The following is a 72,089-nucleotide window of genomic DNA, read 5'->3' on the forward strand; positions in this document are numbered from 1 at the left end:
TTGACAGTTTTGAGTACATCAAAATAAACAATTTTCAGGGGCAGCCAACTGTATTTTAAATAACTCCATAAGCCTTTTTGGTGGGATATTTTTTCTCTTAATTTACATATGATAATTGTTTCAATTCCTTGTCCTTTGTATTGAACTGATGCTGGAAAATGCTTTTAAGTAAAAAACATGATCAAAACTCATCAGTCTGTTACATATCAATGAATCAAATCTTGTGGTAAAGTTTCAGGATATAAATAAAAAGCAAAAATTTCACTAAATTGTTTTCAGCAGGACCATTCCAAAATAACGTAGATTTCTGCTGAAATATAGCAATCTGTAAAGAGAAAACTATTTACATGGACAATTGCTTCACAGTGAGAATTTGGCGATGAAAATAAATGATTCCAGTAATTGCTTTATATACAAGAAAGTATATTTCCTAAGGTAACTTTAGCAAAATAAAGATCACATAACCTTGTGCCATGAAAAAAATAGAGCTTATTCAACATTGATTAAGGGAGTTTACAAGTGTATAGTGAATTCATAATCCTTATTTTTGGTGGATTTTTATTCAGCACTTAAAATTATTAGACAATATCCTTGGGATTTTTTAGCTATAACTAAATACAAAAGTGGCATAAACTATAAGCCTAGGTTTTCACATGATGTATATGTTGGCAGAGTCTACCTTATACTAACACTTAGTCGTCTCCTTAAGTCAAAGCAGTTTTCATATTCATAGAAATAACATCTGATTGATTGGTGCTTTCTAAAATTTTCATAAACTTACTAAAAAATAGACTCATAACTTTCAATATTAAAAAAAAAGGTGTGGAAGCATGCTTTTTAATGCAAATACAGACCAATATTATGCAATTTATCTGAGAAACCATTGAAATGATCAGAAATACCCTTAATAGTTTTTTCAGCCAGAATGAAGATGTGATGTAAGAAACACAGAAATTGAACCAAGTGATGGGATAGTTCTTGACAAGAAGATTTAAGTGTAAAAATCCCAATAATGTTGAATCTTCATGTGAAATAATGTAGTTGGCGCCAGGTTTCTAGACCTAGCCTTGTGGGCCAAATGAGACACATGAATATGTTTTATATGATCTGAACAGTGTGTAACCAGGCTATTAAATGTTGAGTATAAAAAGGGAGATTTCACATCAAAATAATCTTTTGTAGCTGCTTTAAAAAACAGAAACTAGCCTCCCACTTACTAGGATATCAATCAGTTGAAATGCCAGAAGTAAAATCTCAGTTCTGGCACTTTTTATGAGGCTCCTGTCATCCTTCAGGTAGATAATTTCACCTTCTAAACTTGCAGTTATTCATTACATCTATTATTGTCTTTCCCTGTGAATGTGGAAACTATGGAGTAAAGACCTTTGTTTTGTTTATTGATATATCCCAAGAATCTCCAAGAGCATCTGGATCAAAGGAAGAACTTAATAAATGTTTGATGAATAGAAAATTTATTGGGTAATTCATTAAACAACTGACCAATCAAACAAGTTTGGCCTTCACTTATTGATTATTGCTTCCTTGACATTTAAGACCCCTGCTTAAGCCTTAGTGATCATTTTGTGAAGCAGAAGTTGAGGATAGAAAGTGACAAGCAATAAATAAATATATATGATAATGAGGCAAAGAAAAATTTAGGTGGTCAATAGAGAAATATTTCATAATGAAAGGACTCGATTTTATAAACAATAAGGAAAAGACTTACAACCATCTTTACTTCTGTGTTTTAAAGACGGCAATGTTAAAAAGTATGATTTTTCAGTTGGCATTAAACATTTGTAAATAGTGAGAATAACAACTACTAAATACAAAGTATGTAACTTTTCTTCATTAGAATTAGGAGTCAAACGTGATCATTTTAGTTGTTTATATATAACCTGAATTATTAAAAAATTATACTTCTGCAATTTTGAGTTTTTAAAAACAAAACCTTTGTAGTAATTCATTTCCATTCTTTGATAGATAAACAATGAGAAGATATACGTGCCATGGATTGCATGTTTGTGTTCCCCGGACTCATATGTTGAAATCCTACCCCTCAAGGTGATGGTATTAGGAGATGGGGCCTTAGGAAGTGATTAGGTCACAGGGCTCCACCCTCATGACCAAAATTAGTTTCTTCATGGATAAAGCCCCAGAGAGCTCCCTAGTGCCTTCTGCCTTGTGAGGACACAGGAAGAAGTCTGCAACCCAGAGGAAGCCCCTACCTAGACTGTGCAAGCACCCTGAGCTCAGTTGTCTAGGCTTCAGAAGTGTGAAAAATAGGTTTCTATTGTTTATGTGCTGTGCTTAGTCACTCAGTCATGTCCAACTTTTTGCAACCCCATGGACTGTAGCCCACCATGCTCGTCTGTCCATGGGGATTCTCCTGGCAAGAATACTGGAGTGGATTGCCATGCTGTCCTCTAGGGGATCTTCCCAACCCAGGGATTGAACCCAGGTCTCCTGCATTGCAGGTGGATTCTTTACTGTCTGAGTCACCAGGAAAGTTTTGTTTTGTTTTGTTTTAATAAGATATCCTATAAAGCATTGGTCCCCAGGCTCCAGGATCTAATGCTTGATGATCTGAGGTAGAGACGATGTAATAACAATAGAAGTAAGTGCATGAAAAATGTAATGCACTTGATCATTCTGAAACAATTCCCTGCCACCCCACCCTGGTCCACGGAAAATCTGTCTTCCATAAAACCAGTCCCTGGTGCCAAAAATGTTGGAGACCACTGCATCATAAAGGGTTAGTCAGTGGTATTTTGTTATAGCAGCTTGAAAGATGTGAGACAATAGACACTGAAAAAGGATTGCACAGTGGTCTTTGGGGTTTTCTTAACTTTTGGCAGGCACACTAAACCTGGTATGTGTTGTTAATTTGAGGGCAAAATGGCAGTTTGTGAAAACTCAGTGGTAGAAACTGTTGAACTTGGTTTCAAATATTTGATTTCCACCTCTTATGTGATAATAGAACCTTTGACTTTTATCTAGCATTTAATTTAAATAGATGAAACAGTTAAATGTAACAGGAGTTGAACAAGTAGAAATCATAGAAGAGGCTTGATAGATATTTTTTGACTCGCTGATTAGTATTAAGCACCACTGAAAAAATCGGAAAAGTTAGAAAGTACGAAAGAGTAACTATTTCTCTTTCAGTAAGAATAGTCAAAATAAATTGTTCAAAAATGTCTGTACACCATGGAGAAATTGAAAAGTTTCTCAAATATTTCATAACTTAAAAAACTCTAAATAACATAATTTTTAAAAAAGGAACTTAAAAATTAAAAACTATAACTTGAGAATTAAAACTTACTTTATGTTCATTAATTTTCTTCATCAATTCATATAACTCCATACTATTTATTTTTAATGAGCTATGCAATGGTTCACTTCATATGTGAATTCATCATTAGCCTCTGCTAATGGCATTTTTCATCAAAAGATTAGTTTTCAGAAAATCAAATTATGACTTAATTAATGCACATTAAGAACAATAACAACAAACTCAAAATGAATGTGGTTATATATGATTTCTGAGCCATCATTTACAAAGCAACACTGCTGATACTTCATGTTAAGAAGACTGTTTTTCCTAGAATAACTTACCGTATATTTTAAAAATTAAGTGTGAATTAAGAACTATTTTTTTTTCTTAGGAGTTTACAGTAATACATTTATTGAAAGACACCATGAAGGAGAAATTGAGATATTCTGTCAAGTTGGTTCCTAATGATAAGTTGACTTATCAATGCCACATTTAGCCAGTCTTACGTAACAAGCAGGACTGCTCATGAAAAGTAGTACACTCGTGAATAATAGTATATTTTTCTCATCACCATTATATTAACTGAATTCCCATTCCAATATCATATTTCAATATTCCTACAAACTCACCCTTCACTGTAGCCATGATGTATATACAGTGTCACATTGAGTGTGGTCCCTGGATTATATCATGGTTTTCGGTATTTGCACTTTAGTCCTTAGTCTCTTGGCCTGCATTGCTGCCTCCTACTTTCTCAATGAGATTAGGCATACTTGTCTTTCAAGGGTGCTCAAACATCTTCTTGGGACTGCACTGTAAATATTTATTCAGGTTTTTCTAATCCAGGTATATTTTCCCTAACAATTTTTGTGTTTAGCCATTTTTATAGTACTTTATGGTTCTTGACTTGTTGCTGATGTTCAGATGCTAAATTTTGTCTGACTTTTTGTGACCCTATGAACTGCAGCACATCAGACTTGCCTGTCCTTCACTATCTCACAGAGTTTGCTCAAACCTATGTCCGTTGTGTTGATGGTCCCATCCAACAGTCTCATCCTCTATCACCTCCTTCTCTTCCTGCCTTCAGTCTTTCGCCGTATCAGGGTCTTTTCCAATGAGTCAGCTCTTCAGATCAGGTGGCCAAATTTATTGGAGCTTTAGCTTCAGCATCTGTCCTAATGAATATTCAAGGTTGATTTCCATTGGGCTTTCTTCCCATCTCATTTTGATGTGGATACACAAGCGAAAACAAAAGGAGAAAAGGAAAGAGATAAGCATCTGAATGAACAGTTCCAAAGAATAACAAGAAGAGATAAGAAAGCCTTACTCAGCAATCAATGCAAAGAAATAGAGGAAAACAACAGAATGGGAAAGACTAGAGATCTCTTCAGGAGAATTAGAGATACCAAGAAAAACATTTCATGCAAAGATGGGCTCAATAAAGGACAGAAATGGTATGGACCTGACATAAGCAGAAGAAATTAAGAAGAGGTGGTAAGAATACAAAGAAGAAGAGTACAAAAAAAGATCTTCACGACCCAGATAATCATGATGGTGTGATCACTCACCTAGAGCCAAACATCCTGGAATGTGAAGCGAAGTGGGCCTTAGAAAGCATCACTACGAACAAAGCTAGTGGAGGTGATGGAATTCTAGTTGGGCTATTTAAAATCCTGAATGATGCTGTGCAAGTGCTGCACTCAATATGCCAGCAAATTTGGGAAACTAGGCAGTGGCTGCAGGACTGGAAAAGGTCAGTTTTCATTCAAATCTCAAAGAAAGACAATGCCAAAGAATACTCAAAATACTGCACAATTGCACTCATCTCACACTCTAGTGAAGTAATGCTCAAAATTCTCCAAATCAGGCTTCAGCAATACGTGAACTGTGAACTTCCAGATGTTCAAGCTGGTTTTAGAAAAGGCAGAGGAACCAGAGATCAATTTGCCAACATTTGCTGGATCATAGAAAAAGCAAGAGAGTTCCAGAAAACATCTATTTCTGCTTTATTGACTATGCCAAAGCCTTTGACTGTGTGCCTCACAATAAACTGTGGAAAATTCTGAAAGAGATGGGAATACCAGACCACCTGACCTGCCTCTTGAGAAACCTATATGCAGGTCAGGAAGCAACAGTTAGAACTGGACATGGAACAACAGACTGGTTCCAAATAGGAAACAGAGTATGTCAAGGCTGTATATTATCACCCTGCATATTTAACTTATATGCAGAGTACATCATGAGAAATGCTGGGCTGGAAGAAGCACAAGCTAGAATCAAGATTTCCAGGAGAAATATCAATAACCTCAGATATGCAGATGACACCACCCTTATGGAAGAAATTGAAGAGGAATTAAAATTCCTCTTGATGAAAGTGAAAGAGGAGAGTGAAAAAGTTGGCTTAAAGCTCAACATTCAGAAAACAAAGATCATGGCATCTGGTCCCACCACTTCATGGTAAATAGATGGGGAAACAGTGGAAACAGTGTCAGACTTTATTTTTCTGGGCTCCAAAATCACTGCAGATGGTGATTGCAGCCATGAAATTAAAAGATGCTTACCCCTGGAAGGAAAGTTATGACCAACCTAGATAGCATATTCAAAAGCAGAGACATTACTTTGCCAACGAAGGTCGGTCTAGTCAAGGCTATTGTTTTTCCAGTGGTCATGTATGGATGTGAGAGCTGGACTGTGAAGAAAGCTGAACGCTAAAGAATTGATGCTTTTGAACTGTGTTGTTGGAGAAGACTCTTGTGAGTCCTTGGACTGCAAGGAGATCCAACCAGTCCATTCTGAAGGAGATCAGCCCTGGGATTTCTTTGGAAGGAATAATGCTAAGGCTGAAACTCCAGTACTTTGGCCACCTCGTGCGAAGAATTGTCTCATGATTCTGATGCTGGGAGGGACTGGGGGCAGGAGGAGAAGGGGACGACAGAGGATGAGATGGCTGGATGGCATCACTGACTCTATGGACGTGAGTCTGAGTGAACTCCGGGAGTTGGTAATGGACAGGGAGGCCTGGCGTGCTGTCATTCATGGGGTCGCAAAGAGTCGGACACAACTGAGTGACTGAACTCAACTGAACTGTTGATGGGCATTTAAATGCTTTCATGTCTTGGCTATTGAGAATAGTGCTGCGTTAACATTGAGGTGCCTTTAACTTTTTGAATTATGGCTTTCTCCATATATATGCCCAGAGTGGGATTCCTGGATGATATGTTAATTCTATTTTTAGTTTCTTTCTTTTCTTTTTTTTTTAAGGAACCTTCCTAGTGTTCTCCATATCAGTTGTACCAATTCACATTCCTATCAGCAGAATAGCAGAATTCCTTTTTCCCCACACCCTCTCCAGCATTTTTTCTTTGTAGACTTTTTAATGATGGCCATTCTGACATGTATGAAGTGATATCTCACTGTAGTTTTGATTTGTATTGCTCTACTAACAGTGATGCTGAGAATTTTTCATGTTCTTGTTACTTGTCTATCGGTATTATTTGAAGAACTGTCTGTTTGAGTCTTCTGCCCATTTTTTATTGGATTGTTTGTTTTTTTTGACATAGAGCAGCATGAGCTTCTTGTATATTTTTGAGATTAATCCTTCATTAGTCACTTCATTTGCAAATATTTTCTCCCATTCTGTGGGTTGGCTTTTCATTTTGTTTATAGTCTCCTTGCACAGCTTTGCTGTGCAAAAGCTTTTAATTTTAATTAGGCCCTATTTTTTAAAAAAATTTTCATTACTTTAAGAGGTGGATCATAAAAGATATTGCTGCAATTTATGTCAAACAGTGTTCTGCCTATGTTTTCCTCTCAAAGTTTTATAGTATCTGGCCTTGCCTTTATGTTTAATCCATTTTGAGTTTATATTTGTGTATGATGTTAGAGAATGTTCTAATTTCATTCTTTTATATGAAACTGTCCAGTTTTCCAAGCACCACTTACTGAAGATTAATTAATTGTTCTTAGGTGTGTGGGTTTATCTCTGGGTCTGATCCTGTTTCATTGATTTATATTTCTATTCTTGTGCCAGTACCATACTCTTTTGATTACTTTAGTTTTGTAGTATAGACTAAAGTCACAGAGACTGATTCCTTCATGCCCATTTTTTTCTTTCTCAGGATTGCTTTGGCTATTTCAGGTCTTGTGTGTTTTCATATGACTATTAAATTTTTTGTTGTTGTTCTAGTTCTGTGAAAAATACTATTGGTAATTTGATAGGGACTGCATTGAATCTGTAGATTGCTTTGGGTAGCATAGCCATTTTAAATTGTATTTAATTCTGATTTTTATTTGAATTATCACATCCACATTTGTTAGTGGCTATCATTTTGGACACCATAGTTTAAAAGATTTACAGTTTGTTCTGTTTGAAAAGACTATGCCTGACCAGCATACCTCTCAATCAAAATTTGATTGATTCTGATTGCTGAATTTACTTTCTTAATCCTCAAATTTGTAACCAAATAGATTATTTTTCTTTGAGCTTTTAAAGACATTATACATAGGGATTTATATAAGATAATAAAACCTAGAGTATTCTTAGTTTCCAATGTTAGTCTTCATAAAGTCTTTAAATTTGTTTTCCATTGTTTTTCCTCTGTCGTGGCCAATTCTTTGTGACCCCATGGACTACAGAATGCCAGGCTTCCCTGTCCTTCACCACCTGCCAGAGCTTGCTCAAACTCAAGTGTGTCAAGTCAGTGATGCCATCCAACTATCTCACCCTCGGTCATCCTCTTCTCCTCCTGCTTTCAGTCTTTCCCATAAACTGCTTGCTTTGAATTTGCTTTTGTTCATTCACTTGAACAAAATTGAGTTCTTGTTTTGTTCTGAATTGTTTAGAAAACTCTTTATATTAAATGTTAACATAATATTATAGGTGGACTTCATATTAGAAAAAAATAATAATTTTAAAGTGTTAGGAATTATATTTAATAAGTAGCACATATTTTCTTTAAAATATTCAATTTCTTTAAAAAAATCCAAATTATTAAAATGACTGGGCTATGACTCTCTAGGGAATGATACTAAATTGAAAAATTACTAAAACAAAATGTAAAAGAAAAATATATAATGTATATGGTATCTATATTATAGAAATAAATATATAAAATACATTTGTATACATATATGTCATCTTTATGAATAATTCATCTATTCCAATCACTATAAAAGCAAAGATTGATTGCTTAATAATTTTAAATATAACTAACATATGTGAATTCCCTAATGGTTGCTATAAAAAGTGATCTCCATAGTAAAATTATAGAAATTACTCTACAGTATTATAAAAATAGTTTAAAATTATTTTATTATGTTATGCTAAACTGGCTGCTCCAAATAGAGTCCTTACCTGCTCAGTCACTTTGGTCATGTTGCTTCAGTCATGTCTTATCATTTACAATCCTCTGGATAATGAAAGGCATTTTAATAAAATTGGAGCATTTCTCTTAAATGGAGATTTTCTAGAGAAACTACAGAGGCAGAGGGTCCATAGCAATTTATTGCTATCCTAAGAGCCTCAGAATAAACAGATGACTACACAAAATTGAAATCTTCCCAAAACTTAGGAGATTAGCTAATATGGTTAACTATCTTTTATACACTCTTGTTTATTCATACATTTTTTTCTCCACTAATTTAAGGTTATGTACTCTGACTTATTCTAACATATTCTCTTTAGTACTTACCATTTTTTGTGTGTAAGTTTAGGTAGAAGAAAAGCGCAGCAGCAGATAAGATGATTAGATAGCATTATTGACTCAGTGGACATGAGTCTGAGCAAACTCCAAGAGACAGTCAAGGACAGGGAAACCTGGTGTGCTGCAGTCCTTGGGGTTGCAGAGTTGGACACAATTGAGCAACTGAACAACAAGGCTGCAATTACTCGGTGGAGATCCCAATATAACCCAGTAATTCAGTACTCCCAAGTTTATGAGTATAGCTAATTTGAAAATGTTTCATCAAGATATGGTACGCTAACTTTATCAAAAATAATGCTTTTATATATAATACATAAATGAAGAAAATATTTTTAAAATTAAATAAAACAACATTAACTATGACATACATCTACAGCTCCTCCAAGGTTTATTGATCTTTTGTACATTTTTATATATTTTCCCTTTGTGGAGACCAGGCTCTTCGACTTAGCCCTAATTAATTGTTCCATGAGATTATTCCAAAGGGACAACTAACCAAAGCTCTTTTCTTAGAGTCCAACAGGGTCAAATTCACCCAAACTAAACAACTTGAGGTGGTTATCAACCAGTGTATTCCTTCAGGCTGATGTGGTATAGATTAAGCACTGGAAGAAAAAGAAAAGGAAAATGCTAGCATATTCTTTATCTCCTAAATTAGAGAAAACTAAATAGGGTTGGCATAAAGCTCAACATTCAGAAAACTAAGATCATGGCATCTGGTCCCACACTTCATGGGAAATAGATGGGGAAACAGTGGAAACAGTATCAGACTTTATTTTGGGGGGCTCCAAAATCACCGCAAATGGTGATTGCAACCATGAAATTAAAAGACGCTTACTCCTTGGAAGGAAAGTTGTGACCAACCTAGATAGCATATTCAAAAGTAGAGACATTACTTTGACAACAAAGGTCCATCTAGTCAAGGCTATGGTTTTTCCAGTGGTCATGTATGGATGTGAGAGTTGGACTGTGAAGAAAGCTGAGCACCGAAGAATTGATGCTCTTGAACTGTGGTATTGGAGAAGACTCTTGAGAGTCCCTTGGACTGCAAGGAGATCCAACCAGTCCATCCTAAAGGAGATTAGTCCTGGGTGTTCATTGGAAGGACTGATGCTAAAGCTGAAACTCCAGTACTTTGGCCACCTCATGTGAAGAGTTGACTCATTGGAAAAGACTCTGATGCTGGGAGGGATTGGGGGCAGGAGGAGAAGGGGACAGCAGAGGATGAGATGGCTGGATGGCATCAATGACTAGATGGACATGAGTTTGAGTGAACTTCGGGAGTTGGTGATAGACAGGGAGGCCTGGCATGCTGCGATTCATGGGGTCGCAAAGAGTCGGACATGACTGAGCGACTGAACTGAACTGAAATAGGCTTGGACTTTATTTTGGTTAACCTTGGAGGAATCTCTGCTATTGTTAAGAGTGCATGCCACACCTAGATTGATACTGTAAGTGAAATATCCATCTATATAGCGAGTAGAATCAGGAAGTGATAGGACTTGTTTCATTGTTTATAACTGGGAAAACTTGGACCTTTGTTTCAAAGTGTTTTTATCCATTTTGTAAGTTTATTATATAGCCATTTTGTAATTCTAATTTGGTTTGGTATTATTTGATTTCTGTTATCCAGAGTCACAAATGCTGTAACATGGTTATGTCTCCAATAGGTGATTTAGGATGAAGCCATGCTGATCAATATGCAAAACAGGACACTCCATCTCCTCAGATGAAAGCTTATTTTCAGTGAATTACAGTAGTAATTGAATTACAGTAGTAAAGATTGGGATAAACCTTGATGTTCATTGCTATGTTGTTGATTAATAAGTACAAAAATGATTCAAAGATATTTAAAGGACTCGTTGTGTGGTAATACAACTATTAATCACCAGATCAAGCTATAAACTTGTTCAATTGATAAAGTCACCTTAGTGAACTCAGTTTTGCAAGTGATTAATGTCATTCTCTCGCTTCTAAAAGCCAACCAATTGAGGACAGACAGACTCACTCCAAAAACACACCTCTGTCTGCCACTTAATCAATGATGGTCTCATAGGAGTAGTCACTTTTCTATAGATGGTATCAGTCCATTTATACTTCTGTATGTCCACCAATTTCTAAATTCAGTAGTTCACAAATACCTTAGGTGAGATGAGCAGACTTACCATCTCAGAGAGACTATCCTTGGCCACTGTATCTCTCCCTTAGTAGATCAGGAATGGATTCAGTCTTTGTGTGTCTGTTTTGATGCTGACAGTTAACAGGTTTTAATTATCTTTGATGATATTTCTTTGATGATACTTGTGCCAGAATAAATTCTTTTTATTTTTTAGGACCACATACCTCTTGAGTTTATTATTTTTACCTTAATGATTATAGATTATTAAAAGAAATTGAACTGTATTTGATTTTAAAAATTGTGTTACTTTCTGGTATAGAGCAAAGTGATTCAGTTATATACACATAATAATGTTTTGTGTTTTCATATGTTTTATTTTCATATTCTTTTCTATTATGATTTATTAAGCATTTGAATATAGTCCCTTGTGCTCTACAATAGGAACTTGTATTTTGTTATTATGCATAAAAGAGTTTGTATCTGCTAATCTCAAACCCCTATTTTATCCCTCCCCCAATCTCTTTCCACTTTGGTAACTATAAATTTGTTTTCTCTTTGTGAATCTGTTTCCATTTTGTAAATAGGTTTATTTGTATCATATTTTTGATTCTACATAAAAGTAATATATGATATTTGTCTTCATCTGACATACTTCACTTAGTATGGTAATCTCTAGGTCCATCCATGCTGCTGAAAATGGTGTTATTTCATTCTTTTATTTGGCTGAGGAGTATTCAAATGTGTACCTGTATTTAATTCATTGCATTTAATATAAAAGTGGATAAAATTTCTTTAAAATCTTACTTGTGTTTACTGTTCATTTCACATTGAGACTTATCTTTCTAAGTCTTAAGTTCAGTTCAGTTGCTGAGTCGTGTTGACTCTTTTTAACCCCATGGACTGCAGCACCAGAATTTTGTGTCCATAATCAACTCCTGGAGCTCTCTCAAACTCATGTCCATCGAGTTGGTGATGCCATCAAACCGTCTCATATTCTCTCATCCCCTTCTCCTCCTTCCTTCAATCTTCCCCAGCATAAGGGTCTTTTCAAATGAGTCAGTTCTTCACATTATGTGGCCAAAGTATTGAAGCTTCAGCTTCAGCAGCAGTCCATTCAATGAATATTCAGGATTGATCTCCTTTACGGTTGACTGGTTTGATCTCCTTGCCGTCCAAAGGACTCTCAAGAGTCTTTTCCAACACCAAAGTTCAAAAACATCAATTGTTCACCGCCCAGCCTCTCACATCCATACATGACTACTGGAAAAACCATAGCTTTGACTAAACAGATATTTATTGGCAAAGTAATGTCTCTGCTTTTTAATATGCTACCTAAGTTTTTCATAGCTTTTCTTTCAAGGAGCAAGTAAGTGTCTTTAAATTTCATGGCTGTACTTACAATTGGCAGTGATTTTTGAGCCCAAGAAAATAAAGTCTGTCACTGTTTCCATTTGTTCCCCATATATTTGTCATGAAGTGATGAGACCGGATGCCATATCTTAGTTTTTTGAATGTTGAGTTTTAAGCCATCTTTTTCACTCTCCTCTTTCACTTTCATCAAAAGGCTCTTTAGTTCCTCTTCACTTTCTGCCATAAAGGTGGTGTCATCTGTGTATCTGAGGTTATTGATATTTCTCCTGGCAATCTTGATTCCAGCTTGTGCTTCATCCAGCCCAGCGTTTCTCATGATGTACTCTGCATATAAGTTAAATAAGCAGGGTGACAATATACAGCCTTGACATGCTCCTTTCCCAATTTGGAACTAGTCTGTTGTTCCATGTCCAGTTCTAACTTTGCATATTGACCTTCACACAGGTTTCTCAGGAGGCATGTAAGGTGGGCTGCTATTCCTGACTCTTGAAGAATTTTCCACAGGTTGTTGTGATTTACACAGTCAAAGGCTTTAGCATAGTCGATAAAGCAGAAGTAGAAAATTTTCTGCAATTCCTTTTCTTTTCCTATGATCCAATGGATGTTGGCAAATTGATCTCTGGTTCCTCTGCCTTTTATAAATCCAGTTTGAACATCTGGAATTTCACAATTTTCACACTGTTGAAGCTTGGCTTGAAGAATTGTGAGCATTAATTTACTAGCATGTGAGATGAGTGCAATTGTGTGGTATTTGGAACATTCTCTGGCATTGCCTTTCTTTGGGATTGGAATGAAAACTGATCTTTTCCAGTCCTGTGGCCACTGCTGAGTTTTCCAAATTTGCTGACATATTGAGTGCAGCACTTTCACAGTATCATCTTTCAGGATTTGAAATAGCTCAACTGGAATTCCATCACCTCCACTAGCTTTGTTCATAGTGATGCTTTCTAAGGCTCACTTGACTTCACATTCAGGATGTCTGGCTCTAGGTCAGTGATCACACCATCTTGACTATTTGGGTCTTGAAAATCTTTTTTATATAGTTCCGTGTATTCTTGCCACCTCTTCTTAATAACTTCTGCTTCTCTTAGGTCCATACCATTTCTATCCTTTTTTATGCCTATCTTTGCATGAAATGGTCCCATGGTATTTCTAATTTTCTTGAAGAGATCTCTGGTATTTCCCATTCTACTGTTTTCCTCTGTTTCTTCTTTTCTAAGTCTACTACTCAATATTTTTTTCTAATTTCATCAGGTTGCTATTTATTCACATTATTCCTTTATTAGTATGGGAGTTCAGTTTCATTTTTAAAATTAATTTCCCTTTTGCTCTTTTCAAAATGAAACATGAATTTCTCTATTAATGTGTGAAAACCAGATGTTGTATTATCACCAACTGCTGTTTTTTACCTGATCTTCAACTTCCATACTAAATAAAACACTTGAGAATTTTTATTTCTTGATTCAGTATAATAATCACCTCTCTAAATTTATTATTTTCTTTATTCACAACGGAAGTTAATGACAATCTAAATTTTTAAAGAATATCCTTTCTGCATTAAGAATCATGTGTGTGCTGCATGCTCAGCTGCTTCAGGCATGTCCAGCTCTTTGGATCTCTATGGATTGTATCATGCCAGGATCTTCTGTGCATGGAGATTCTCCGGGCAAGAATACTGGAGTGGACTGCCGTTTCCTTCTCCAGGGGATCTTCCTGACCCAGGATTCAAACCTCCCTCTCATGTGTCTCCTACATTGGCAGGTGGATTCTTTACCCACTGAATCATTTTTAGTATTAATTTTATATCCCTAAGCACACTCTCTTCATTACCTCCACCATTGTTTGGCCTCAGGTAAATAACAGGGAGGGAACACAGCTCCACCCATCAACAGAAAATTGGATTAAAGATTTACTTAGCATGGCCCTGCCCATCAGAACAAGACCCAGTTTTACCCTCAGTCAGTCTCTCCCATCAGGAAGCTTCCATAAGCCTCTTATCCACGTCTGTCAGAGGGCAGACAGATTGAAAACCACAATCACAGAAAACTAAACAATCTGATCACATGGACCACAGCCTTGTCTAACTCAGTGAAACTATGAGCCATACCATATAGGGTCACCCAAGACACTTCAGTATTCTTGCCTTGAAAACACCATGAACAGTATGAAAAGGCAAAAAGTTAGGACACTGAAAGATGGACACCCCAGGTTGATAGATTCCCAATATGCTACTGGAGATCAGTGGAGAAATAACTCCAGAAAGAATGAATAGATGGAGCCAAAGCAGAAATAACAGCCAGTTATGGATGTGACTGATAATAGAAGTAAAGTCTGATGCTGTAAAGAGCAGTATTGCATAGGAACCTGGAATGTCAAGTCCATGAATCAAGGCAAACAGGAAATAATCAAACAGGGGATAGCAAGAGTGAACATCTCCATTTTTGGAATCAGCAAACTAAAATGGACTGGAATAGGTGAAATTAACTCAGATGACCATTGTATCTACTACTGTGGGAAAGAATCCCTTAGAAGAAATGGAGTAGCCCTCATAGTCAAAAAAGAGTCTGAAATGCAGTACTTGGACATAATCTCAAAAATGACAGAATGATCTCTGTTCATTTGTGAGACATACCATTCAATATCACAGTAATCCAAGTCTATGCCCCAACCAGTAATACTGAAGAAGCTGGAGCTGAACAATTCTATGAAGACCTACAAGACCTTTTAGAATGAACACCCAAAAAAGATGTCCTTTTCATTAAAGGGGACTGGAATGCAAAAGTAGGAAGTCAAGAAACACCTGGAGTAACAGGCAAATTTGGCCTTGGAGTACAGAATGAAACAGGGCAAAGGTTAATAGAGTTTTGCCAAGAGAATGCACTGGTCATAGCAAACAACCTCTTACAACAACACAAGAGAAGACTCTACATATGGACCTCACCAGATGGTCAATACCAAAATCAGATTGATTATAGTCTTTGCAGCCAAAGATGGAGAAGCTCTATACAGTCAGAATAACAAGGCTATGAAGTGACTATGGTTCAGATCATGAGCTCCTTATTGCCAAATTCAGACTTAAATTGAAGAAAGTAGGGAAAACCACTATGACCTATATCAGATCCCTTACAATTATACAGTGGAAGTGAGAAATAGATTCAAGGGGCTAGATCTGGTAGAGTGCCTGAAGAACTAAAGATGGAGGTTCATGACATTGTACAGGAGGCAGGGATCAAGATCATTCCAATGAAAAAGATATGCAAAAAGGCAAAATAGTTGTCTGAGGAGGCCTTATAAATAGCTGTGAAAAGAAGGGGAGTGAAAAGCAAAGGAGCAAAGGAAAGATATACCTATTTAAATGCAGAGTTCCAAAGAATAGCAAGGAGTGATAAGAAAGCTTTCCTCAATGATCAATGTAAAGAAATAAAGGAAAGCAATAGAATGGGAAAGACTACAGATCTCTTACAGAAAATTAGAGATACCAAGGGAATATTTCATGTAAATATGGGCACAATAAACGACACAAATGGTATCGACCTAACAGAAGCAAAAGACATTAAGAAGAGGTGGCAAGAAAACACAGAATAGCTATACAAAAAATATCTCATGACCCAGATAACGAACATGGTGTGATCATTTATCTAGAGCCAGACATCCTGAATGTGAAGTCAAGTGGGCCTTAGGAAGTATCACTGTGAATAAAGCTAGTACGTGATGAAATTCCAGTTGAGCTATTTCAAATCCTAAAAGATGATGCTGTGAAAGTGCTGCAGACAATATGGCAGCAAATTTGGAAAATTCAGCAGTGGCCTCAGGACTGGAAAAGGTAAGTTTTTATTCCAATCCCAAAGAAAGGCAATGACAAAGAATGCTCAAACTATTGCACAGTTGCAGTCATCTCACACGTTAGTAAAGTAATGCTCAAAATTCTTCAAGCCAGGCTTCACCAGTACATGAACCACTAACTTCCAAATGTTCAAGCTGGATTTAGAAAAGGCAGAGGAATTGGAGATCAATTTGCCAACATCATTTGGATCTCTTTTGAAAAAGCAAGAGAGTTCCAGAAAATTATCTACTTCTGCTTTATTGACTATGCCAAAGCCTTTGACTCTGTGGATCACAATAATCGGTGGAAACTTCTTAAAGAGATGGGAATGCCAGACCACCTGACCTGGCTCTTGAGAAGTCTGTATGCAGGTCAGGAAACAACAGTTAGAACTGGACATGGAACAACAGACTGGTTCCAAATAGGGAAAGGAGTACGTCTAGGCTGTGTATTGTCATTCTGCTTATTTAACTTATATGCCGAGTACATCATGAGAAATACTGGGCTGGATGAAGCACAAGCTGGAATCAAGATTTCCAGGAGAAATATCAATATCCTCAGACATACAGATGACACCACCCTTATGGCAAAAAGCGAACAAGAACTAAAGAGCCTCTGGATAAATATGAAAGAGGAAAGTGAAAAAGTTGGCTCAAAACTCACCATTCAGAAAACTAGGATCATTGCATGTGGCCCAATCACTTCATGGGAAATAGATGGGGAAACAATGGAAACAGAGACAGAGTTTATCTTTTTGGGGTCCAAAATCACTGCAGATGGTGACTGCAGCCATGAAAATAAAATATGTTTACTCCTGGGAAGACAAGCTATGACCAACCTAGAGAGCATATCAGAAAGCAGAAACATTACTCTGTCGACAAAGATCTGTCTAATCAAAGCTGTGGTTTTTCCAATAGTCATGTATGGATGTGAGAACTGGAATATAAAGAAAGCTGAGTGCTTTTGGACTGTAGTGTGGAAGACTCTTGAGAGTCCCTTGGACTGCAAGGAGATCCAAGTGGTCCATCCTATAGGAAAACAGTCCTGAATACTCAATGAAAAGACTGATGCTGAAGCTGAAACTCCAATATTTGGCCATCTGATGGTTATGAGCATTTACTGAATTAATAAACAGGAGTGTGCCTATTTCCTCAATATTATTGTATACAATGTAGAATAATAATAGAATAAATTCAAGTTCTTTTTTAAGTTTTATAGTTTGGAATTATACATCTCAAGAGGAATGAAAACAAATTTCAGTAAAGGAAGAAACAGAATGCAATAAACCTTTACTTTTATAAATAAGGTTATCAATACCAACTTAAGTTTAATATACTTGGGTACATTTATAAAAAGTGATAAATCAATTTAAAATTTTGAGAACAGTGTTAGACAATTCTTGTTTGAACAATACTCTGCAGGATATCTGGCAGATATTCCATAATACTGTCAATTTCACAAGAAACAAGAAAGACTGAGCAAGTGTAACATCATGAAAGCTCAAGCCCTCTCTCTTCAAAGCCCATGTTCTTTTTCACAGTATTTTTTCAAGTGGTCCATTTGAGCTCTGTTATCCAGAACAGTGTTGGGTATTGGAGGCTCTCAGTACCCTGAAACTGAATATAGTTGGGACTAAGTAAGGATTATTTAAATGAATATAAAGGGAAACTTGAGACCTTAGGATAATTATTTTGGGCTTCACAAAGGCCATATGACTTCCCTACTTTTACTTGGATAGGAAATTCAAGATATCACTTTCCAAATTTACAGTGGTAGGAAGACCTGAGGGATATGATATTATAGTTATTATTGAAATATTAAGTAAAAATATACCCAATTAAACGATGAAATTCCAGCTTCCTACTCCTACTTGGCCACCCTGAACAAAAATTGATTGAATTCCAAGGTTTCTCCTTGGAATAACAGAAAAAAGAAATAATCTCACAATATCAGTTAATGACCACCTGCCCCTCTCCCCTACCAACCAAGGTAGCATTTCCAGTGATTCTCTGAGGTTTAGCTCACTTGTCAGTAAGGCCCACCTGTGAAAATGTAATTTTATTCTACTTTCATATTTCTTCCACTTAAATGTTGTGGACATTTAAATAAAACTTTTTTCTTTCCACCTGAAAGTCAAAAAATAAGAATAAACAAACAGTACTTAGACAAAAAATAGCAAAAAAAAAATAAAATAAAATAACAAAGTGATTAGAAGAAATCTTTCTTAGATTTATACAATGATTCTGAATAGGAGAATACTGCATCCATTAAACAAGAAGAAGATTTTGTTTATAAAGATTAAAAATTCAGGAAAAAATCACAAAGAATGCTTAGGGAAAAAGATATAAGCATAGAATTAAAGTAACAATAGCAATGTTGGAAAGTGAAATGGAAAAAATCTCCTAGAAAGGAAAAATGCAAAAATGGTGAAAACTAGAAAAGAAGTAACCCAATTAAGTACAATAGATGGCAGAAACCACTATCTATATCCCAAAGAATGCAAACTTTTAGCTGAGAACAAATTCCTTTTAGCTAGCTAATTAAGTTCCAGATGGTACAAGGACATCTGGGACATCTCAAATGGAATCAATCCATTGTTATTCAAGAATTCCTTATTTTCTCAAGGCTGTATTCTAGTTGTAATTACTGGAGTTCCAGGAACAATATTGAAATATAAGAGCCATTAATATAAAGATCCATGAAATATAAGAAAGTCACAGAAAATGACAAGATAGCAAACATTTATTTCCAGATATTCTAGGAATGACATTTGAACTGATTGTAGGTAATGGAAGCTGATATGCATAGTATAATATATGTGAAAGAAAAATACATCTTTAATTTTGAAAACTTTTCAAATATTATCCATTAACCCTGATTATATTGATTAAAGTTCCTAGTGTTCAGTTTCCTTGTCATTTGTCAGGTGGGGAATCAAACAACAGAGAAAACAGGATAACTTCAAGTCATTCAATGTGAAAACTCTGATTGTCATTGGATAGACAATTCTGGAATGGTACATTGCCTTAAGTTAATTCAGTGAAGCTAATAGCAAAATGATGGGTTTTTCAAAATAAGAGATAAGGGGAAATAACTTCCTTTTTATAATATGTATATAAAACTCACTTAGATAATAGCAATAAAACTGAACCACAATCTTAAATTTGCTTGTTTTCATGGGGGTCAATCAACAGGCCCAAGGGGTCTGTGAATCTATCCTGCAAGTTATTTGCCAGCTTTGGAATCTAGAGTTGTAATAGATTTAATGAGCCACTTTCACAGTACTTTTGCTAGCATTTTCACTTGTAGAGGTTATTTTATTATGGTAGTAAAAGCCATTGGAAACTAGTAGTGTTTTATTCTTCACCATATTAAAAAATTCCACTAGAGGAATACATAGGAGATATTATGGGTCCAATTCCAGACCACAAATATCACAGTAAATTGAGTTGACCAAATTCTTTGGTTTCTTAGTGTGCATAAAAGTTATGTTTACATTATACCATAGTCTATTAAGTGTGCAATAGTATTGCATCTCAAAAACTGTATACTTTATAATTAAAATATTGTATTACTAAGAAATGCTAACTATCAGGTGAGCCTTCAGTAAGCAGCAGTAGTAACATCAAAGATTACTGATCACAGATCACCATAGCAAATATACTAATAGTGAAAAACTTTAAAATATTACAAGGCTTACCAAAAAGTGACACAGAGACACAAATGAGCAAACGTCATTGGAAACATGAGTGCCAATAGACTTGCTCCACTCAGGGTTGCCACAGACCTTCAATTAAAAAAAAAAAAAAAAAAGTAATTATCTACAGTGCAAAGTGAGGTATGGCTGCATTTTTCTGAGTGAATCGGAATTATCTCATTGACCATCAATGACATGTTTACTTTGCCACTTACCTGTCTTGTGAGAGCACACACATGCTTTGGAGAATGCTAGTGCGTTATTGTAACCTTTACATGTGGAGACTTTAGTTGCTCTCCCTGTGTTTGGTCACTTTATTGAAGTCAGTATCATAGACCCGTAGACAGTCATTGATCTGGATTTTGCTTTTCTTTCTTTTTTTCTGTCAAAAATAAGTGACATTTATACAGCAGGGAGAGCAACTCATCTGAGCATTCTTGCAATAAAATATTAGTAGAAACCTAGGTCTGTGCTCGGAGAAGGCAATGGCACCCCACTCCAGTACTCTTGCCTGGAAAAATCCCATGGATAGAGGAGCCTGGCGGGCTATAGTCCATGGGGTCGCTAAGAGTCAGACACGACTGAGTGACTTCACTTTCACTTTCCACTTTCATGCATTGGAGAAGGAAATGGCAACCCACTCCAGTGTTCTTGCCAGGAGAATCCCAGGGATGGGGGAGCCTGGTGGGCTGCCGTCTATGGGGTCACACAGAGTTGGACACGACTGAAACGACTTAGCAGCAGCAGCAGCAGCAGCAGCAGGTCTGTGCTACCAGAAGGTCTTTGGTCAGATCACCATTACCAAGCTCCACTACGAAAATGTTAGTTGCTCAGTGATGTCTGACTCTTTGTGACCCCGTGGACTATAGCCCACCAGGTTTCTCTGTTGATGGAATTCTCCAGGCAGGAATACTGGAGTGGGTTGCCATCCCCTTCTCCAGGAGATCTTCCTGACCCAAGGATCAAACCCAGGTCTCCTGCATTGCAGGAAGATTCTTTAACATCTAAGCCACCAGGAAAACCTATAATTCCAGTATACTGATCCGCTATACTGATGAGGTATCCTGCTAGGACCTAGGGAGTGAAAAGTAACAGCCACTCTCACTTCCTAAATAAGAAAAAATAATAATACCAATGCAATTTCAGGGTTCTAATAACAGAGTAGATTTTTTGAAGTTGCCGTGGTTTGGGCTATTTCAGCTGTCTTCTCCAAAGCATAAACCAAGTTTGCTCTACCTTGTACTCTTATCACTAAAGCATATTATATGTGATGGACAGGAGGAGCCCCTGGCTGGTATGGGATAAGGTGGAAGTATTCCTGATGGCTCTTATGACTTTCATCTAGCAGTGCAAAAAAAAAAATCTCTGCTATGGTATCAGCAGAATATATAGTGATTGTGGAAATCCCCTATAGGAGAATCAGATCTGATGGTTCCAATTTGGAGCACTTTCTCTTTCAGAAATTAACTTTTTCACTTCAGGAATAGATCTTGGCTTGCTCCTATACCCTTGATGAAAATATAAACCCAAATGTAGAAAACTAATTGGCCAAGTGAGCTAAAATACCTGTCACAGATTGATATTAATTCATCAAGTTATAATTCTAGAGTAGCCAGAAATATTCAATGCTTGTCAGCAGCTCACATGGTCAATGTACCACCTCCTGTCCCACTGACATTCCTCCTTAAACAAATGCTGTTATATTTTTAAAACAATCCCATGATAAACCCCATGCGTTTAGCCGCTATACCAAACTACAAGAATATATAAATCCTAATATCTGGGGACTTAATGTACTCAGTGCTACTAGAGAGTTGTTAACTCTAACTCTCAGCACATAGAGAAAGAAAATATATAAATATATGTGGGACAAAATAATATACATACACACAAACACACACACTGGTGCTTCAAGTATTTCCCCTAGGACCAGAACACCTGGAAGGAAAAAGTCAAAAATACAGGTAGACTGGCACAAAATTCTGATGTCAGGCACAAGAGGACTTTTGCAATAGATCCATAAGTGGCTCAGAAGGTCAGAAGGAAAAACGGTAGGGACTCCGCCACCCTTCTCCCCATCCCCAGCAGTCAACTCTTTGGTATCACATCACCTTTGCTCTAAAAAGATTGATAGCCTTAGTTATATTTCTAAAAATTCTGTTCAGTATCAAACATTTGAACTAGAAGAGAATTGGAAACAATTTACACAGAGTTTTTATTGCAAAAAGTCAGACATGACTGAGCACACACACACAGACACACACACACCCACATCCCCAGGACATAGGAGTGAGGAGGATCTTTTTTAAAATTACCATAGATCACTGTTTCTTAATTTTCTTTCCATTTCTGTCATACCTCTGTCATTAATATCTTTTTAGTATTTAGTTCATATATTATCAATATCACTCAACATTTTGCTTCTAATTATTGCCTTCATTTTTTTATAAGCAGACATAAGGCAACTTTAGGGGGCTGATGAAATAAACTGATTGTGCCGTATACCCTTTCGTCTAAAGGCAACTGTTATTTGAAAATCATTAAATGATTTATTAAACTCTGAAACCCAACTCGGTTCAGTTCAGTTCAGTCCCTCAGTCGTGTCTGACTCTTTGAGACCCCAGGGACTGTAGCACACCAGGCTTCCCTGTCCATCACCATCTCCCAGAGCTTACTCAAACTCATGTCCATGAAGTCAGTGAAACCAAACTAGCTGTGCTAAAAACCTTGTGAAGTTGGGGTGAATTATCAGCCATATAAAACGGTCTTTTTCCTATGATGAGAATATATATGTCTGGGGACCGGGTGGTTGGCATAGCTTTCAATTAATGTTAACATAGGATATGAAATTGAGAGTGGGACCTTGCACCATTATGTCTAATGACACTTGAGAAAGGTGTTCTCTGCAGTCATGAGCTGAGGCTATATCTGTACGTGGATGGAAGACAGTACTAAGACCTAGAGTACATGGAGCACTTTTGCAATGTGTTCTAAGTGATGTCCACACAGAATGGTCCACTTAACTATCATGAGACCCACACAAGGGGTCATTGTTAACACTTAATTTTACAGTGAGGAAACTGATGTACAGCGGCTTAGCAATTTATTCAGACACATCTCTTATATTTTAAAGACAATCTCATTTTCGACTCCATGTTTTCAGGTGCTATACCAAACTACTTAAAGCATTGTGTTTTGTAGGGTGTGAGAATTTCACTGTTGGCTTTATTGTTTTGCTATTTGGGAGGAGGGAGATTAAGTGTGTAAAAGCAGTGTGCACGAAATTGAGTAGTCACTGACTAGACAATAGTGATCATATATCTTTTTTTTTTCTCTGTACATCTTTTGAATACACTTATTTGGGGAATTTTCCCATTTTACTAGAAATCTGCTTCCCTTCGGAGAAGGCAATGGCACCCCACTCCAGTACTCTTGCCTGGAAAATCCCAGGGATGGAGGAGCCTGGAAGGCTGCAGTCCATGGGGTCGCTAAGAATCGAACATGACTGAGCGACTTCACTTTCATTTTCACTTTCATGCATTGGAGAAGGAAGTGGCAACCCACTCCAGTGTTCTTGCCTGGAGAATCCCAGGGATTGGGGAGCCTGGTAGGCTCCGTCTATGGGGTCGCACAGAGTTGGACACGACTGAAGCGACTTAGCAGCAGTAGCAGCAGCTGCTTCCCTTGGGTAGAATGACAATTTGTTTTCCTTTCTCCTTAGAAAATAGGATGCAGGTGTGTGACCTAAGTCTCTGCATCAGATACACACTTGTGAAGCTTCACCTGAGAAATGAGCAATGTGAGAGAGCAGATGTCAGGCAGAGTCTGTTTTGTGAGAAAGAGGTGATGGTGACATTTAACTTGGAGTATCAGCATCAGTGGTGTAAATTGTACTAGTTCAGTGCCACTTTCATCAAGTAAACATTTACGGTGTTGACTATGTGGCCTGCATGAAGATTCTTGGGGTTTCCTAACACTCTCCAGTAAATTATTTTTCTACTTGGATTAACTGCAATGGGTTCTATTGTTTACAGTCTTGAATATCGTCTGATAGTGTCCGCTTGTCTTCATGAAAACAGCTGGTTGGTTTTAAAATCAATCATAAAATGTAAGGAGCATGAGATATTTCACTAGCTGTTTATTTCACACAGTCTGCTGAACTTGTGATCATGTCACACTTTTATTTTTATTTATTTTTTCCCTATTAATAAATTTTATTTTATTTTTAAACTTTACAATATTGTATTGGTTTTGCCAAATAACGAAATGAATCCGCCACAGGTATACATGTGTTCCCCATCCTGAACCCTCCTCCCTCCTCCCTCCCCATACCCTCCCTCTGGGTCGTCCCAGTGCACCAGCCCCAAGCATCCAGTATTGTGCATCGAACCTGGACTGGCAACTCATTTCATATATGATATTATAAATATTTCAATGCCATTCTTCCAAATCATCCCACCCTCTCCCTCTCCCACAGAGTCCAAAAGACTATTCTATACATCAGTGTCTCTTTTGCTGTCTCGTACACAGGGTTATTGTTACCATCTTTCTAAATTCCATATATATGTGTTAGTATACTGTATTGGTGTTTTTCTTTCTGGCTTACTTCACTCTGTATAATAGGCTCCAGTTTCATCCATCTCATTAGAACTGATTCAAATGTATTCTTTTTAATGGCTGAGTAATACTCCATTGTGTATATGTACCACTGCTTTCTTATCCATTCATCTGCTGATGGACATCTAGGTTGCTTCCATGTCCTGGCTATTATAAATAGTGCTGTGATGAACATTGGGGTACACGTGTCTCTTTCCCTTCTGGTTTCCTCAGTGTGTATGCCCAGCAGTGGGATTGCTGGATCATAAGGCAGTTCTATTTCCAGTATTTTAAGGAATCTCCACACTGTTCTCCATAGTGGCTGTACTAGTTTACATTCCCACCAACAGTGTAAGAGGGTTTCCTTTTCTCCACACCCTCTCCAGCATTTAGTGCTTGTAGACTTTTGGATTTCAGCCATTCTGACTGGCGTGAAATGGTACCTCATAGTGGTTTTGATTTGTAATTCTCTGATAATGAGTGATGTTGAGCATCTTTTCATGTGTTTGTTAGCCATCTGTATGTCTTCTTTGGAGAAATGTCTATTTAGTTCTTTGGCCCATTTTTTGATTGGGTCATTTATTGTTCTGAAATTGAGCTGTAGGAGTTGCTTGTATACTTTTGAGATTAGTTGTTTGTCAGTTGCTTCATTTGCTATTATTTCCTCCCATTCTGAAGGCTGTCTTTTCACCTTGCTTATAGTTTCCTTTGCTGTACAGAAGCTTTTAAGTTTAATTAGGTCCCATTTGTTTATTTTTGCTTTTATTTCCAGTATTCTGGGAGGTGGGTCATAGAGGATCCTGCTGTGATGTATGTCAGAGAGTGTTTTGCCTATGTTCTCCTCTAGGAGTTGTATAGTTTCTGGTCTTACGTTTAGATCTTTAATCCATTTTGAGTTTATTTTTGTGTATGGTGTTAGAAAGTGTTCTAGTTTCATTCTTTTACAAGTGGTTGACCAGTTTTCCCAGCACCACTTGTTAAAGAGATTGTTTTTAATTCATTGTATATTCTTGCCTCCTTTGTCAAAGATAAGGTGTCCATATGTGCGTGGATTTATCTCTGGGCTTTCTATTTTGTTCCATTGATCTATATTTCTGTCTTTGTGCCAGTACCATACTGTCTTGATGACTGTGGCTTTGTAGTAGAGCCTGAAGTCAGGTAGGTTGATTCCTCCAGTTCCATTCTTCTTTCTCAAGATAGCTTTGGCTATTCGAGGTTTTATGTATTTCCATACAAATTGTGAAATTATTTGTTCTAGCTCTGTGAAGAATACTGTTGGTAGCTTGATAGGGATTGCACTGAATCTATAAATTGCTTTGGGTAGTATGTTCATTTTCACTATATTGATTCTTCCAATCCATGAACATGGTATATTTCTCCATCTATTAGTGTCCTCTTTGATTTCTTTCACCAGTGTCTTATAGTTTTCTATATATAGGTCTTTAGTTTCTTTAGGTAGATATATTCCTAAGTATTTTATTCTTTCCATTGCAATGGTGAATGGAATTGTTTCCTTAATTTCTTTTTCTGTTTTCTCATTATTAATGTATAGGAATGCAAGGGATTTCTGTGTGTTGATTTTATATCCTGCAATTTTACTATAATCATTGATTAGCTCTAGTAATTTTCTGGTGGAGTCTTTAGGGTTTTCTATGTAGAGGATCATGTCATCTGCAAACAGGAGAGTTTTACTTCTTCTTTTCCAATTTGGATTCCTTTTATTTCTTTTTCTGCTCTGATTGCTGTGGCCAAAACTTCCAAGACTATGTTGAATAGTAATGGTGAAAATGGGCACCCTTGTCTTGTTCCTGACTTTAGAGGAAATGCTTTCAATTTTTCACCATTGAGGATAATGATTGCTGTGGGTTTGTCATATATAGCTTTTATTATGTTGAGGTATGTTCCTTGTATTCCTGCTTTCTGGAGAGTTTTTATCATAAATGGATGTTGAATTTTGTCAAAGGCTTTCTCTGCATCTATTGAGATAATCATATGGTTTCTATTTTTCAATTTGTTAATGTGGTGTATTACATTGATTGATTTGCGGATATTGAAGATTCCTTGCATCCTTGGGATAAAGCCCACTTGGTCATGGTGTATGATCTTTTTAATGTGTTGTTGGGTTCTGATTGCTAGAATTTTGTTAAGGATTTTTGCTTCTATGTTCATCCGTGATATTGGCCTGTAGTTTTCTTTTTTTTATGGAATCTTTGTCAGGTTTTGGTATTAGGGTGATGGTGGCCTCATAGAATGAGTTTGGAAGTTTACCTTCCTCTGCAATTTTCTGGAAGAGTTTGAGTAGGATAGGTGTTAACTCTTCTCTAAATTTTTGGTAGAATTCAGCTGTGAAGCCGTCTGGACCTGGGCTTTTGTTTGCTGGAAGATTTCTGATTACAGTTTCAATTTCCGTGCTTGTGATGGGTCTGTTAAGATTTTCTATTTCTTCCTGGTCCAGTTTTGGGAAGTTGTACTTTTCTAAGAATTTGTCCATTTCTTCCACGTTGTCCATTTTATTGGCATATAATTGCTGATAGTAGTCTCTTATGATCCTTTGTATTTCTGTGTTGTCTGTTGTGATCTCTCCATTTTCATTTCTAATTTTATTGATTTGATTTTTCTCCCTTTGTTTCTTGATGAGTCTGGCTAATGGTTTGTCAATTTTATTTATCCTTTCAAAGAACCAGCTTTTGGCTTTGTTGATTTTTGCTATGGTCTCTGTTGTTTCTTTTGCATTTATTTCTGCCCTAATTTTTAAGATTTCTTTTCTTCCTACTAACCCTGGGGTTCTTCATTTCTTCCTTTTCTAGTTGCTTTAGGTGTAGAGTTAGGTTATTTATTTGACTTTTTTCTTGTTTCTTGAGGTATACCTGTATTGCTATGAACTTTCCCCTTAAGACTGCTTTTAAAGTGTCCCACAGGTTTTGGGTTGTTGTGTTTTCATTTTCATTCATTTCTATGCAAATTTTGATTTCTTTTTTGATTTCTTCTGTGATTTGTTGGTTATTCAGCAGCGTGTTGTTCAGCCTCCATATGTTGGGATTTTTAATAGTTTTTCTCCTGTAATTGAGATCTACTTTTACTGCATTGTGGTCAGAAAAGATGCTTGGAATGATTTCAATTTTTTAAAAATTTACCAAGGCTAGATTTATGGCCCAGGATGTGATCTATCCTGGAGAAGGTTCCATGTGCACTTGAGAAAAAGGTGAAATTCATTGTTTTGAGATGAAATGTCCTATAGATATCAGTTAGGTCTAACTGGTCTATTGTATCATTTAAAGTTTGTGTTTCCTTGTTAATTTTCTGTTTAGTTGATCTATCCATAGGTGTGAGTAGGGTATTAAAGTCTCCCACTATTATTGTGTTATTGTTAATTTCTCCTTTCATACTTGTTAGCATTTGTCTTACATATTGTGGTGCTCCCATTTTGGGTGCATATATATTTATAATTGTTACATCTTCTTGGATTGATCCTTTGATCATTATGTAGTGACCGTCTTTGTCTCTTTTCACAGCCTTTGTTTTAAAGTCTATTTTATCTGATATGAGTATTGCTACTCCTGCTTTCTTTTGGTCCCTATTTGCATGGAAAATCTTTCTCCAGCCCTTCACTTTCAGTCTGTATGTGTCCCCTGTTTTGAGGTGGGTCTCTTGTAGACAGCATATGTAGGGGTCTTGTTTTTGTATCCATTCAGCCAGTCTTTGTCTTTTGGTTGGGGCATTCAACCCATTTACGTTTAGGGTAATTATTGATAAGTATGATCCCGTTGCCATTTACTTTATTGTTTTGGGTTCGAATTTATACACTGTTTTTGTGTTTCCTGTCTAGAGAATATCCTTTGGTATTTGTTGGAGAGCTGGTTTGGTGGTGCTGAATTCTCTCAGCGTTTGCTTGTCTGTAAAGCTTTTGATTTCTCCTTCATATTTGAATGAGATCCTTGCTGGGTACAATAATCTGGGCTGTAGGTTATTTTCTTTCATCACTTTAAGTATGTCTTGCCATTCCCTCCTGGCTTGAAGAGTTTCTATTGAAAGATCAGCTGTTATCCTTATGGGAATTCCCTGTGTGTTACTTGTTGTTTTTCCCTTGCTGCTTTTAATATTTGTTCTTTGTGTTTGATCTTTGTTAATTTGATTAATATGTGTCTTGGGGTGTTTCGCCTTGGGTTTATCCTGTTTGGGACTCTCTGGTTTTCTTGGACTTGAGTGATTATTTCCTTCCCCATTTTAGGGAAGTTTTCAACTATTACCTCCTCAAGTATTTACTCATGGTCTTTCTTTTTGTCTTCTTCTTCTGGGACCCCTATGATTCGAATGTTGTAGCGTTTAATATTGTCCTGGAGGTCTCTGAGATTGTCCTCATTTCTTTTAATTCATTTTTCTTTTTTCCTCTCTGATTCATTTATTTCTACCATTCTATCTTCTAATTCACTAATCCTATCTTCTGCCTCTGTTATTCTACTATTTGTTGCCTCTAGAGTGTTTTTGATTTCATTTATTGCATTATTCACTATATATTGACTCTTTTTTATTTCTTCTAGGTCCTTGTTAAACCTTTCTTGCGTCTTCTCAATCCTTGTCTCCAGGCTATTTATCTGTGATTCCATTTTGATTTTGGATCAATTTCACTATTATTATTCGAAATTCTTTATCAGGTAGATTCCCTATCTCTTCCTCTTTTGTTTGGTTTGGTGGGCATTTATTCTGTTCCCTTATTTTCTGGGTATTCCTCTGTCTCTTCATCTTGTTAAAATTGCTGAGTTTGGGGTGTCCTTTCTGTATTCTGGCAGTTTGTGGAGTTCTCTTTATCGTGGCATTTCCTCGCTGTGTATGGGTTTGTGCAGGTGGCTTGTCAAGGTTTCTTGGTTAGGGAAACTTGTGTCGGTGTTCTGGTGGGTGGAGCTGTATTTCTTCTCTCTGGAGTGCAATGAAGTGTCCAGTAATGAGTTATGAGATGTCTATGGTTTTGGGGTGACTTGGGCAGCCTGTATCTTGGAGCTCAGGGCTGTGTTCCTGTGTTGCTGGAGAATTTGCTTGGTATGTCTTGCCCTGGAACTTGTTGGCCCTTGTGTGGTGCTTGGTTTCAGTGTAGGTATGGAGGCGTTTGATGAGCTCCTGTCATTTAATGTTCCCTGGAGTCAGGAGTTCCCTGGAGTCAGGGTTTGGACTTAAGCCTCCTGCTTCCAGTTATCAGTCTTATTTTTACAGTAGTTTCAAAACTTCTCATTCTATATAGCACCACTGATAAAACATCTACGTTAAAGATGAAAAGTTTCTCCACCATGAGGGTCACCCAGAGAGGTTCACAGCATTACATGGAGAAGAGAAGAGGGAGGAGGGAGTTAGAGGTGACCTGAATGAGATGAGGTGGAATCAAAAGAGGAGAGAGTGGGCTAGTCAGTAATCACTTCCTTATGTGCACTCCACAACTGGACCGCTCAGAGATGTTCATGGAGTTATACAGAGAAGAGAAGAAGGAGGAATGAGACAGAGGTGGCCAGGAGGATAAAAGGGGGGAATGAAAAGGAGGGAGACAGATCCAGCCAGTAATCAGTTCCCTAAGTATTCTCCACCATCTGAAACACACAGAAACTCACAGAGTTGGGTAGAGTAGAGAGGGGTTAGGAAGGAGACACAGGCAATATGGTGGAGAAAAAGGAGAGTCCAAAGGGAGAGAGAGCAGTCAAGCCAGTAATCTCGCTCCCTAGTGAAAAATGGGTACTGAAGATTGGGTTCTTAAAGGTACAAAATTGGTAACAAATACATAAAAGCAAAAATTAAAAATCTAGAGTAGAGTTTGGATTTTCAAAAATACAATGTTAAAGAAAAGAAGAAGAAAAAGAAAGAGAGAAAAAACAAACAAACAAACAAAAACAAAGTCACAAAAATTATAAAGAAAATATAGGTACAAAATTGATAACAAATACCCAAAAGCATAAATTAGAAATCTAGAGTAGAGTTTGGAATTTCAGATATTCAATGTTATATAAAAGAAGAAGAGAAAGAAAGAGGAAAAAAAAGTCACAAAAATTATAAAAAAGAAAAAAAGGTACAAAATTGATAACAAATACCAAAAAACTGAAATTATAAATCTAGAGTAGAGACTGGAATTTCAAAACTACAATGTTAAAGAAAAGAAGAAAAGAAAAAAAAACAAGGTCACAAAAATTATAAAATATATATATATGAAGTTTGCTTTATTAAAAAAATAGGGTCTTTTTTTTTGCAAAGTAATAGTAGGTTATAAAAGTGAAAATTAAAGGAATAATAGAGGACTTAAAATTTTTTTTTAATTAAAAAAAAAAGAAAGAAAGAATGATTATAAAAATACTAAAAATATATCTAGAACTTTCTCTGGTGTTGTTGTGGGTGTTGTGGGGTCAGTTCATTTTCAGCTAGTTCCTTGGTCCGACTTATATTTCTCAAGATCTATAGGCCCCTTCCTATGTATTCGGTACTAGCCACAGGGTTTTAATCTATTGCCTATAGCTTCCAAGGCGGTTCCCTCTGTTATAGCTTCTTCTGTTTGCTGGTCTCTTCAGTGTCTGGTTTCTGCCCTGACATGAAGGGGACAGTGGTGGACACTTTTTTTTTTTTTTAGGCTCACTTGTTCAGTCGCGCTGTGGGGAGGGAGGGACTCTGCAAACAAATAACACTGGCGTGTGCTCGCAGTGCCTCAGCCACACTGGGTCTGCCCCCGCTCACGGCACGTGTAGCCTCCCTGCCCACACTGCTCAGGCTCTAGGTTGTTCCACCGGGAACCATCCGTGGCCGGCCCTGGGCTGCTTGCACCTCCCAGGTCCAAGCCGCTCAGGTTCAGGCACTCGGGTAATCCTCAGAGGTGCAGACTCGGTTGGGCCTGCGTTTTGTGCCCTTCCCAGGTCCGAGCAGCTCAGGTGATGAGGTGTTTGGTGAGCGCGATTGCTGCAACTTATCGCCTCCCCGCTGCTCAGTTATCTAGGTGTACAACTGGCTCACCTTTTCAGGCGGATGTTGACCATCCAGAGCCCCAAGAAGTTTTAGTTAGCAAAGAAGCCTGCTTACAGTTTTATAGATAATGTCTCTCTGGGGCTCTGATTGCCCCCTTCTGGCTCTGGCTGCCTGTCACCGGAGGGGGATGGACTGCATTTGGCTATCTCTGTTCAGTCCTTTATTGCGTGCGCGGGCCTGGCGGTATCTTAGGTTAGGGCTGGCTTTTTGCGTGGTAGATATCCCACAGTCTGGTTTGCTAGCCCAAATTATTTCACTCAGATAGTGCTCAGGGTATTCAGGCCAGACCCTTACTCTAAGCGATGCAGCCCGGGCTGTACCTCCCTGCCCAGACCCCACTTGCTAGTGGCGTGTGCAGGCATCTGGGCTGCTTCTCTGCTGGGGGAGTTACCGTAGGGCTTGCAATCTGTGGGTTTTAATTGTTTGTTTATTTTTCCTCCTTGTTATTTTGCCCTCTGTGCTTCCAAGGCTCAGTACAGATTCAGCAATGAGAAGGTTTCCTGGTGTTTGGAAACTTCTCTCTTTTTAAGACTCCCTTCCCAGGACGGAGCTCCATCCCTCCCTCTTTTGTCTCTTTTTTTGTCTTTTATATTTTTTCCTACCTCCTTTTGAAGACTTGGGTTGCTTTTCTGGGTGCCTGATGTCCTCTGCTGGCATTCAGAAGTTGTTTTGTGGAATTTACTTGGCTTTTAAATGTTCTTTTGATGAATTTGTGGGGGAGAAAGTGTTCTCCCTGTTCTACTCCTCCGCCATCTTAGCTCCTCCCCCATGTCACACTTTTTAAACCTATTCGTAATTATGACTATTAAATTATAAATCACTTTAAACAAATAAATCACTTTATCATAGTATGTAAGTGTAAACTTGAAGATGAGTAATTAATAATTTATTCAATCCTTTGGGTACCACACAACCGGAATTACTTTGGGTCCCAGATAACCCAAGTTCTCTGTCCCATTCTTGCTCTTACTCTGATTGTGATTTTTCCACCTTAATATGTTGCTTTTGCTCATATTTATGCATCTTTGTTATCACAATAAATACACAGATTCCTCTAAGATCACACGGATGTCAGAAGTTAAGAAATCATAACAAATTGCAAAAGTTAATTTTGCCATATTTTCAATGAATGTAAATGGAGCTAGCCTGAGACTTTATGTTACATTTGCATTTAATTTGCCTCTTTATGTATATTTGCTTCTTGGTCATTCTTTTACCCTACTTTCAATTTCTCTTGCTTTCAGGGCCAGTTCTCTTGAATTTTGCTTATTTTTAGACCCCCATCTTCCTTCCTTCTGTAATTCCTTAAAAATAACTATAAATATTGTGAACTTGCATCACAAAAACCCCAATGTTCAACATATAGTTGAATCTCTGACAATAAGTTTATTTGAATTAATTTCAAGTGCCTTGAAGAGAAAACAAATTCATTTCATTTGTATTTTTAGCCCTTAAACTTTATATATGCTGCTGCTAAGTCACTTCAGTCATGTCCGACTTTGTGCGACCCCATAGACAGAAGCCCACCAGGCTCCCCCGTCCCTGGGATTCTCCAGGCAAGAACACTGGAGTGGGTTGCCATTTCCTTCTCCAATGCATGAAAGTGAAAAGTGAAAGTGAAGTTGCTCAGTTGTGTCTGACCCTCAGCGACCCCATGGACTGCAGCCTACCAGGCTCCTCCATCCATAGGATTTTCCAGGCAAGAGTACTGGAGTGGGGTGCCATTGCCTTCTCTGAAACTTTATATATAATATTTAATCTATTGAAATGTTAAGATATAGAGACAATTAAAAGGTTTGAGGCATGAATGGATAAAGAAAATGTGGTATACATGCTTTCACTACAAAATCATTCCATCTTGCAAAAAGGCTGAATAATATAAAACAATATGGATGATATATAAAACAACACAGATAAATGGGGGGACATTATTCTATGAGAGAGAACCCGTGGCACAGAAAAACAAGCTGTATGATTCTCCTTACATGAAATGATTGAAGTAGTCAAGCTTACAGAAACAGACTAGAAAGTTCGATTCCAGGGGCTGGATAGAGGGGGAAATGGGGAGGTGCTGTTTAGTGAGTATGTTTCAGTTTGCAAGATGAGTAGGTTCTAGAGATTTGCTGTAAGATATTATGTGCCTATTATGTTAACAGTATGCCATAGTACATTTAAGACTTTGTTAAGAGAATGTATCTCACATTAAGTATTCTTACCGAAATGAATAAATACATAGCTTTGGTTTATGGACATATTGCCAGTCCATAAAAATGTTTATGGTGAGCAAAAAAGGTAAGTTAATATTTTTCTAAAATTTTTAGGAATTTACAAATTGCATTTCTCTTTTTATGGACCTGATTGCTTTGTCATTTGTTACAGTCAATTGTTTAGATGAAATTATTTTGAAAAATATGCACAGTGATAAAGAGAAAGAATAACACGTACATTGTTTGCATAATCACAATTAGGTCTTAATATCTAGTTTAGATTACACGTTTCACGTAAATTCATGTACCTCTTGAGGATCACAGGAGTATGTAAGAAAGCAATTTGAGCCTGAATTTGTGTTAGGGGAGGGAGATTGTCTTAGAAAAGGAGACCGGAAATGGTTTTCATAAAAGGAATTTAGAATTTTTAAAGTCCAAATGAAGTCATCTGAAACTGAAAGTTAGGTAAAATAAATCTTTTCATTTTATCCTGGGCAATGGTACAATTGTGGTCAATTATTTTTCTTTAGAGACTGAAGAAGGAATTTCGGATTCTTTCCTTCTTTATATATCCTCTCTGTCTCTCTCTCTTGGGCTTCCCTTGTAGCTCAGTCGGTAGAGAATTTGCCTGCAGTGCAGGAGAGTGGGGTTCAATCCTTGGGTTGGGAAGATCCCCTGGAGAAGGAAATGGTAACCCACTCCAGTATCCTTGCCTGGAAAATCTCATGGACAGAGTAGCCTGGTGGACTGCAGTCCACGGGGTTGCAAAGAGTTGGGCATGACTGAGCAACTAACACACCCACACACACTCTCTCGCTCATTTCTCTCTGTATCAGATTGCTATTAAATAAATGGTCTTTGGTGTATCTGCTAAACAATCATTCATCCTACTTTGTCTTATTTTGAGAAAATTAAATAGAACTTTAAAATTTTCAGTCAATTAAATACCTATGTTATCCAAACCACATTAATATGAATGTATAAAATTCCCATGTACCTATTTTTATATATGCTAGTAATTAGTGTGTGGTGTTTCTACAAACTCAGAATTAGGTATTCCAATAATGTTTCTACAAATGACCCCCAGTGGATGATCTTATTAAAAAGGGAACACAGAGAATTTAATAATTTTCTCAAATTAGTTATACTAAGTATCAATTAGGCTTTAGCTCAGAGCAAGCATGTGTATTCTAAGTATTTTAAGTATTTGTGGAGGGATATAAAGGCAATGGCAGCCCACTCCAGTACTCTTGCCTGGAAAATCCCATGGATGGAGGAGCCTGGAAGGCTGCAGTCCATGGGGTCACTGAGGGTCGGACACGACTGAGCGACTTCACTTTCACTTTTCACTTTCATGCATTGGAGAAGGAAATGGCAACCCACTCCAGTGTTCTTGCCTGGAGAATCCCAGGGACGGGGGAGCCTGGTAGGCTGCTGTCTATGGGGTCACACAGAGTCGGACATGACTGAAGTGACTTAGCCTAGCCTATAAGATTAATTGCATTAGCTAAAATTTTGTAGATATCAAAAATGTGTAGTAGGATCTGAAACCCACATACTGATAGATCATGGAATACGACTGCCAAGGGAGAGAATTGTTATCCCCATACCTCTTAACATTTCACTCATATTTTACTTTCCTTCATGTATGCTCTTGAGTGTCACCTTCCTACAAAGATAATCATAAACAAATATCTGTTTTGCTTTTATTTTATGTTATAGGTCTCAGTTTCTGTCCTTTGCTTTTATAGGCTTCCTATATTTGCTGCTAAGTCGCTTCAGTCGTGTCCGACTCTGTGCGACCCCATAGACGGCAGCCCACCAGGCTTCCCCATCCCTGGGATTCTCTAGGCAAGAACACTGGAGTGGGTTGCCATTTCCTTCTCCAGTGCATGAAGGTGAAAAGTGAAAGTGAAGTCACTCAGTCGTGTCCAACTCTTGGCGACCCCATGGACTGTAGCCCACCAGGCTCCTCCATCCATGGGATTTTCCAGGCGAGAGTACTGGAGTGGGCTGCCATTGCCTTCTCTTTATGTGACCCTAAAAAATATTTTCCCATTTGACCTGTTGTAAACCATATAGAGATGGAAATAGGTTGTGAATTCTGTGACATTCTTCTTTTCAATATGATACTATTGAGCCATCTTTATGAAGGCAACTTTAATTCATTTATTTTCACTATATGCCAAAATATCTTCTAAATTAATACAGTCTATCCTTCTGCTATTTATGAGTATTGGGGTTGTCCCATGTTTTTCCTATTGTGAAACATTATTTACTAAATCACATTTCCTAATGTGAAACATTACTATTTAAGAAACATTCATATTCATAGATTCTAGTGCACATGTGCATTATGGTTCCTTGGCATAGTGCAATTGGGGAAACATTTTATGTATGGCAATGGACATGGAACAACAGACTGTTTCCAAATTGGGAAAGGAGTACGTCAAGGCTGTATATTGTCACCCTGCTTATTTAACTTATATGCAGAGTACATCATGAGAAATGCCAGGCTCAATGAAGCAAAAGCTGGAATCAAGACTGCCAGGAGAAATATCAATATCCTCAGATATGCAGATGATACGACCCTTATGGCAGAAAGTGAAGAGGAAGTAAAGAGCCTCTTGATGAAAGTGAAAGAGGAGAGTGAAAAAGTTGGCTAAAACCTCAACATTTAGGAAACTAAGATCATGGCATCTGGCCCCATTATTTCATGGCAAATAGATGGGGAAACAATGGAAACAGTGAGAGACTATATTTTGGGGGCTCCAAAATCCCTGCAAATGGTGACTGCAGCCTTAAAATTAAAAGACTCTTGCTCCTTGGAGGAAAAGTTATGCCCAACCTAGACAGCATATTAAAAAATAGAGACATTACTTTGTCAACAAAGCTATAGTTTTTCTAGTAGTCATGAATGCATGTGAGAGTTGGACTATAAAGAAAGTTAAGCACCAAAGAATTGATGCTTTTGAACTGTGGTGTTGGAGAAGACTCTTAAGAGTCTGTTGGACTGTAAGGAGATCTAAACAGTCCATCCTAAAGGAAATCAGTCCTGAATATTCATTGGAAGGACGGATGCTGAAGATGAAACTCCAATACTTTGGTGACCTGCTGCAAAAAACCAAGTCATTGGAAAATACCCTGATGCCTGGAAAGATTGAAGGCAAATGGAGAAGGGGACGATGGAAGATGAGATGGCTGAATGGCATCACCGACGTGATGGACATGAGTTTGAGTAGGCTACCGAAGTTGGTGATGGACAGGAAGCCTGTCGTGCTGCAGTCCATGGGGTTGCAAAGAGTCAGACGCTACTGAGCAACTGAACTAAACTGAACTGAACTGATAAATATTTTACTAGAAAAAAATAATTGTGCAAACTGCTTATAACCTCCTATGAATGAAATTGTTCCACAATTTTACCAACATTTAGCATTTTACTATTGTATTAATCCAATATATGTGAAATATCTTACTTGAATTAATTAGCATGTCCATAATCTCCGCTGATTCTGAGCATCCCTTTATCTCTCTATGGCTGTTCATAGTTGTATCTATCTGACATGTCTGTTCATGTTTCTGTTTCTTGTCCATTATTTTATTGAACTGTTAGTTGTTTCCTTAAGAACTCTTGTTTATTATAATTCTGAATCCTAAATAATCTTTGGTTTTATGTATTATTAAAGATATGCATATATGTTATAAATATTCTAATAGTAAACACATTTTGATATATTTTAATGAACAAAATTCTTAGTATAATATAGTTTAATTCGCTTACCTTTTGCTGTATGATTTGTGCTTTTTGTCTCTTATTTTAAGGAATATTTTATTATATTGTGATATAAAGATATTTGTACATTATTTTCAAAATATTTTATATATATTTTTATATTGAAGGCCTTAATAGCTCTATAACTTATTGTGTACAATATGAAGTAGTAATCCATTTTCACTATAATTCAATGTGGATTGCTTACTCTTCCAATAACTTCTCTGGGTCCATTACATTACTTCCCAGCTGAATAGCAGTGGTCCCTAATGGTATATCTGGTTACTATATGAGTGTGTTGTTGAGGTTGTTGCTTCCAGTTTTTCTGTTCTGTTTCTCATTTTAGTTTCCTATTCTGGCACTAATGTCACACTGTTACAATAACTTTGGTTTGGCAAGTGATTCTATTTTTGTCCCCTGTAATAGAAGTATAAGGTTTGTAGCATCCAGTTTCACAACTGGGAATGAGAAACAACCTCCCAGCCTTTTGTGAATTGTGTATATTTGCTCTCCAGTCCTGCAAAGCTTTGCACAGTCCCAAGACCCCAGATTTTAGGCATTTAGGCATGAGAAAATTCTAATTTAACTCAGGTTCTGTTGACCACTGAATTTAAGGGCTTTTTGGAATTTTGTGTTCACTGCTTTTTTTTTTTTTTTTCTGCTGGAGTTATGTCTTTCGGACCCTGACAATTTGTCTTCCTTATTTTCATGTGTGGGCTATCTTTTGGTATATCCGAAGTAAGCAGAGGGGAGAGATTCAAGATATACTCAATCACCTTAAAAGCAAAGCCATTGTAAACTTTACTTTCAGTATATTTACTTCTCAGTATATATACTCTCAGATTAAAATTTGGTTATATTTATAGAATATTTCCAAATACAATTTAAACATGTTTTTGGTAGTAATCACATTGAGTTAATACAGTTTTATTACATTTCTAGTAATAAATCAATCTTAATACTTGTTTCCCATATGTGATTGAGCCTTGCAAAAACATTATTATTGTAACTTTACAGTCATATATTATTTTTATTAAGAATAGAACCATCCAGCTTCCTAGCTCACTTTATTAGCCTTCTTTTTTCCATTCACTCCATCAATATCTATTGAACTTGAGCTCTAAATGTCTTTAGATTGCATCAAAACATTACAATTCTCACGAAAGACAGATTTCCAGCTCCTGAATATAACCTTATACTTTAATAAAGAGAGTGAAAGTGTATTTAATATTTAAGTAAAGTTGCTGCTAAGTCACTTCAGTTGTGTCCGACTCTGTGCGACCCCATAGACGGCAGCCCACCAGGCTCCCCCGTCCCTGGGATTCTCCAGGCAAGAACACTGGAGTGAGTTGCCATTTCCTTCTCCAATGCAGGAAAGTGAAAATGAAGTCACTCAGTCGTGTCTAACTCTTCGAGACCCCATAGACTGCAGCCCACCAGGCTCCTCCGTCCATGGGATTTTCCAGGCAAGAGTACTGGAGTGGGGTGCCATTGCCTTCTCCGTTTAAGTAAAGTTAAAGCATGGGCAAATATAGCACCTTACATGAACTATTTTAAGGGGACTAGTATATATTTACATATATACTTTCAAATGTGAGATTTTTTTTTAAGTCTTCTTACTTTATAATCAAGTGTTCAAAAAAATTAGAAAGAGCATTAATGTTTTGTTCAATCTTTTGCCACACTTTTAAGAAGAGGTGTTATTTTGTTAAGATTGTTATTTTCTCAGAAGGAGCAGAATGTCTTCAATCATTTAAATCCAATTATGTGTATTTTACATCTGGTTCATCTTCAAAATAAAAACAGTAAATTAGAGGTGTTATTGTAACTAGATAGAGATTTCTCAGCTAGCAAGGGAGACCTGTTCCATCATTGAGGATAAGAAATATCAAGCACCACTTTCCAGTAATAGATCCGCTTTCCTTCAGATTGATTTCACACTGACTTGACCTTACATTTATACCCAAGCCATTTAAAATGAAAATCTCATTTATTCTGGAAAGAGATGTGAATTCAGTGTGTATAATGTTAAAACTGAATGTCATGCAGAGCAAAAAATGTTTTTGAGAAATAGTAAGATAGTGTATAATATATATCATTGTTAATTTCTCACTGAAATAATGGGACTTTTTTTGATAGCTTATTTATATGTACCTTTAAATTTAAAATGGCTAACTTATTCAAGTTCAACAGTAAAAATCAGTGTCACTATGATCACAAAAATTACAAATTTTGTACTGAAGAATAACTAATAATTCCACAAGTTTTGGGGGCTTTTGTATTTTTTGTATTTTTGGTAACTTACATTTGAAACTATAATGATAGTCCAATTTTAAAAGATGAACATTGTTTTTAATTCTCAATCATGTATTAATACATTATTAATCTAAAAGTTAGTTATGTAAGTTTCTTTATTATTAACAATGGGTCTTAATTACCAAAAAAATGTTATACAGAAAACTGAAAGGAAAAAAAAAAATGCCTTCAGTTATCTACATAGCAATTAGGAAGCAGTTAAAGGAGTGTCCCCTTGCTTTCATAGGTGCTGTTAAATGAGAGAGCATTTTTTCATTAGTAGACAATTTTTATCCCAGGAAGAAATGGAGATATTTTAGTGTCAAGAAACAGCCACAAAAGGAAGAGATAATATTCCAGGCAATAATCTATCAGAAAGATTTATGTTTTGTGTACTAAGCCAATAAAACCTCACAAGTCCCTCTCTGTAATTCAGGGAGAGTGACAGAGGATGTATTTTGTTTATGAAAGTTAGATCACCTGACGTCCATATGTCACAGTGATTCTATTGCAGTAAGGGATTATCCCTATTATTATTTTCATTAAAAGTCACAAATCTCTGAAAGCTTGATTATGATCCCAGAAGTGTGCCACATGCATCATCTCACACAACAGTGTCATATTAAACTCATAATGCTCATTTCCTTCATTTCATCAGATCAGATTAGATCAGTCGCTCAGTCGTGTCCGACTCTTTGCAACCCCATGAATCGCAGCACACCAGGCCTCCCTGTCCATCACCAACTCCCGGAGATCACTCAGACTCACGTCCATCAAGTCAGTGATGCCATCCAGCCATCTCATCCTCTGTCGTCCCCTTCTCCTCCTGCCCCCAATCCCTCCCAGCATCACAGTCTTTTCCAATGAGTCAACTCTTCCCATGAGGTGGCCAAAGTACTGGAGTTTCAGCTTTAGCATCATTCCTTCCAAAGAAATCCCAGGGCTGATCTCCTTCAGAATGGACTGGTTGGATCTCCTTGCAGTCCAAGGGACTCTCAAGAGTCTTCTCCAACACCACAGTTCAAAAGCATCAATTCTTCGGTGCTCAGCCTTCTTCACAGTCCAACTCTCACATCCATACATGACCACAGGAAAAACCATGGCCTTGACTAGACGAACCTTTGTTGGCAAAGTAATGTCTCTGTTTTTGAATATGTTATCTAGACTGGTCATAACTTTCCTTCCAAGGAGTAAGCGTCTTTTAATTTCATGGCTGCAGTCACCATCTGCAGTGATTTTGGAGCCCCCAAAAATAAAGTCTGACACTGTTTCTACTGTTTTCCCATCTATTTCCCATGAAGTGATGGGACCGGATGCCATGATCTTCGTTTTCTGAATGTTGAGCTTTAAGCCAACTTTTTCACTCTCCACTTTCATTTTCATCAAGAGGCTTTTGAGTTCCTCTTCACTTTCTGCCATAAGGGTGGTGTCATCTGCATATCTGAGGTTACTGATATTTCTCCCGAAATCTTGATTCCAGCTTGTGTTTCTTCCAGTCCAGCGTTTCTCATGATGTACTCTGCATAGAAGTTAAAGAAACAAGGTGACAATATACAGCCTTGATGACCTCCTTTTCCTATTTGGAACCAGTCTGTTGTTCCATGTCCAGTTCTAACTGTTGCTTCCTGACCTGCATACAAATTTCTCAAGAGGCAGATCAGGTGGTCTGGTTTCCCATCTCTTTCAGAATTTTCCACAGTTTATTGTGAGGCACACAGTCAAAGGCTTTGGCATAGTCAATAAAGCAGAAATAGATGTTTTTCTGGAACTCTCTTGCTTTTTCCATGATCCAGCAGATGTTGGCAATTTGATCTCTGGTTCCTCTGCCTTTTCAAAAACCAGCTTGAACATCTGGAAGTTCACCCTTCACATATTGCTGAAGCCTGGCTTGGAGAATTTTGAGCATTACTTTACTAGTGTGTGAGATGAGTGCAATTGTGCGGTAGTTTGAGCATTCTTTGGCATTGCCTTTCTTTGGGATTGGAATGAAAACTGATCTTTTCCAGTCCTGTGGCCACTGCTGAGTTTTCCAAACTTGCTGGCATATTGAGTGCAGCACTTTCATAGCATCATCTTTCAGGATTTGGAATAGCTCAACTGGAATTCCATCACCTCCACTAGCTTTGTTCGTAGTGATGCTTTCTAAGGCCCACTTGACTTCACATTCCAGGATATCCGGCTCTAGGTCAGTGATCATACCATCATGATTATCTGGGTCGTGAAGATCTTTTTTGTACAGTTCTTCTGTGTATTCTTGCCATCTCTTCTTAATATCTTCTGCTTCTGTTAGGTCCATACCATTTCTGTCCTTTATCGAGCTCATCTTTGCATGAAATGTTCCTTTGGTATCTCTGATTTTCTTGAAGAGATCCCTAGTCTTTCCCATTCTGTTTTTTTCCTCTATTTCTTTGCACTGATCGCTGAAGAAGGCTTTTTTTATCTCTTCTTGCTATTCTTTGGAACTCTGCATTCAGATGCTTATATCTTTCCTTTCTCCTTTGCTTTTTGCTTCTCTTCTTTTCCCAGCTATTTGTAAGCCCTCCCCAGACAGCCATTTTGCTTTTTTGCATTCCTTTTCTATGGGAATGGTCTTGATCCCTTTCTCCTGTACAATGTCACGAACCTCATTCCATAGTTCATCAGGCACTCTATCTATCAGATTTAGGTCCTTAAATCTATTTCTCACTTCCATTGTATAATCATAAGGGATTTGATTTAGGTCATACCTGAATGGTCTAGTGGTTTTCCCTACTTTCTTCAATTTCAGTCTGAATTTGGCAATAAGGAGTTCATGATCTGAGCCACAGTCAGCTCCTGGTCTTGTTTTTGTTGACTGTATAGAGCTTCTCCATCTTTGCCTGAAAGTATATAATTAATCTGATTTCAGTGTTGACCATCTGGTGATGTCCACGTATAGAGTCTTCTCTTGTGTTGTTGGAAGATGGTGTTTGTTACGACCAGTGCATTTTCTTGGCAAAACTCTATTAGTCTTTGCCCTGCTTCATTCCGTATTCCAAAGTCAAATTTGACTGTTACTCCAGGTGTTTCTTAACTTCCTACTTTTGTATTCCAGTCCCCTATAATGAAAATGACATCTTTTTTGGGTGTTAGTTCTAAAAGGTCTTGTAGGTCTTCACAGAACCGTTCAACTTCAGCTTCTTCAGCGTTACTGGTTGGGACATAGACTTGGATTACTGTGATATTGAACGGTTTGCCTTGGAAACGAACAGAGATCATTCTGTCGTTTTTGAGATTGCATCCAAGTACTGCATTTTGGACTCTTTTGTTGACCATGATGGCCACTCCATTTCTTCTGATGGATTCCTGCCCACAGTAGTAGATCATCTCAGTTAAATTCACCCGTTCCAGTCCATTTCAGTTCACTGATTCCTAGAATGTCGACATTCACTCTTGCTTCTCTTGTTTGACCACTTCCAATTTGCCTTGATTCATGGACCTGACATTCCAGGTTCCTATGCAATATTGCTCTTTACAGCATCGGACCTTGCTTCTATCACCAGTCACATCCACAAGGGTATTCTTTTTGCTTTGGCTCCATCCCTTCATTCTTTCTGGAGTTATTTCTCCACTGATCTCCAGTAGCATATTGGGCACCTACTGACCTGGGGAGTTTCTCTTTCAGTATCCTATCATTTTACCTTTTCATACTGTTCATGGGGTTCTGAAGGCAAGAATACTGAAGTGGTTTGCCATTCCCTTCTCCAGTGGACCACATTCTGTCAAATCTCTCCACCATAGGTGAGCAAAATGAGCCTCTGAAACACTCAATCACTTGTCCAAGACACATGGCTAATGAATGTTACACAAGGATCTCACACCCAGTCTAACTCTAGCGCCTGGCCTCTTTAAGATTTAAAAAACAAAAGCAACTGCAACAGAGTAGCGAACTGGGACACAAAGAGCATCAACTGTGTTACTTATGCTAGTTATGGAAGCTGCTGCTGCTAAGTCGCCTCAGTCGTGTCCGACTCTGCGCGACCCCAGAGACGGCAGCCCATCGGGCTCCCCCGTCCCTGGGACTCTCCAGGAAAGAACACTGGAGTGGGTTGCCATTTCCTTCTCCAATGCATGAAAGTGAAAAGTGAAAGTGAAGTCACTCAGTCGTGTCCGACTCCTAGTGATCCCATGGACTGCAGCCTACCAGGCTCCTCTGTCCATGGAATTTTCCAGGCAAGAGTACTGGAGTGGGGTGCCATTGCCTTCTCCAGTTATGGAAAATCAGTCATAAGGCCTGTCTGATGTAGACCCTCATACCACACAGAAATGACAAGCATAGACTGTGGGTGACTCAAAGGCTTACATCAGAACCAGACAATGAAATTCTCATTCCTTACCTAAGCACAAGGATATTACTTCTGAGCAGTGGTATCTTCTACCACATGACATTTTAACATGCAGTCCTCCTAGCCTAAGGATTTTCACTAGTCCTCCTAGTCCTCCTTTGCCTGGTGATCTCAATTACTCATGTAAAGGATTAGCACATAAATTCTAGCTCAGTAGTGACTACATCAGGGGAGTCTACCAGGAAAATCACAATTAGGTTATACTTGGAGTTGATATTTTTCACATCTTATCCCCCTCCCCTCCTTTATTTTTCTTATCTCTTGTTGCTGTTCGGTGGCTCAGTTGTGTAGGACTCTTTGTGACCCCATGGACTGCAGCATGCCAGGTCTCTCTGTCCCTGACCATCTCCTGAAGTTTGCCCAAATTCATGTCCATTGCATCAGTGATGCCATCCAGCCATCTCATCCTCTGACACCCTCTTCTCCTTCTGCTCTAAATCTTTCCAAGCATCAGGGACTTTTCCAATGAGCCAGCTGTTTACATTAGATGACTAAAATACTGGATTTTCAACTTCGGCATTAGTCCTTTCAATGAGTATTCAGCATCAATTTCCCTTAAGATTGACTGATTCCAATTTCCTTGCTGTCCGAGGGACTCTTCACAAGTCTTCTCCAGCACCACTGTTGGAAGGTATCAATTCTTCATCGCTCCACCTCCTTTATGATCCCGTTCTTCATAGCTGTCCTGCCAGGAAGCAAACATCTTCTGATCTTATGGCTTCAGTCACCATCCGCAGTGATCTTAGAGCTCAAGAAGAGGAAATCTGTTACTAATTCCAACTTTTCCACATCTATTTGCCATGAAGTAATGGGGCCGGATGCCATGATCTTAGATTTTGTAATATTTAGTTTTAAGCTAGCTCTTTCACTCTCCTCCTTCACCCCCTTATCCCTTATCACCACATATTTTATGTATTTTAGTTATTTCAGTCTTGGGACATTACACCTAGAACATAAGTTTCATGATAACAGGTAAACTTGTGTCTGTGTTGCTTCACAACTGCATCTGAAGCACCTTGATTGTGCCTGACATACTGAACATTCAGTGAAGTGTTTGTCAAAGGAATCAGTTAATGGAAGTGGTTGTGTGATATTTGACACAAACGTCTATTTCTTCTGTTAGTCTACAGCTCCATGAAAAGAAAAAGACTATATCATGTTTTGCTCACTAACTATAATGCCAATCATATACTAAACCTTCAGTAAATATTTAATAAAAGCATTTTTTTTTCAGGCTCAAGACTCCCCTGTTTTGGCTAAGAGCACCAAAAAATTTGAGCGTGTCCCCTTTAGATCTGTACCATCCAGCACTGATTTATTTTTAAGATGTTTAGTGCCACAGTGAACACTGCAAAATCAATAACAGGAATTTCTTCCATCCAGCATATTTTACATACTCATTTCTTATGTTTAATTTACTCTATTTCTTAGCACTTTCTGAGTGCATCTAACTTTTAGAGAAGGAAGTATGTTCATACATTAAATGGTCATCATTCCAAAATATAGCTAACGATCTCATTGTAAGAACACACTTGACAATACAATACAGATAACAACTAAGATATTCAAAAGAATGGCTCTTTAAGTAGTGAATTTATGAATATTTATTTGCTTTATGGACTGTTACAATAAATTTTAGTGTTTTGGATTTATAAATAAGATATAAAATCTATATTGGATTCCTGGATGGCATAGTATGTCTTGAGGATTTACCATTGTTAGTGTGTCAAATGTATGAAATATTTCATGTCAACCATGTACATACAAGGAGAAAAATTGGGTATGAGATAAATAAACATTTGCCACTTCAAAACTGTTCAAAGACTATTCATTTCAAACATACCTTGCATTTTTGTGAACAGATACACTTTTATAACATGATGTTTAAAAATGTCTAGAAGGACAGACACAGATAATAGCAAAAAACAAAACAAAACTTTGCAGAAATACAATACTTGACATTTATATAACACCAAATGATATAATGTGTTGGTCCCAGAATGGAAAACAGAAAGAATGAATATAAATTCATCTCTACTTGCTAAGAATGCAACTTAATTGCTATGTAATCCTCATAGAAATTATATTGGTGATGTTTAAACCCTGGGTTTTAATCTTTGATATGAATTTGGAGATAATATTCTCAATTTTCTGTGTGAAGTAATTAATATACCTTGAAATGAACAAAATTGCTACCGATCATAACAAGTGACTGAATATTCAAGCTGGATGACAGAAGATTCTCATTTTAAATGGATCATCTCAAGGGTCCACAGAAACAGATTTTCTTTTACTTTTGTCTTATTAAGTTCCAATTAATTCTTAATCAGTATATTTTTTGTGAAAACTAGTGAAGTCCCATGTTATTCATGTAAGGCATTGATTTTGCATATAAGGCATTAAAATTTTATGGATATAATGTTGTTCTTATGAGAGAAAGATACAGCTGTTTTCCTTGCTTCTCAGATTTGATGTATCATCATTTAGTACACAAGGAAGTCTACACAATAAAATAAAAGGTATTACTTAACTTCAGTGATATTAGTTACAACATTGTACCAAAAAAATCTTATACAGGCAAAAATAAAACAATAAGGAAAATATATAATATTTTAATTTAGTGAGTTGAGGAAAATATGATTCTTTCTTCTATTGCATATGCCAGCATTTCTCTACTATAGAGTATTAGATCAAGCTGAAACTGAGTTCCTAAAGTGATGATTTTGAGAACTTACTGTGTAGAAATAGTCATGGTATTGTATAGCTTGCTATTAAAATAAATTTATTGGTTCATTTTAGTATAAGCTATGCTTTTAATATGCCAGCCCTGTAGAAAATAGTAATATCATGCATTCAAACAAATATTCATTTAATTTATTTGCTTTATTACATTTTGTTCCTCATGTGGCAAACAACTCTCTGATCTCTGTATCTTCAAATAATATTATGCAAACTCAGCATCATATCTAGGGTCATCACTGTCACACATTTATATTTTCTAAATTTTATTAATAAACAACACTTTAATTATCTTAGCTTTAAATTGTTTTTTCTTTTTTGAGCAATTAAAATTAGAAAAAAATGATACTTTATCATTTTTCAAAATTCAATATCCAACCCTCTTTGTTCCTCTGTATAGATTCAATTTTTAATCCACATTAAATTCCTTCTCCCTGAAGCATTTTCAAGCAAATTCAGAATAGTCTGTGGTCAATGAATTCTCTAATTTTTTTGCATTTGTAAGAGATAATCTTTTTCATTTATATTTAATTTCTAGATTGATAGCTTTTTTCTTTCTTTCATCACTTTAAAGGTGTCCCTCTATTGTTTCCTTGCTTGCAAAATCTATAAAGAGATAGCTGTTATAATTTTTTTTCTCCTTTGTTCTATGTACAATAGAATCAACTACAGGAAAGATGTTTCAGATTCAAAAATATCAGGAAAGGACAATCCCATCTTGAATGAATTAACCATCTGTGGAATAAACATGTCTAGATAGGAAGGGACATATAAATCAAAAAATTTTTTTTTTTGCTGAAAATTTAATTATGATAACCAATGGGTGAAATAATGCAGGTCAAGCAGCTTATGTTTATTTAGTATATGCTTCATCATGTGAAGTTCCACTGAAATTTAATGTTTACTTTTTGTCATTGTTGTTCAGTTGCTCAGTCGTATCTGACACTTTGTGACCCCATGGACTGCAGCATACCAGGCTTCCCTGTCCTTCATCATCTCCCGAAGGATACTCAAACTCATGTCCATTGAGTTGGTGATGCCATTCAACCATCTCATCCTCTGTGTTCCCTTTTCCTCCTGCCTTTCTTAGCACCAGGGTCTTTTGTAGTAGCTCTTCGCATCAGGTGGCCAAAGTATTGGAGCTTCAGCTTCAGCATCTGTCCTTCCAATGAATGTTCAGGACTGATTTCCTTTAGGATTGACTGGTTTCATCTCGTTACAGTCCAAAGGACACTCAAGAGTCTTTTTCAACACCAGAGTTCAAAAGTGTCAGTGTTCAGCCTTCTGCCTTATTTATGATCCAACTCTCACATCCATACATGACTACTGGAAAAACCATAGCTTTGACTAAATGAACCTTTGTTGGCAAAGTAATGTCTCTGCTTTTTAACATGATGTCTAGGCTAATCATAGTTTTTCTTTCAAGGAGCAAGCTTCTTTTAATTTCATGTCTGCAGTCACTGTCTGAGGTGATTTTGGAGCCCCCCAAAATAACATCTGGATATCTGAGGTTATTGATATTTCTCCTGGCAATCTTGATTCCAGCTTGTGCTTGGCATTTTGCATGATGTACTCTGCACATTAGTTAACAAGGTGACGATAAACAGCCTTGATGTACTTCTTTGCCAATTTGGAGCCAGTCTGTTGTTCCATGTCCAGTTCTAACTGTTGCTTCTTGACCTGCTTACAGGTTTCTTAACCTGACAGAGTCTGATAAGGTGGTCTGTTATTTCCATCTCTTTAAGAATTTTCCAGAGATAGTTGTGATGCACAGAGTCAAAGGCTTTGACATAGTCAATGAAGCAGAAACATATATTTTTATGGAATTCTTTTACTTTTTCTATGATCAAATGGATGTTGACAATTTGATCTCTGGTCTACTGTTTTGTGCTTAATATTCTATTTGTCTTTGGAATCTGCAGGTCTGATACCATCTAGTAGTCTTTGTGGTCAGGAATTGATCTCAGGATTCATGGCAGGTCTAGATTTCCTTTCATGCAAGCTGTTGAGTAGACGAGTTACCTAATAGTAATCAACAGATAGTGAATAATGAAAATATGCTTAATCAGTGAGTTAATCCATGTCAATTAATATGTTAAAATAAAATAAGGTTATTTTGATTCTGTGTCATTCTCCTTTTTTTGCTAAAAGTGTAACTTAAAAAAATGTATTGAAGTACAGTTGATTTACAATGTTGTGTTCATTTCTGCTGACAGAAAAGTGATTCAGTTACACATATATATTTATATATACACAGTCTTTTTTAATTTAAATTTATTTATTTTAATTGGAGGCTAATTACGTTACAATATTGTATTTTGGCATACATCAACATGAATCCGCCACGGGTGTACACGTGTTCCCCATCCTGAACCCCCTCCCACTTCCCTCCTGGTACCATCCCTCTGGGTCTTTTAAATATTGTTTTCTATGACTCTTTATCACAGGATATTGAATACAGTTCCTTGTGTTATACAATAGAAACTTGCGTTTATTCATTCTCTACATGGTAGTTTGCATCTGCCAATCTCAACTTCTCACTACATCTGTCCCCCTGGCAACCACAAGTCTGTTCTCTATCTCTGTGAGTCTGTTTCTGTTTTTTAGGTAGGTTCATTTGTGTAGTATTTTAGATTCTATGTATACATGATATCATGTCTTTCTCTTTGACTTACTTTACTTAATATTATAATATCAAGTTCCATCTCTGTTGCTAGAAAAGCCATTATTTCATTTTTTTTTTTTTTTGGACTGAGTATGTATGCACACCCTATTTTTCTTTATCCATTCATCTCAGTAGACATTTAGACATTTAAGTTCCCTGTCTTGACTATTGTGAATTGTGCTACTATAAACATAAGGGTGCTTATATCATCTGAATTCTACTTTTGTCTGAATAGATGCCCAGGAATGGTATTGCTGGATCATATGATAATTCTCTTTTCAGTTTTTTGAGGAACTTCCATACTGTTTCCCTTGGTGGTTGTACCAATTTACATTCCGACTGTTTAGAAAACATCCCTTTTCTCTACTCCCTGTCTAGCATTTGTTATTCACAGACTATTTAATGATGGCCATTTTGACTGATGTGAGGTATTACCTCAGTTCATTTCAGTCACTCAGTCGTGTCCAACTCTTTGTGAACCCATGAATTGCAGTACGCCAGGCCCCCCTGTTCATCACCAACTCCCAGAATCCACACAAACTCACGTCCATTGAGTCGGTGATGCCATCCAACCATCTCATCCTCTGTCATCCACTTCTCCTCCTGCCCCCAATCCCTCCCAGCATCAGAGTCTTTTCTAATGAGTCAACTCTTCGCATGAGGTGGACAAAGTTTGGGAGTTTCAGCTTTAGCATCAGTCCTTCCAAAGAATATCCAGGACTCATCTCCTTTAGAATGGACTGACTGGAAATCCTTGCAGTCCAAGGGACTCTCAAGAGTCTTCTCCAACACCACAGTTCAAAAGCAACAGTTCTTCGGTGCTCAGCTTTCTTCACAGTCCAACTCTCACATCAATACACGACCACTGGAAAAACCATAGCTATAACTAGACAGACATTTGTTGTCAAAGTAATGTCTCTGCTTTTTAATATGCTATCTAGGTTGGTCATAACTTTCCTTCCAAGGAGTAAGCGTCTTTTAATTTCATGGCTGCAGTCACCATCTGCAGTGATTTTGGAGCCTCCCAAAATAAAGTCTGAACAGTGTTTTCACCGTTTCCCCGTCTATTTCCCATGAAGTGATGGGACCAGATGCCATGATCTTAGTTTTCTGAATGTTGAGCTTTAAGCCAAATTTTTCGCTCTCCTCTTTCACTTTCATCAAGAGGCCCTTTAGTTCCTCTTCACTTTCTGCCATAAGGGTGGTGTCATCTGAATATCTGAGATTATTGATATTTCTCCTGGCAATCTTGACTCCAGCTTGTGCTTCTTCCAGCCCAGCATTTCTCATGATGGACTCTGCATATAAGTTAAATAAGAAGGGAGACAATATACAGCCTTGACGTACTCCTTTTTCTATTTAGAACCAGTCTGTTGTTCCATGTCCAGTTCTAACTATTGCTTCCTGACCTGCATATAAGTTTCTCAAGAGGCAGATCAGGTGTGGTCTGTATTCACATCTCTTTCAGAATTTTCTGCAGTTTATTGTGATCCACACAATAAACTGGCATAGTCTTCATTTGGCATAGTCAATGAAGCAGAAATAGATGATTTTCTGGAACTCTCTTGCTTTTTTGATGGTCTAGCTGTAACTTTTGGTTGTATTTTTCTAATACCTAGATAGCATATTAAAAAGCAGAGACATTACATTGCTAACAAAGGTCCATCTAGTTAAGGCTATGGTTTTTCCAATGGTTATGTATGGAGGTGAGAGTGGACTGTGAAGAAAGCTGAGCACCGAAGGATTGATGCTTTTGAACTGTGGTGTTAGAAAAAACTCTTAAGAGTCCCTTGGACTGCAAGGAGATCCAACCTGTTCATCCTAAAGGGGCTCAGTTCTGGGTGTTCATTGGAAGGACAGATGCTGAAGCTGAAACTCCAATACTTTGGCCACTTCATTCGAAGAGTTGACTCATTGGAAAAGACCCTGATGCTGGGAGGATTGGGAGAAGGAGGAAAAGGAGACGACAGAGGATGAGATGGCTGAATGGCATCACTGACTCCATGCACTTGAGTTTGGGTGAACTCTGGGAGTTGTTGATGGACAGAGAGGCCTGGCGTGCTGCAATTCATGGGGTCACAAAGAGTCGGACACGACTGAACGACTGAACTGAACTGAACTGAACTGAATACCAAGGAAGCAATTTAAAATGTTAGTTTCTATTTGACACAGATATTACAATTATTCTGTAGAGTCAAACAATTTATGATTCCTATAGGCACATTTAAGATCTCATTACTATATATTTGGAATATTCTCTAGGACATTATTTTTTTCCTGAATCCCGCATAGAAAGCTTACAGCTCTTATAAACCTCCACTGTAATCTTTTCTTCTGAAATCTGAAACATCACAAAGACCTGGACTGACTGAAAATCAGTTCTTGTCGTTTAATAAACTGTCTGCCTGCTTACTAGCACCATAGGGTAATATGATCTATTTTTTTACAACTATTCTTTCTATAACTCTATTTAAAACTGTTCTTTTTCTCTAAGTATTCCTTTCTCTAAGGAAAGACCACTGTGCAAAGTTTGAAGACAACAAAATACAATATTTCTGTTCACAAAAAGAGGAAGAGATCATCAAGGGACCTCTGTACCTACTAAAGACCGATATTTATTTTTGTTAACTAATAAAAATGTTAGATCGCTAGACTTCACAAGTCTACAAATTAATATTCTACTTTCATTCAACAATTAGACAAAGAATTTGTCATGGGAACAGTATCTAGTTACCATTTATTAATTAAAAATAATATTGCAGAGATACTTTTAAGATATAAAACCACTGAAGGCCATTCAAAAATAAAATATGTAAATTAAATCAGATGTATTAATTAATATGTAATTAAATCTATACTTGTCATGTTTACTTATATATAATGAATGTAAACCTAGTTCAAACATATATCTATATGGCATAACATTAGTTGCAAGGTTATGAAACTAGCAAGTAGTAAATAGAAGATTTAAATATGTCTTCTGATTCTGGTAAACATTCTCTTACCCAGGGCACTGCACAACCTCCAAGTCATTTGTAAAAGGCCAAAAAAAAATTCACATTTCATTAAATGTCATCCAGCATTCCATTTATACATTCATTCCCACTGACATGCTTCATTACTGCTTCCTGCTTTCTCTCTTCTTGTTAAATGGTTGTTTTCTCCGTCCTAGCATGTCCACTGTACTCAAACTAGCCTTTAAGTTTTTTTCATTTGTTCTCAGTTTCCCCATCACCAACTTCTACCTTTCTTTGGAGATACAAATTTTTGAGTTGACTCCTATAGAAACCATTTTCTGGTTATGTCATTTTCATTCATCGTTTAGCTTCTAAATGTAGAGTTATATTTTTAGCTATAAAATATAATTTTGTCACTAATAAACTACCTTGTATAGTTTACAGTTTTAATATATTGTTTACTGAGATGCAAAATGGATGCTAAATACATTGATGGAACTTACTTTTTCATCACATGTAGTGACGACCCTCTAATGTGTACATGAAAGATAACCCTGTAAAGTATTGGTAACTTATTCACTGAACAATTAGGTATCATTTCTTCCATTCACTAATTTATTGGGAAATTTATCAAATTCCTTGGAGAATATGTAAATATGTATTACATGAGTTTAGTTAGTTAAATATTCACTGTAAATTAAAAGCATTATTTATTTGTAAAGTTGAGGGAAATAAGAAATGTTTCTAAATTAGCTGATCTACATTGTCATATACTTAATATTCTTACAAAATACAAGTATATTCAAAATTGAGCTACTCTCCTTTTCAATAACATTTAAATTATATATTAAGGGTCCATTCTTAGGAAATGCGTCAGTCCAACATGAAGTACTCAGAATTATTTGATAGGGGAACTCTTAATAGACTCTGTTCTGACCCAGTGGTCAGGAGTTAATTGGTATTCAAATCTCCCTTACTTGCTCATCTACCAAGAAAATAATCATCATTTGCTCCTCCTCTTGAGTAGGGAACATGATGTTTAATGCTTATTCCAATTAATTATCCTCCACGGCTTTAGTCTTTGCTCGTACCCAGAAAAAGATGTAATTGTTCTTTCTCTGCAAGTGCAATAGGACTAGAATTTCACTGTGATTTTATGCCAATTAATTAAAAATCTGCTTAATCTTCAACTTTAACCTTTTTATTTATCTTTGGGCTTAGTTACTATCCATTATTTTGTTTTGGTAATAAAGATAAAACTAAAAGTATCCTAACAGCACACATAGAAATCATTTTTGGGACTCCCTGTTGGTTTGGTCGGAGAAGGCAATGGCACCCTACTCCAATACTCTTGCCTGGAAAATCCCATGGGCGGAGGAGCCTGGTAGGCTGCAGTCCATGGGGTCACTAAGAGTCGGACACAACTGAGCGACTTCACTTTCACTTTTCACTTTCATGCATTGGAGAAGGAAATGGCAACCCACTCCAGTGTTCTTGCCTGGAGAATCCCAGAGACAGGGGAGCCTGGTGGGCTGCTGTCTATGGGGTCCCACAGAGTCGGACAGGACTGAAGCGACTTAGCAGCAGCAGCAGCAGCAGTTGGTTTGGTGGTTAAGACTCTGCACTCCCAATGCAGGGGCACAGGTTTGAAACCTGGTTGGGAAATTAAGATCCTGCTTGCCACACAGTGTGGCCAGGAAAAAAAAAAAAAAAAAAGCATTTGTTTAATTGAAAACTCAATGATATGAAGGTAATTTATCAGAGCTCAAAATAATTCTACCATCTGTCCTCAAAATTGAAAAGATCACTAGAAAAAGAAGCTTGAAGCTCATTTTCCTTTTCATTGTTCTTTGTCTGAAATTTTTCTTACTTTGTAATTTCACAGCTATCTTTAAATAATTGCACATTTTATCTGATATTTCCAGCTATTTTTGGAAAGCTTCTTGCTCTGCCGATAGCTAGTCCATCCCACTAGAAGCCAAAAGTTGATTGGAAATAGTTTGATTTTTGCTATTATTCCAATGGAAAGATATTTGAAGTTCATGAGCAAGGGATAACTATCTTTAATAAGTAGGAGTATAGCTGAATTATAATAGTTTCTGGTGCAAGCACAGTGATTGATATTTTATGAGTTATGCACCAGAGGTATTAACAATGTTATTGAATATATTCCCTGTGATTTACTTACTTTATAACTGGCAGTTTGTATCCATTATTCCCTTTCACTAACTTCAACCATCTCTCCTCCCAACCCCCAACCCCATTTTAAGCAACTAATTGGGAAAGACGTACCTCAAGGCTGTGTACTGTCACCCTGCTTATTTAACGTATATGCAGAGTACATCATGTGAAATGCTTGGCTAAATGATGACCAAGCTGGAATAAAAAATATTGGGATAAATATCAGTAGAATCAGATACACAGATGACACCACCCTTCTGGTGAAATGCAAATAAGAATTAAAGAGCCTCTTGACGAAAGTGAAAGAGGAGAGTGAAAAAGTTGGCTTAAAACTCAACATCCCAAGAACTAAGACCACAGCGTCTGGTTCCATTACTTCATGGCAAATAGATGGGGAAACAATGGAAACAGTGAAAGACTTTATTTTCAGACATTTCAGTCACTCAGTCATGTCAGACTCTTGGCGACCCCATGGACAATAGCACGCCAGATTCCCTGTCCATCACCAACTCCTAGAGCTTACTTAAACTCATATCCATTGAGCCAGTGATGCCATCCAACCAGGTCATCTGCTGTCATCCCCTTCTCCTCCTGCCTTCAATTTTCCCAGCATCAGGGTCTTTTCTGATGAGTCAGTTTTTTGCATCAGGTGGCCAAACTATTGGAGTTTCAGAATCAATCCTTCCAATGAATATTCAGGACTGATTTCCTTTAGGATTGACTGGTTTGATCTCCTTACAGTCCAAGGGACTCTCAAGAGTCTTCCCCAACACCACAGTTCAAAAGCGTCATTTCTTCGGCCCTCAGCTTTCATTATAGTCCAACTCTCACATCCATACGTGACAACTGGAAAAACCATAGCTTTGACTAGAAGGACCTTTTTTGGCAAAGTAACATCTTTGCTTTTTAGTATGCTGTCTAGATTGATTATAGTTTTCCTTCAAAGGAGCAAGTGTCTTTTAATTTCATGCCTGCAATCACCATTTACAGAATATTTGGAGCCCAAAAATGTACTCTTACTGTTTGCATTGTTTCCCCATCTATTTGCCATGTAGTGATGGGACTGGACACCATGATCTTAGTTTTCTGACTGTTAATTTTTAAGCCAACTTTTTCACTCTCCACTTTAACTTTGATCAAAGGTCTCTTTAGTTCTTCTCTTAAGGGTGGTGTCACCACCTTCCATAAGAGTGGTGTCATCTGCATATCTGAAATTATTGATATTTCTCCTGGCAATCTTGATTCCAGCTTGTGCTTCATCCGGCCTGGCACTTTACATATGTATTCTGCATTTAAGTTAAATAAGTAGGGTGACAATATGCAGCTTTGACATGCTCCTTTCCTGATTTGGAACCAGTCTGTTGTTCCTTATCCAGTTCTAACTGTTGCTTCTTGACATACAAAAAGATTTCTCAGGAGGCATGTCAGGTGGTCTGGTATTCCCATCTCTTTAAGAATTTTCCACAGTTTGTTGTAATTCACACAGTTAAAGGCTTTGGTGTAGTCAATAAGACAGAAGTAGATGTTTTTCTGGAACTCTCCTGCTTTTTCAATGATCTGGCAGATGTTGGCAATTTGATCTCTGGTTCCTCTGCCTTTTCTAAATCCATCTTGAACATCTGGAGTTCACAGTTAACTTACTGTTGAAGCCTGGCTTGGAGAATTTTGAGCACTACTTTACTAGTGTGTGAGATGTGTGCAATTGTTTGATAGTTTGAACATTCTGTGACATTGTCTTTCTTTGGGATTGGAATAAAAACTGACCCTTTCCAATCTTATGGCCACTGCTGCGTTTATTTGGGGGGCTCCAAAATCACTACAAATGGTGACTGCAGCCATGAAATTAAAAGATGCTTCTTGGAAGAAAAACTATGACCAAAACAGATGGCAAATTAAAAAGCAAAGACATTATTTGTTGAAAAGGGTCCATTTATTCAAAACTATGGTTTCTCCAGTGATCATGAATGGATGTGAGAGTTGGACAATAAAGGAAGCTGAGCACTGAAGAACTGATTTTTTGAACTGCAGTGTTGAAGAAAACTCTAGAGAGTCCCTTGGACTGCAAGGAGATCCAACCAGTCCATCCTAAAGTAAATCAGTCCTGAATATTCATTGGAAGGACTGATACTGAAGCTGAAACTCCAGTACTTTGGCCACCTGATGTGAAGAACTGGCTCATTTGAATAGACCCTGATGATGGGAAAAATTGAAGGGATAAGGGGATGGGGAAGACCTCACCGACTCAATGAACATGAATTTGAGTAAGCTCTGGGAGTCAGTGATGGACAGGGAGGCCTGGCGTGCTGCAGTCCATGGAATCACAAAGAGTCAGACATCACTGAGCCACTGAACCATAGAAGTTTGTCCTCTGTATCATGAATCTGTTTCTGTTTCATTATATCTGCTTTTTATTCTTCAGAGTCCATATATAAGCAAAGATATATACTATTTATCTTTGTGTGACTTATTTCACTTACCATAAAATTCTTTAAGCCTACCATTGAAGTAAGAAATAGATTTAAGGGAATAGATCTGATAGATAGAGTGCCTGATGAACTATGGATGGGGGTTCATGACATTGTACAGGAGACAGGGATTAAGACCATCCCATGGAAAAGAAATGCAAAAAACAAAAATGGCTGTCTGGGGAGGCCTTACAAATAGCTGGGAAAAAAGAGAAGTGAAAAGCAAAGGAGAAAAGGAAAGATATAAGCATCTGAATGCAGAGTTCTAAAGAATAGCAAGGAGAGATAAGAAAGCCTTCCTCAGTGATCAATGCAAAGAAAAAGAGGAAAACAACAGAATGGGAAAGACTAGAGATCTCTTCAAGAAAATTAGAGATACCATGGGAACATTTCCTGCAAAGATGGGCTTGATAAAGGACAGAAATGGTATGGACCTAACAGAAGCAGAAGATATTAAGAAGAGGTGGCAAGAATACACAGAAGAACTGTACAAAAAAGATCTTCACAACCCAGATAATCAAGATGGTGTGATCACTCACCTAGAGCCAGACATCCTGGAATGTGAAATCAAGTGGGCCTTAGAAAGCATCCCTATGAACAAAGCTAGTGGAGGTGATGGAATTCCAGTTGAGCTATTTCAAATCCTGAAAGGTGATGCTGTGAAAATGCTGCATTCAATATGCCAGCAAATTTGGAAAACTCAGGAGTGGCCACAGGACTGGAAAAGGTCAGTTTTCATTCCAGTCCCAAAGAAAGGCAATGCCAAAGAATGCTCAAACTACCGCACAATTGCACTCATCTCACACGCTAGTAAAGTAATGCTCAAAATTCTCCAAGCCAGGCTTCAGCAATACGTGAACAGTGAACTTCCAGATGTTCAAGCTGGTTTTAGAAAAGGTAGAGGAACCAGAGATCAAATTGCCAACATCTTCTGGATCATGGAAAAAGCAAGAGAATTCCAGAAAAATATCTATTTCTGCTTTATTGACTATGCCAAAGCCTTTGACTGTGTGGCTCACAATAAGCTGTGGAAAATTCTGAAAGTGATGGGCATACCAGACCACCTGACCTGCTTCTTGAGAAACCTATATACAGGTCAGGAAGCAACAGTTAGAACTGGACCTGGAACAACAGACTGGTTCCAAAAAGGAATAGAAGACATCAAGCCTGTATATTGTCACCCTGCTTATTTAACTTCTATGCAGAGTACATCATGAGAAACGTTGGGCTGGAAGAAACACAAGCTGGAATCAAGATTGCCGGGAGAAATATCATTAACCTCAGATGTGCAGATGACACCAGCCTTATGGCAGAAAGTGAAGAAGAACTAAAGAGCCTCTTGATGAAGGTGAAAGAGGAGAGTGAAAAAGTTAGCTTAAAGCTCAACATTCAGAAAATGAAGATCATGGCATCTGGTCCCATCACTTCACGGGAAATAGATGGGGAAACAGTGGAAACAGTGTCAGACTTTATTTCTCTGGGCTCCAAAATCACTGCAGATGGTGATTGCAGCCTTGAAGTTAAAAGATGCTTCCTCTTGGAAGGGAAGTTTTGACCTAGACAGCATATTCAAAAGCAGAGACATTACTTTGGCAACAAAGGTCCGTCTAGTCAAGGCTGTGGTTTTTCCAGTGGTCATGTATGAATGTGAATCCATGGTCACATGGATATGGATGTGAAGAAAGCTGAGGGCTGAAGAATTGATGCTTTTGAACTGTGGTGTTGGAGAAGACTCTTGAGAGTCCCTTGGACTGCAAGGAGATCCAACCAGTCCATTCTGAAGGAGATCAGTCCTGGGTGTTCTTTGGAAGGACTGATGCTAAAGGTGAAACTCCAGTACTTTGTCCACCTCATGCGAAGTGTTGACTCACGGGAAAAGACTCTGATGCTGAGATGGATTGGGGGCAGGAGGAGAAGGAGACGACAGAGGATGAGATGGCTGGATGTCATCACCGACTCGATGGACATGAGTTTGAGTGAACTCCAGGAGCTGGTGATGGACAGGGAGGCCTGGTGTGCTGTAGTCGATGGGGTCACAAATAGTTGGACACTACTGAGCAACTGAACTGAACAGAACAGTGGTGGTTATAGTGACAAAGAGAGGGTAATGGACACTCTTAGGTTTAATGAGTTTCCCAAGTTATCATTAGGAATTAAATTTTGCCATGTGCAAATATTTACTTATCAGTTTTTATTTTCTTTCTTTGTATCTTTTCCTTCTCCTTTCCTTCCTAGATTTTGTTTTTATCACAGGTATGAGTATTTAATATTAAGCAATTTTACTATTGTATATGTTATGGTAGTTTTGTTTTTCGTTCTTGTGCTTTATATTTCTGAAGCTTCTTGGATATGTTTGCTTATAATTTGTATCAAAAATGGAACATTTCATCCATGTCTTCAAATTCTTTTACCATATCTCAACTACTTTACAGCTTGAGGTTACATGTTTACTAAACCATTTGAAGCATTTAATTTCTCACTGATCCTTTTTATTCAGTCCTTTTCCCCCTCCTGTTTCTTTTTATACTGTTTTTGACATATTTTCAAGATTTTTATTTTACTGTAGGATCTAATTTATTAATCTAATCCAGTGTACATTTCATTTCAGATACTATTTTTTTCTTCTTTACAAGATGGATTCCTTTGTCTTTCAAATCTTTCATATATCTCAGTAGCATGTTTAATATTTTTCTCTTCTTTCAAATGTATTATTTCTAATAACTTAGCTGCTCTTATATAGTAATTTTAACATCCATGTCATTTCTAGATCTGGATCTTTTAATTGATTATTCTGATTTTTTTGATGTTTCTTTGTATGCCAGGAATATTTGCGTGGTGGTTCAATGCAGTGTGTAATCTAGAATTAATTTTCCTCTGCTATGAAGATAAAGTTGTTCTATAGACTCGTCAATGTCTCTTGAACTACAAGGTTTTTCAGGATGGCTATTTTAAAGTAGCCTTATATATTATATTAGTTTTCAGGCCTAAGTGACAATCAGTGTTCGTTTCGGTCCTTTGGTGTGACTCTTTACATTGTCTTGGGTAACTTTCTCAAGCACATACCCTGATCTGTACTCAGCTAAAGAATTGAGTAGAAAATTCTAGACCACCGTTTCTGTGTAGGTCCCCCTTCTGCAGTGCTGTGTTTTGCAAATTTAAGCCACTTGGACTTTCTCTCTGTACATCCCAGCTACGTCTGCTCAGCTCAGAAAGGTCATGGGTTCTGCTTGTGTTCGTCCTGCCTGTGTTGTGCCCTGGAAACTTTATGAGGAGAAAATGGGGGTAATTATTGAGCTCTCTCGGTTATTTTTGTCTCTCAAGGGTGATTGACCTGAGCAGCTTGATGATCAGTGTCTGAAAACTGCTACTTCATTTTTTCTTCAATCTGGATATTTATTTATAACTGGATTGCTAATCCACCCCCTTAATCTTGTCTAGAGATAGAATTTAATGTTTTATTTAAAAATCATTATTTCATTTTCCTGTAAATATGAAATTTTGTATAATGTATACCTTTTGGTTTGCAAACTAAAGAAAGGAATAGACTATCATGTTAAAAAAGAATATAAGTATATATAATGGGACTCATATATTTTATTACTGTTCCCATTTTATATATATATATATATAATTTCCATTATGTATAATGGGAATAATCATAACATTGTAATAAATATTACTTTTCACCAGTAAAATAAAAGACAGACAATTTGCAAAGAAATCATTAATTTTCAAAACAGAAGTCTTTTAATTTGCATTTGGTGATTATTATATAATTTCAGTTTCTACATACACATATGAAAATGTTACAGAACAAAGTTTTAAAAACAACATATGATTAAATTAATCTTTAACCTTAATGCATAACACTATTTGGGTCACTATATTCTTTTTAAATGCATTTTGGATGGCTTATCTTAAATTAACTAATTTAGAGTCCTTCCAAATTTTCTTCTTTAGGTTTTCTTAATTTTAGTTTTGCTGCCTGCCATATTTAGGAAAATTCAGTCCAAAAAATTCATCACATCTTAATTTTGTCTCTATTTTTAAGTAGTATGAATTCTAAAGCATTAATAAAAGATTTTTAAAGTGCATTCTTCATATTATGCACCCCTTTGGGTATATTTAGTATTCATAAATGATCATATTAATTGCCTCTGTAGCTGGAATTTTCAACACTTATGACATACTCAAATTATCCCTTCAGATATGCTATAAGGCAATTACTTTGGTAATAAGAATATTGCATACCCTGTTTTCTCAGGATCTTCTGTCCTACAGGAAAAGGAAATACCATGTATTATAAGTTTATGAAAATCATCGCTGAATATTTCTTTGGTTCTCTGTAGTTTTACAGAAAAGCCTCGGGTTTCCATCCATTCTCACTGGTGATGATCAGTTTTTTAACTTAATTTTTTAATTATCTTAGCCATTAAGATGGCAAGGCCTAGAGTAATACTGTTAGTATTATTTTGACAGTTATAATCTGTAACCTTGGAAAATAATTTAGCTTCTGCGTTTCTCTCTTATCTCTTTAATACATTAGGAGACAATAATGGTATCTAGTACATGGCCTGTTATGAAGACAACAAGTTGAAACTCTGATGGAGAGCTATGCTGATTGCTGTGTTTACACAGGGAGTGTACACCTGCTGCTAGAGGCTGCCCACATTTCTTGGCCTGTAATCTTCTTTCTCTATCTTCAAAGGCAACAATTTTACATCTCTGACATTACTTCCCTTCTCACATATTTTTCTCTGACCACAGCTCAGAAAGGACTGTTTTAAGAATTTATCTCATTTAATGAAGCGCACCTAGATAATCTAGGATAATCCCTCTATTTCAAGATATTTAACTAGGTAGCAACAGAGAAGGCAATGGCAAGCCACTCCAGTACTCTTGCCTAGAAAATCTTATGGACGGAGGAGCCTGGTAGGCTGCAGTCTATGTTGCTAAGAGTCAGACATGACTGAGCAACTTCCCTTTCACTTTTCACTTTGATGCATTGGAGAAGGAAATGGCAACCCACTCCAATGTTCTTGCCTGGAGAATCCCAGGGATGGCGGAACCTGGTGGGCTGCCGTCTATGCGGTCCCACAGAGTTGGACACGACGGAAGCGACTTAGCAGCAGCAGCAGCAGCAACTAGGTAGCAAAGTTCCTTTTGTCATGCCACATAACATATTCAAACATTCTGGGTATTAGGATGTGTACAGTTTGGAGGAAGTCATTATTCTACTGACCAATTCTTTTTTCCTTTTATTCTTCCATATGAATTTAAGGAGCAGTTTTTGAAGTTGTACATACACATAAAGGAGGTGTTTAGTAGGATTATTAGTTTCCCTGGTGGTTCAAATGTTAAAGAATCTGCCTGCAATGTGGGAAACTCAGGTTTGATTCTGGATTGGAAAGATCCTCTGGCAAAGGGAATGGCTAACCATTCCAGTACTCTTGCCTGGAGAATTCCATGGCCAGTGGAGCCTGGCTCCTATAATGGGGTTATAGTTCAAGTATTTGGAGAGGGTTCCAAAGGGTGGAATAAAAAAATCCTGAGCTTGTAGATAGTCGACATTTCTGGGCTTGTTTCTAAACACTGAGATTTGTGAATGGTTCCTTCAGTTATCTCTCAGTATTTAGTCATGTGAATTTAGCAAAACATAGTAAGGAGGCTGTCATGGACTGAACTGAGTCTCTCCAAATTTTGTAGGTTGAAACTCTGTCCTCTAGTACCTCAAAATGTGTAGAGACAAGGTCTTTAAAGTGGTAATTAAGTTAAAATGAGACATTTAGGGTAGGCCCTGGTCCAATCAGAGAGCTGTGGGTACAAAAGTGATGTACACAGAAGAGAGACCATGTAAGGAGACATAAAAAGGCAGCCATCTGGAAGGCAAGGAAAGAGGCATCCGAAGTATCTGAACCTGCCAACACCTTGATCTCGGTTTTCTGGCCTCTAAAACTGTGAGAAAACACAGTTCTGATTTTGAAGCCACCCAGCGTTTGGTATTTTGTTATGGCAGGCCCAGGAAACTAATACAGATGTGAAGTAAAATAAACAGCTGTTCAGAATGAAATTGTTACAATCAGTTTAAAAGCAACTTGGAATTAAATGCTAAAGTCTAAAATATTGCAGTTTTTACTTTGCAGTTCCATTTCCCGACATATGGCCCCCAAATTGCTTGCACACGTGAAAACGGAACACATTTACAATGATGTGCATATGATGTGTTGTTCGCATCATTTGAATCTTCACTCAGAAATCATATACCCTGAACAGCCTTCCCCAATCAATCAATGTAAAATCGCTTTGCCTCACTCCCTCCCTCAAACTCCAACACAAAAGCTTCTAATATGTCATAAGCCACTTATTTAATTCATTGATTATATGTGAAAGTGTCTGTTAGTTCCTCAGTCATGTCTGACTCTTTGTAACCCCATGGACTGTAGCCTGCCAGGCTCTTCTGTACATGCAATTTTCCAGGCAAGAATACTGGAGAGGGTAGCTATTTCCTTTTCCAGGGGATCGTCCCAACCCAGGGATCTGAACCTGGTCTTCTACATTACAGGCAGGTTCTTTGCCATCTGTGCTACCAGGGAAGCTCTTTGTTTATATATCACACTTTAAAACCTGTATGTAAGTTCCTTATAGCCTGTGATTTTTGTTTGTTTGTTTCACTGCTTCATGTTCAAATCCAAAGATACTTGCATAAGTGAGGTGCTTCATAAACAAATTAAATAAATATCTGAAAAGGAAGACATTATTTGCTAATAACTGGTCAATGAAAGGTTTTTGAAAAGTGTTTTATTGAATCTGACTTGTATATGTTGACAAATATTAAGGATGTATTAAATACAATAAAACCAAATTTTGAAAACGGAGCTCTCCTAAATTGCCAGTGGGAATGAAATCTGTTGCAACTACATTATAGACCAAATTGACAATAAAATTTAAAACATGAATACCCAAAGATTGAACAATTCTATGAAAGGTTTGTTCTTTAAAGAACTCTCACTGTGGTTAAATGAGATGGGAAAAAAGTTGTCAGTGAAAATCACTTAAGAATTAGTCAGCTATAAAACTGATAACTAAAGTGTGATATTTTTTACAAAGATATGATAATGTACAATAATTTTTAAGAGTGTGCTAAATCTATTTGAAGGGGCATAACAGTTCCTGTGAACACACTTTTATGTAGAGAAAAAGTAAGTTGTGGAATAGCATGTAAGTATGCCATTAATATGAAAAAATAGCTACATACACTGTTGTTTTATAAGTTTCTGTGTACACATAGAAATTATTAAAGCAGGAACCTACAAAAGACACACTAAATTCACCATAGAGAATATAGAGCACTTCAAATGTATCAGTAATGTTTTATTTCTTGTATTTAAATGTTCTGGGACCATTATGGTGTGCTGAGATATTCTTCATTGGACTTTCTACATTACTCCCTACCCCTATCCACACTACTCTGTATTTTAGGAGGCTGATATTTACTTGTCATATCAGTGACAAGTAAATTTATTTGCCATCCCTTGTCTTTTCTTTGAGTTTGTCTGACACAGAGCTTTGGCAAGAGGTTAGGTTGCCTGTCCTGCTCTTAAATCTTATGCCAGGAACACCACCTCAGAAATATTAAAGGGAGTATTTATGGTAATGGCACTCCATTCAGTTGTCTGTCTGACCAGAGAACTCATGTTTCAGCAATTTAGACTATGTGCTGATAATAGTTATATTCAATCATGTTACTCTGTCATACTGAAGCAGTTAGACTTTTATAACAGTGGAATCATCTTTTTAACACTCAATTATGATAGTAATGTAGAAACCATGGAAACAGTGACAGACCTTATTTTCTCAGGCTCCAAAATCACTGCAGCCACGAAATTAAAAGACACTAGCTCCTTGGAAGAAAAGCTATGACAAACCTAGACAACATATTAAAAAGCAGAGACATTACTTTGCCAGCAAAGGCCTATATAGTCAGAGCTATGGTTTTTCCAGTAGTCATGTATGGATGTGAGAGTGGAACCATAAGGAAGGCTGAGCACCGAAGAATTGATGCTTTTGAACTGTGGTGTTGAAGAAGTCTCTTAAGAGTCCCTTGGACTGCAAGGACATCCAACCAGTCCATCCTAAAGGAAATCAGTCCTGAGTGTTCATTGGAAGGACTGATGCTGAAGCTGAAACTCTAATACTTTGGCCACCTGATATGAAGAGCTATTTCATTAGAAAAGATCCTGATGCTGGGAAAGATTGAAGGCAGGAGGAGAAGTGGACGACAGAGGATGAGATGGTTGGATGGCATCACCAATTCGATGGACATGAGTTAGAGTAAGCTCCAGGAGTTGATGAAAGACAGGGAAGCCTGGCATGCTGCAGTCCGTGAAGTCACAAAGAGTCAGACACAACTGAGCAACTGAACAACAAATGATAGTCCTGAATACACCTTTTGGCATTAAAATATCACACATTTTGGTGTTAAAATACCACATTTTCGGGTAGTTTATATAATCTGAATCGATAACTAACTCGGTCCTTTTCTGCATTGGGAAGATCCCCTGGAGAAGGAAATGGTAGTCAAAATGAATGTATTTGGAATCAATAGAAATGGAAATTGTCTCTATTTTTTAACATAATGATCGGTTTTAAGTTTTTTCTATATCTTTCAAACAATCTACTTGCAAAACTGTACTTCATCTCCCTGTGACTGACTTTTGTCTCTGTTTATTAGAGTTTGGGCTTCCTGTGTGGCACTAGTAGTAAAGAACCCACGTGCCAATGCAGGAGACATAGAGATGAAGGTTTGATCCCTGGGTCCAGAAGATCCCCTGGAGGAGAACATGACAACCCACTCCAGTATTCTTGCCTAGAGAATCCCATAAACAGAGGAGCCTATTGGGCTATAGTCCATAGGGTCACAAAGAGTTGGACATGACTGAAGCAACTTGCATGAATGCATTTATACTTTATATTACCAGAATAAATAACAATTATGTAATTCAATTGGAAATTTAAATAGCTTCTTTTCCATAGTATGAAAAGGGCTAAGGGCATTACATGAGTGGACTATGTCAGTAATTTTAAATTTCAAGAGGAAACAGAATAAAGATTATCTGGTAGATGATCTGAGCATGGAAAAGTGTCAGCCCATCAGCTGCATTTCCCTCCCAGGTCTGAGCACAGGTAAGATGTTGTGTTGTTGTTCAATTGTGAAGTCGTGTCCAACTCTTTGTAACCTCATGCACTTCAGCAGGCCAGGCTTCTTTGTCCTTCACTATCTCCCAGAATTTGCTCAAATTCATGTCCATTTACTCAAATTCATATCTTACCATCTCATCCTCTGCCGCTATGAAGTGTTAATCATCAGTCATGTCCAGCTCTTTGCGACCCCATTGACTATAGCCAGCTAGGCTTCTCTGTCCATGAAATTCTCCAGGAAAGAATGCTGGAGTGAGTAGCCATTCCTTTCTCCAGGGGGTCTTCTCAACCCAGGAGTTGAACCCTGGTCTCCTGCATTGCGGGCAGATTCTTTACTGTCCGAGCCTCCAGGGCCACCCTCTATGGTGACCTCCACACACCAGCTGTAGAAAGTCCTCGACTCCAAGCATCTATGTCTGCTGTCAGTTCCTCTTACATTTTTTCTCTTTTCACCTAGGCATGGTAACTGCTTCTACATTTATTCCTAATAACATTTTTTGGGGTTTTTTTCTGTCATCTAGTAATTATATAATCAATTATCTGTGGTATAATTGTCTCCCTTTGAAATAACTGGCATTATGTAGATGCCTCGAGTTAACTCCTCTTGCAGATCCCAGATTTTATGATACAATCTCTACTGGAATTAAAAGTGCATTAAAAGGTTCTTCAAATGTGTTTTTCCCCCTCTGACTATAAGCAGTTTTATTAAATTTCTATGTCAGAATCTAAAACTGCCTTGAAATGTCATGATTTCCATATGTCAATACCTTGATTTATATGTCTATCAAATATATATTTCATGGGAAATTTGCACTGTTACTCCAGAAGTTGCTCATTATATTAATGCATTCATACCATATGTAGCACTATCAGAAATCACTGTGTATGAAATTATTGACTTGAATATCACATCTGCTTGAAAATAATGTAAAATATACATCTGCTGATGCCTAGCATTTGACCAAAAGTCCCTAATTAAGAATCTATAATGAATATATGAAGCTCTTACAATAAAACCATCTAGAATATATAAATTACTCAAATTGGTAAAAAAAAAAAAAAATCGCTTATTTTTAATCAGCTTCATTAGCTGTGGACTGAAACTACATACTGAAATATCTGGATAAGTTGCCTAACATCTGTGTTCCTTAATTTCTTCGTATGTAAAATATAAATAATAAAAGTACTCAGATCCTTGGTTTAATGTTTAGATTATGGAAGTGTTAAGACTGGTGTCTTGTATTTAGTAAGTATTGTGTTTATTACTACTAATGTTTGTAAGAAGGGGATGACAGAGGATGAGATGGTTAGATATTATCACCAACTCAATGGACATGAGTTTGGGTAAACTCCAGGAGTTGGTGATGGACAGGGACGCCTGCATGCTGTGGTTCATGGGGTCATAAAGAGTCGGACATGACTGAGCGACTGAACTGATACTGATTGTATTGTTTTTACTGCCACTACTAACATTGCTAATCAAAACAATACTCTGTACTTGGGGATTGTTTAAAGAATTCCTGCTAAAGTTTCAGTGTCTCAGTTCCTTAAAGAAAATGTTCAAAACTTTAAAATGTTATGAAATATTATAGATGCCTTGAAAGAGACAATGTGCATAAACTGGTCATTTTAAAAATGTTTTCTAGTAGTCCCTCCAAATCTAACAATGATTCTAAGTCCTACTCATTATTAATGAGGTTCAGTGCTAATTTAAGACTAAAGAAAACTATGTTCCCATTAACATAAATGAAGTTTGGAAACAAGTTTTATGAGAAATAATGATTGGAAACATTGACATATGTAGTTATATGTGGCTACCCACACAGTATCTATACACCGTCTTCTCCACTGACAACAGAACACCAGTTAGGGCAGTGGAAGAGATGGACAATAATTTACTCAATTAAAAATGCTCCTAGTGTTGGGAATTCATTGGTGGTCCAATGATTAGGATTGCGAGTTTCCACTCCAGGGGTGCAATTTTGATCCCTGATCAGGGAAATAAAACCCTGTAAGCTGTGAGGAACACAGCCAAAGAAACAAACAAAAAAACAATAAAATAGACTAAAATCTTATTTAGAAGAATAATAGAAATTTTCATTGTTTTAAAAAATATTCACCCTTGCAAACACTTTTATACTTGATCACGTGTCACATCTAATGATATGTAAGCGAGGATATCTGATAAAGTTTGTTAAAAGGGGCCAACTTTGCCAACATGCACATTCTCAGCATTCATTTTCTCATTAGTCTCAGCTAAGACATAGTCAAGATGCCTAGGATTATAGGAAATGGAGAAGAATTAAAAAGGACAAAAGAACAATTACCAGTATAATTTCTATAAAGAATTCCAAAATGCCTTTGGAATTCTTGCCATTTCCTGTCATGATTCCTGAAACTGTGAATATGATATTTCATCAACAAGTATATCAAATTACAAGAGGGAATTTGTATGTGTAAATAAATTTCCTAATCAATTGACTTTTGGTGTTTTCAAAGGGAAGAGTTTTGGGGAAGAGACAATCTATTCATATGAGCCTCTTATATGCTGAGCATTCGGTTGGCTTCTATTTTCTAATAGGTATTTCTGTTTTCTTCTTCAATATTTAAAGCTAATTATTAGTGAAACCATCTGGTCCTCTTTTCACTCTCCTCTTTCACTTTCATCAAGAGGCTCTTTAGTTCTTCTTCACTTTCTGCCATAAGGGTGGTGTCATCTGCATGTCTGAGGTTATCGATATTTCTCCTGGCAATCTTGTTTCCAGCTTGTGCTTTCTCCATCCCGGGGTTTCTCATGATGTACTCTGCATATAAGTTAAATAAGCAGGGTGACAATGCACATCCTTGACATACTCCTTTTCCTACTTGGAACCAGTCTGTTATTTCATGTCCAATTCTAACTGTTGCTTCCTGACCTGCATACAGGTATCTCAGAGGCAGGTCAGGTGGTCTGGTATTCCCATCTTTTTAAAAATTTTCCACAGTTTATTGTGATCCACACAGTCAAAGGCTTTGGCATAGTCAATAAAGAAGAAAGAGATGTTTTTCTGGAACTCTCTTGGTCTAGTGGTTTTCTCCACTTTCTTCAATTTCAATCTGAATTTGGCAATAAGGAGTTCATGATCTGAGCCACAGTCAGCTCCCAGTCTTGTTTTTGCTGACTGTGTAGAGCTTCTCCATCTTTGGCTGCAAAGAATATAGTCAATCTGATATCAGTGTCAACCATCTGGTGATGTCCACATGTAGAGTCTTCTCTTGTGTTGTTGGAAGAGGGTGTTTGCTATGACCAGTGTGTTCTAGTGGCAGAACTCTATTAGCCTCTGCCCTGCTTCATTCCATACTCCAAGGCCAAATTTGCCTTTTTCTCAAGGTGTTTCTTGACTTCCTACTTTTGCATTCCAGTCCCCTATACTGAAAAGGACATCTTTTGGGGGTGTTAGTTCTAAAAGATCTTGTAGGTCTTCATAGAACTGTTCAACTTCAGCTTCCTCAGTATTACTGGTTGGGGCATAGACTTGGATTACTGTGATATTGAACGGTATGTCTTGCAAACGAACACAGATAATTCTGTCATTTTTGAGATTGCATCTAAATACTGTATCTCAGACTCTTTTGTTGACTATGATAGCTACTCCATTTCTTCTAAGGGATTCCTGCTCACAGTAGTAGATATAATGGTCATCTAAGTTAAATTCACCCATTCCAGTCCATTTTAGTTCACTGATTCCTAGAATGTCGATGTTCACTCTTGTCATCTCCTGTTTGACTAACTTCCAATTTGCCTTGATTCATGGACCTAACATTCAGTTTCTATCTAACTCTATATCTATTAATTTTAATAAATATAGAGTTATTCAAGTTATCAATTTTTTAAAGATTTTCACCTTTCAGGATATAATAATATAACCTTGTATCCTGTTGTACTGAAGTAGACAAACTCATAACAGAAGGATCATCTATTCAGCACTCAGATATGACAACTCCAGAGGCAATAATTTGTGGTATTAAAATGTCACAGTAAAAAACAATTTACATAGTTTGAATATATGACTAATAGGTGGTGCTTTTCTCTCATAACCAAAATGAATGCAAACAAGTTTTGAAAATGGATGTTTTTCAGTTTGGGAGCTATGTAGTTTGTGCCTTTCTAGTTTCCTGTTCTATTCACCTAGGTTATCAAATTTAAGGACATACATCTGTTCATAATATTCACTTGTACTTTTAACGTCCATGAGATTAGTAAGATTAGTAGTGATACTGCTTTCATTTTAGATATTACTAATTTGTATCCCCCCTCCTCCCCCATCGCCTCATTCTTTCCAAATTTATTAGCATATTTAGAGATTTTTTTACTTTGTGAAACATTTCAAAAATCAGATTTTAGTATTAATTTCTTAATTGGCTTCCTATTTTCAATTTCATTGATTTCTCTGTTTATTTTTACTATTTTATTTCTTCTGCTTACATGAGGTTGAATTTGTTCTTCTTCCTCTATGCTGTGCTATGCTAAGTCACTTCAGTCGTGTCCGACTCTGTGTGACCCCTTAGACGGCAGCCCACCAGGCTCCCCCATCTCTGGGATTCTCCAGGCAAGAACACTGGAGTGGGTTGCCATTTCCTTCTCCAGTGCATGAAAGTGAAAAGTGAAAGTGAAGTCACTCAGTTGTGTCTGATTCTTAGAGACCCCATGGACTGCAGCCTACCAGGCTCCTTCGTCCATGGGATTTTCCAGGCAGGAGTACTGGAGTGGGGTGCCATTGCCTTCTCCGTTCCTCTAGTTGTGTATATTAGAAGTTTCAGCTCAGTGCAGTTCAGTTGGTCAGTCGAGTCTGACTCTTTGTGACTCCATGGACTGCAGCATGCCAAGCTTCCCTGTCCATCACCAACTCCTGGAGCTTACTCAAACTCATGTCCATCGAGTCGGTGATGGCATCCAACCATCTCATCCTCTGTCATCCCCTTCTCCTCCCGCCCTCAATCTTTCCCAGCCTCAGGATCTTTTCTAATGAAATAGCTCTTCACATCAGGTGGCCAAAGTATTGGAGCTTCAGCTTCAGCATCAGTATTTCCAATGAACACTCAGGACTGCTTTCCTTTAGGATGGACTGATTGGATCTCCTTATTAGAAGTTTAGATTTTTATATTTTATATTTTTCTCTAATATATGTATTCAATGTTAAAATTTTCTCTCTGCACACTATTTCTCTAAAACCACAATTTGTCTTTTTTATTTTAATTTAGTCCAAATTGTGTGCGTGTGTTTTGTATATCTCTTGAGACAACTTTTATGACCTTTGAAATAGGTAACTATATAGCTTTTAGTTTCATCATATTTGGGAATTTCCCAGGTATCTATCTGACATTTAATTTCTAGTTCCATTCCCTTGTGGTCTAATACCATAGTCTGTTTTATTTCTATTCCTTTAACTCTATTAACTGTTACAGCTAATAATGTGGTCTATCTTGGGTGAATGTTCCATGTAATCTTGAGAAGAATATATATATACTTCTGTCTTTGAGTAGAAACCCTGTCCATCACCAACTCCCGGAGCTTGGTCAAACTTATGTCCATCGAGTTGGTGATACCATCCAACCACCTCATCCACTGTCGTCCCTTTGTCCTCCTGCCTTCAATCTTTCCCAGCATCAGGGTCTTTTCCAATAAGTCAGCTCTTCG

This window comes from Bos taurus, chromosome 16 (genome assembly GCF_002263795.3).
Source record: "Bos taurus isolate L1 Dominette 01449 registration number 42190680 breed Hereford chromosome 16, ARS-UCD2.0, whole genome shotgun sequence".
Classification (NCBI taxonomy): domain Eukaryota; kingdom Metazoa; phylum Chordata; class Mammalia; order Artiodactyla; family Bovidae; genus Bos; species Bos taurus.